Here is a 72089-nt window from a genome sequence, read left to right on the forward strand (position 1 = left end):
GGATCATTGAGGTGGCTACCTGTGTGCGTGTGCTTCGACGGTGCATGATGCGGCAAATGGATGGCCAGTGCGGTGCCCTGGCGAGAAGGTGGTCAGATCCAGGCGGATTTGGTCATGGTGGCTTGATGGTGGACTTGTTGATGCGTGCTGTGTGGAGCTCAAAAGGTTGATCCGGGCGAAAGCTTTTCTCAGGAGTTTCCGGGGCCGGTGATGGCGACACTTTCGAGCACCATGTTCTTCCTGTGGGCATCGTCGAGGTACTCTCAACCCCAATCTGGGCAGTTTTGGAGGAAACTCTAGATCTGTGGGATCAGACAATGATGGTGCCTTGGCATCGTATGCCCTCTCGAGGGCTTCGTCTTTGGAGCTAGGCATTGGCAAGTGGGACCGATGGCAGAGGTGTTGGCGTCGAGTCTTCTGTGGTAACGATGATGGGAGTGCGTGATGTCGGAGACGTGTCAATGGTTGCGGTAGTCGGCTCTTCTGCGACATGTTCGTGGGATTACCTCGACTCGTTTTGTTGTGGTGAAGTCGGAGCTGTGGCAGCGGGGCCCCTATGGAGACGATGACAGGCAACATATGGTTCGTTCGGTGAGCTTTCACGGTGCGAGCCTTGCATAGTTCTCCTTCAGAACTATTCTTCAGAGTCAGAGCTGCGCCGTCCTCGGCGTGGGTGACTGAGTTTGGCACATGCCTTCTTGTGTTTCCACATAGCCTCTACGGTGAATGTTGGGTCGATGTTCGTCTTCGGCGATGTCGGAGTTGCTTGCTCGAAGATTAGGGAGAGCGATGACGCCTGTTGGGAACAAGTGATGACGATGACGCTAATGTGCGTTCTTGGTGAATCCCTATATGTGAGGTGTTCTTTGGGGTATTATGTGGGTGCAGCTCAGTGCTTTGTGACAGTTTTTCGTTAATTAACTAGGCAACTCTCTTCTGTTTAATTAATGGATGAGGCAAATCTTTTGCCTTCGTTTGAAAAAAAAAGTAAAACTTGGTTGAATTTCTATATTGTATGGAAAAAAAGATGAACAGTGATTCCGATGGAACTGACTTATACAAAAAAACAGGTACTCCCTCCGTTCCTAAATACTTGTCTTTCTAGGCATTTCAACAAGTGACTACATACGGAGCAAAATGAGTGAATCTACACTCTAAAATATGTCTACATACATCCGTATGTAGTAGTCATTTGAAATGTCTAGAAAGACAAATATTTAGGAACGGAGGGAGTACTTGACAAATAGACAATTAGTATTAAGTTAGATGGAAAAAAAAGGGAAAAGCTTAGCTTCGTCCGGCTGAAAACTCACCCGTTAAGGGATTTTGCAACACGGGTCTTGTTACAGAAAATTTGAGAAGAGGAGGTTTTGCAACAAAAGCATTTTTACGGGAAATTAGAGTAGAAGAACAAACGGCTTGCCTCATAATATCAGACGGCTCGCGAGGCGATCCACCGGCCGATACGTAGCAGGGCCCGAATTTTTTTGATATTGTTAGAAGGAATGGGAACGTATATTCATATGCTTGGTCGAAGCAAATTTCTAGCCCGCTCGCGGTTGTGTACGCACGACTAATTTTATTCATTGAGAAGGTGGATCTGCGCGTGCTAGACTGCCCTCCGCCGTCGCAACGCAAGCTCTTCGTCGACAGGTCTGTGTCGCACAGTGATTGTGGTCAATCGAGAACTAAGCTAGAAAATTAATGCCAGCCATGGATTTCATGGATGATAGCGATCATGAGGTAGATCACGACGAGCTTTCACGAGTTCCGGCGGAGAGCTGATGCGCGAGGCCTACAAGGAACACGAGATGGAGGAGGAAAAATGGAACAGCGACCCACGCGGGCCATGGCGGTCGGCACTGCGCGGTGTGCCCAGAGGAGTTCACGAGAGACGACGGCGGCAGCCCGTACGGGTGTACACTTGAGTCGCATGGTGTTATTAGTACCACATCGCTCGCGGAGAAGACAACCGAGCGATATATAACCTGGTCTTCCGATCCGTTCCTCATCGCGCGGCAAGCGTGATAAGCAACAACCAAAGCCAATCAGCAATTCAAAATTGTGAAACGCATTGCGAGCCCCCTTTCAGCCAGCCATCCAGCGAGGCTTTGCTGGAGCTTCTCAGCCGCCCAGTTAGGCCTGAGCTGCACACGGGAGTGCGCTCGGCCGCCCAGCGAGGGCTTTCATGGAGCTTCTCAGCCGCCCCCAGTGTTTAGGCCTGAGCTGCACACGGGAAAGCTCTTGACATGCAATTATCACACCGACATGGTGTGTAAAGCTTTTTTTCTTCTTCTTATTTTGCTTCCAGCTAATTTTCTGTAGTATCGATCACATTAACACGCGTCTTATTTTGTTCACCGCGGCAATGCCTTTGTTGAGAAAGAAACATGAGGCAGCGGAGAGGCCCCCAAAAATTCAGTTTACCACGGACAAAAAACATTAGTTGGTCCATGGAGAGATCAGTGACAAATTGTCTATCGGGTGCACGTTTGCCAACCGACTCGCCTCAACATGGCCCTGAGGTTCAGGGACGGAGCCAGGATTTGAGCATTTTTCTTTTAAAAAGGAGGAAGACCCCCGGCTTCTGCATCTGGACGATGCATACGGCCATTTTATTAATTATTAGCACAAGACCTTACAAAGTCATACAACAGTAAGACTAAAGCCACCGTCTAAGCAATATCTGTCGCTACTCCTGTCTAATTGATGAAGGGGCACCGATAGTTTGGACCTAATACCAAACAGACCTCACAACTAAACCTAACATCTAAGACCTGAGGTCCCAATTAGGACGCCTGCCCATATTGTTCACCGTAGCAATGCCTTTGTTGAGAAAGAAACATGAGGCAGCGGAGAGGCCCCAAAAAATTCAGTTTACCACGAACAAGTCTCCGCGGACAAAAAGCATTAGTTGATCAATGGAGAGATCAGTGACTCTATCGCGTGCACGTTTGCCAAACGACTATCCTCAACATGAGCCTTGCTCCGATGCACCCCCTAACTCAATTTCCTAGGGGTATTCTTGACCCCCGTCATCTATTTTTTCTCCGGCCCGCCGCTGCCCATATCCAAGCCCCATAGACCATATCCAAGCCCCGTATAACCCGTATAGCCCATACGTATGTATACGGTGACATCTTAAAAAAAAGGATGACACGACCCCACGACCAGGTATGATCTGCCGACGGCCGATCCATCAATCAGGCAGCTCAATCAATCACGCAGCTCCATCATTCACGCAGCTCCTCCATCATTCTGTTGAGGTTCTGTAGGAATATCGGCGGCACGATCTCATCGTCAGCGATCTCGTCCATGAGCGCGCACGGCACGGTCGTCAACCTCCAGCGCTCACAGGTACCGCATCCCGTTTCCCCACGTTTGTCTCGCTCTCGGCAACATCAAACGAATTGATGTTGTTTTCGTCGTAGTGGTTAACCTAGCGAGGCGGGTAACCTAGCTTTCCGGCGGTCCAGGCCATCGCAGATCTTGTTCTAGTAGATATGCAACGTGAAACCAAAAGAAACGAACGGCAACCGCAAAATTAAGGAACAACTAATTCTCATGGCAAATTTGAGTGAAACACGTCGGAAGTCACTGTATTTCACAGACATGTTTGTCTAAAATGCAAGCTTAAGTTATGTATTCTATAGGCAGCGAAAGAAAATAAACTTTTTTTGATATTTTGAACGTGGTTTTATTTTCACAAAAGTCAATATATTTAGAAAAAATAAACATTTTCAAATTTTGCTAACAAACTTTTAAAGACTCGAACATTTTTCAGGAATCTGAAAGAGGTTTTTTTTATAAAAAAGGAACAAAATTGAACACGAGAATTTTTTTGAAACTATGAAAAACTTTTTCAACATGCATTTTTTTAAAACAGGAACAAAATAGAAATTCGCCGAAATTATGAATATTTTTTTTCAAAACGCAAATATTTTATGAAATTCTCCCGAATTATTTTTCAATATTTGAAAAATTATGGAAATATGAATTATTTTAAATTTGTAAACAAATTTATAAAACAGTAACATTTTAAAAATATGCGAACATTTTTTGGAAAATGAACAATTTTTCCAATTGGCAATTTGTTTTATAGAATTCCTCTATTTTTAACTTGCGAACAAATTTTGGAAATATCAACATACTTGAATTCGTGAAGATCCACATTTTAGGAATTTGTGAGCAAAATTGAAAACTGCGAAGATTTTAAGACATTTTATTTTTTGAAATTTTCAAACATTTTTGGAAAGAAGTGAACAATTTTTGAAATACTTATAGTTTTGTAGAATTTTTGAACAAACTTTCAAAACAGGAACAATTTTTGGAACATGAGCAGGAAAAATGCGAACCTTTCAAAATTTTAGAAAAATTGTTGAACAAGAAATATACTTTAAAAGGATGAAGAAAATAAAATAAAAGTGAAAAAAACAGAAAAAGGAAAAAGGAAAGAGAAAAACAGGAAAAAAGAAAAGAAAATAAAAAAATAGAAAAAGTGTTTCAGGTACCTTCTAGAAGGTTCCCAAAACCGGTAAAAACTGGCTAGAACATGGTTCCCAAAACAGAAACCAGAAAGATCTAGGTATGCTACAATGGGCCGGCCCAAATCACTTGCTAGGTCGCTTCGCATGTGCGATTCGCCGACAGCTTGACGCAAAACGCGTCAAATTGGGTTTTCCATCTTCCAGCGCCAGGCTATATTTCGCCTGCTAGGAGCCCTAAGCTAATATTGCATGAACGTTTTCCTCTTCAGTACTTTTCTCGGCCTGCTCGTGTTGTTGTTTTTCTTCTGCTCGCTGGTGTGCGTCCGTTTGTTCGGGCACAGTTGTTTTTTCTTTCAGATTCTTGAAAAAAATAGTTGGATTTTGGTTTTTCTACTGTAACGTCAATCAATACCTGAATTGCTAAGAAGTTAAGGCAGCGAACATGGATCGATAAGCCGGAAGCGGTAGTGACGGGCCACCGCTGGATATGGCGGCGGAGCAAGGGCCCGAACGGTAAGATCTTGAGTGTATTTGGATGGGGAGAAATATCTGTGGAGTTAGGTGGGCCAGCGTGGGCCTGGTCCAACATGGTGGACCCACCCAGGTGCCCCTATACCCGCCCTACATTTTGGGCCGGATATGATGGGTGCCGGTCGCCTCGGGCGTTTGAGGCACCCGTCCGGGTCACCTTTTTGTGATCGGGCTGTCTGCCCGGGCGTATGAGGGGGGTTTGGGGTGCGCATATGAGGGGAGTTTGTATGTCAGGTTGTAGATGCTCTTACACCCAAAACTGCAACCCCTGTTTTGACCCATTTTTCAGATATTTCATCGAGTGGGTAGTGGGCAGCATCACGAGAACACCACATGCCGGCGTGGCTGCGAGGCCAGCCAGCATGCCCGCGAAGTTGGGGGCTGCATAGACGTCCGCCGGCGTGGCTGCGACGGCCAGCCAGCATGCTCGCCCGCGCTGCTGTAACGGCACACACGCCCGCCCACCCATGAGACGGCCAACCCGTCCGGCTGTGGCTGCTTATACCGGTGGGAGCGGCCCGGTGGGCGTGGGCCTAGTGCAGCCCCAGCGGCTTAGCTCCTCCTGGGCGTGCCTCTGGTGACCGCGTCCCTGCCCACAGAGCACGGCGACGCCAAGGCCGTGTCGAGTAGCGGGTGCTGCGAGCCATGGACACAAGGGGAGAGAATGAGAGGAAATAAAGATGCGGCTGACTTGTGGGTCCATATGATTTTCGCTCAGGAGTTTTCGGGCGTGACTGGGTCTCCTCATATTGTCTGTAGGTTTGGTCCCAATTTGAGAAGCACGGTAAGTCCAGTCGGTTAGGGAGAAAGTGGGAATCTGATTGGATCAACTTTTCAACCATGCACTGGTCAGACGGATGTTTTGAACACTTAAGGAGGAAATAGCGGGTTCGGCTATAGATGCTTTAAGTAGGTGCATACACTCCTTAGAACGATGCCCTGCTCCACTTTTTCCACCAGCGTTGCATGTTCGCGTTATAACCTGGAAAAAGCAGTAGTAGTGCAAGTCCCTAAGTTGATCAGTGTCGGTCAGCTCCGCCGCCTCCTCACTGCGCTTGCATCATTGTCAGTTCCCATTCTAGGCATTTTCATGTGGCTTCGTCGCCAAGCTTCAATGGCTTATTTATTTTTTCATGAGAAAATGTATTCATCAACTATCAAGGTAGTAAAGAGAAACCATAAGTAAAAATTACATCTAGATGTGACTACAAGCAAGGGCAGACCCACGTTGGGCTGAGTGGGGCCCACTCAATTTCCATTTTCACTGCTTTGAAGCCCAATAGTTCACTAGTTGGCCCCCACTTTGCCAAATATTTGTGCCCTGGTCACCTGGGCCCCTGCTGAATTCTTGGGCTGGGACCGCCCCTGATTATAAGCACTGGCTTATAATTGATTTCCATCTCGACAAGGTTCCTACAGTTGTGCTCCGACGTCCTCGCATATGTCACGTTACCATTTGTCCATTTTCCTACTCAACATTCTTTCCAACCCTTTCGCTGTACATGCATTTTCTTTATAGTAGTGGAGAGACTCATATTTGGATATGCTCCCTCTAAAAATTGTCTTACATTTGATACAGATAGAGTAGTAGATAGGGAAGGTCTGCCATCCGCTGCCGTGAGCACTTGGCCGACATTTCTGTTTGGCACCGTGCGGTGTATGTCAAGCTCGGTGATACTACCATAGGCAACGGAAACGTGATGCGATCAAACTTATTTTGTTTTTCCTTCTTTACCCCTTGAAGACCATGGCAAACTCTGTCCTTCAGGTTTTGTCGACAAGTCCATGGATTCGTCCTTTTCTGTCTGCCGCTCCGGTGGCCGGTGCCGGGGATGCGAATCTCTGTGCTTCCACTTCGGTTAGTAGTTTACCTTAGATTTTTTTAATCCTCACAGGTTCGACGCTCAGGCGGATGGCGGCTCTTCTTCTTTGAGTCTGTTCATTTGGACGTAGTCGACGGAGTTTCGACGTAGACTCATACCGTATCCTTTGAGCGGTGAGGTTATGTTTCTCGTCATGTGACGAGATTTAGTGTCAAATGCTTCATATCTATTCAAGAGTTCAACGGGAGCAACTGCGGCCCCACGGTGTTGGTCCTTAGGGCACGTGTATGAAGACTACCCTGTTGTCATCGATATAGTCAATCCGGCTATGGTAGGGGACCAGCGACAACAGCTCGTCGGCATCTTATTCTGGAGACGGTGGCGATCATTCGGTGGTCTCGGAATATCGAAGCATTTTTATTATTTGTGAGATGCTTTGTACTATCTGAATCATTTTCAGAAGAAAAAACACGAGGCAATTCAGACGAGGCATAAATTTGACGGATATCATGCCATAGATCAGGGCGTGCTTGCTGCGATTGAAAGGAACGTTAGGCGCTGCTCCTGCGCAAGGCCGAAGAAGAGGAAGAGAGGAACAGGGACCTGGCCTTGTCGCCTGGCATGCGTCCGGGCTGCCTGCGAGACGAGCGAGCAGCAGTGCGCGGTGTGCGTGGAGGAGGTCGCGCTATGCTTTGATGAAAAGCTCTCTCAGCCGTTTGGTTAGGCTTGAGTTGCACATGCAAAAAGGTGCACTCGGCTGTCCAGCTAGGCTTAAGTTCTTGACAAGCAATTATCACACCGACTTGTGTGTGCAAAGCTTTTTTATTCTCCTCTTTCTTTTAGCTAATTTTCTATATCCCATTAACACCAGTTGTATTTTATTTAGAGCGGCTAAGTGTTCACCGACTTAAAACCATGTGTCGATCCATGGAGGAATCCGTGACAAAATTATCTTTAGCATGCACGTTTGCCAAAACAGTGACCGACTATGGTCCCCCCGTCTGTTTTCTGATAAGGGGGTATATTAATATCGTGAAGATACCAATTACACCCAGTCTCTGCACCAACAAGATGTTCGAAGACACCAAGGATGCTCCCCCTCCATCTTACATGGCCATGATCACCGGTGGCAAACACCAATGCTTTTCCTCAGAGCTATCCTCAGTGCTAGTCCCCTTGGTTGGCACATACAACGCCCGCTAGTTCGATGCGACCATGGTGTCGTCGTCAAGGTTCACCTACCATGGAGCTCCTTCCCGACAAGGTTCCTACAATTGTGTCATGTTGCCTTCGTCGATTTTCCTATCCACGTGAAAAGTATGATCCTCGGTTTGCTTCGTGAACATTGCGTTAGTTTTTTTTAGAAAAGGACGATTACGTTGTGTTTGTCGATTTTCTTGTTCACGTGAAAAGTATGAGCATCTTTGGTTTGCATCATGGAAACACTGGGTTTGTGTTACTGGAATATTTCGTTGTCTCATGGAAAATTTTCCTCACATTTAGAAATAATCTAGCTATTACATGAACACATTTTTCATGCATGACCAAAGCAAAACATTTAGCCATTCTTAAGTAAAGTTATTATTAGAATGGAAACATTTCTTTTTGCCCATGACAAACAAATATTTCGTTGTCGTTGTCAATTGGATGAATCCATACAACGTGGTCAGGAAATTGCTATACAAGTAGACCACACGTAAAACGACATTCAGGAGGAGGCACAAGTTCTACTAAAGCATGAAAATAAGAGACACCAAACCTATCATGAAAGCTTTGTGTCTCCGCGCTGGCGGCGACACCTGTTGGCATCGCTTTCCTCTTGGGGCTTCGTCATTGCCCTCTCCGTACCCTCTGACACTCAGGATGAAAGTCTTTGTCTGCTTTGGGAGACGTGCCTATAGTGCCGATTTGCATCGTGACCTTGTTGGGGCGTCGTCAATCAGTGTGGATGTATCTCTATTATGATGATGTGTGTCTTGTGCTTCTTCTCAGCGACATGCTAGAGGTATTCCATTCAGTAGTGCACTCTTTGTGTGTTTTTAGTGTTCTTGGCGGGTTTTATCGTGTTTTCTTTTAATTAGCTTCTGAGAATTTCCTTAATACCTTATTGTGTGGCCCGTTTAACTTTATTAACATAAACCGGGCCAAATGTCTGCTTCGAGAGGATCAGCCAATAAATACCTTGTGTTATTCCTTCATTAGTGGTGCCGTATAATTACGGTATAACTTTTTTTAGGGAAACTTACGGTATAACTATCACCGATTGGATTTGTGCCACTGTTAAAATAATGCTCTATAGCATACTAAAGTGTGCTCAGAAATGGCGCGTTAAATAAATCATTATACAATATCTTACTAATAGCACACTATAGCATGCTAATAGCAGGTTTTAAGGCCGGCGCCATTTTGCTAGAGCGTGCTATTTTTTTCACAGGTTGATGCCTAGAACAATGAGACCCAGGCCCGCACTGGACATTCGTTTCTCTTTCCACATTGCGTCCTTACAAGACGAGCATGGTCGGCGAGAAAGCTGGGATCTCGCCTTCTTCCGCCATGGTTGCCGACGAGCAGGATTGTAGGAGCCAACGATGAGGACGAGGAGCAATCGTTCTTTACCATTGTTTGTCATCCCCGTGCTCGCAATTAGGAACATGCATGGTGATGCTGTGCTGGCCGAGGGGTCCCTCGCCACGTCTTTTCCAGGCCTGGTGGGCCAGGCTGAGGATCCCAGGGTCAGTTTCGTCCTGGACGGCTTTGGACAGACCACGTTGGATTATACAAAAACTCTAGAAAACATGGCGTACAATTCAAAGATACGGGGGCCGTGGAGGACTCTACCTCCATCGACATAGCCGACTAGGATCTAGAATAACCCTTGGACCCCCGGTATTGCTATATAAGACGACGGCTAAGCTTGTCGATAGACATATTACAATCTCTCAATATTCACTCATACTTTGTACACACCCAATGCAACATATACGAGCACGAGTAGGGTATTATCTTCTCCATGAAAGCATGAACCTTGATAAAACCTCGGCCCCTGCTACCATTCAGCTCAAATCACCTAGCTAGGATAGCCTACCGAGGGATCTGCTGGATTTAGCTTTGACAACTGGTTAAACAATCTTTTACGTGATCTAACAGAGGTGCAGACTTTTTCAAAGAGGAGGATCTAACAGAGTACTTGTAGTTTGCGGTATGAACTAAAGTCGGTTCATGCATCTGACACAGAGTTTGTGCTAAGAGTCAACTAGTCGACGTGCATGCAAGTTACGCATCTTCTCTATACCATTAAGTGCACGTCACAGCCTCGATGGATGCACGACGCCCGGACTAGAAGACCCAATCAAAACTCAATTCCTCTTGCCAAAAAATACAGTATTTAAAGTCAATTCATGCGATCTGGCAATTAAATTGAGTATGATCCGCCGATCTTGATTTTCTCAGGATGTTTGTAATGGATAGTATCATAAGTTAGTATCATGCATATGATACTAGTGTGTGATAGTACCTCCCTAATGCATAGTATTATGTACTAGTATCATAGATGACTTTATTTATTGTCATGCATGACATATAGTAGCATTGCATTTATTATGATACGGTATCATTGTATGATACTCAACCATCTCTTTCTTCATTTAATTCTATGCCACATCATCAAAATTGCCTACTTGGCATGCATGATACTAGTTATGATACTCCCATTACGACCAGCCTCAAGGTCAATGCTTCGTAACCGGGATATAAAAATCAGTGCTTTGTAAAACAACTATGTGTTGAGCAGTAATCCGGGGTACCAAAAAATTGTACATTTATTTTATTGTCAAGCTGAATTGTGAAGCCATTCAAGTATTGTATGTCCCGAGAACAGTGCTATCGCGCAATTCTAGTGCTTTATTAGTCAGATTGTAACATGGCACGGTTTACGGCTTAGATGGTCGTCCATCCATATAATTAAGTTTAGATTTACCCTCTACTGGAAGCTTGCCCAGTAGCCTATAAATAGAATCAGGTGCTCCATCATACAGTCAGCAGCCATCTTGTTCACATCTCTTATCTTGAACCCTTCTCTTGCTCTACATATCTAGCTATCTCTCTAGCCACACAAAGCTTGCTCGGCAACAATGGCTGCAGGTCGAGCTTCCTTTCTTGCTGCTGTTGCTGTTTTCTCCATGCTGATTATGTCGTCCCTGGGGAATCCGAAGCCTTTATGCAGTGACTGTGGGACGTTGTGCAGTACCAACTGCAACGCGGAGGCTAACACCTCCTGCAACACCAGCGGTAACTGTTACAACCCTCGGGCGGACTGCCAGAAGCAGGTTTTCGATGGCTGCACCAGAGATGGTTTCTGCTGCAGCAGCAACGGCACCTGCACTTGTGACTGCAACACCGTAGCTCAAGAACGTTGCAGCAGCGTTACCGACGGCTCTGTACGTTGTGATTCTTGCAAGCGTGCCATGTTCGACCAGTGCTATCCCACCTGTGTCAGTGACTGCAACACCAAGTGCAAGAAAAAAGGGTGCGACGCATAGGAATAACATGCAATCGATCGACCGGGTGCCTTGCATGGGATATTACATGGCTCGTCGTAGTCATACGTATATCGATTTCTGTAGTCGCCATGACCTGGTTTTGTGGAATGGCCCAGCAGTAATGGGTCGTGGCACATCACCTCCAGCGCTTTTGCTTGTTATAATTTTTTTTAATTTTTTGTCAGGGTTTTTTCTTGTTGTTTATTCCTTCGTCTATGCTTGTTATTTATTCCTTTGTCTACAGAGCTCGCGCAAATCCACCTCGCAGGTGTTCACTGGCTTGTATACATCAGCTTGTCCATCCAAGTATGCATTTGTGTGTCATTGTATTCTCCAATAATATTGGAATTAATGTGAGGCGCACCTTCACCATGCCACTTATTCTCGTATGCTGTTGCAGGAATTCTTCTTTTCTACGTAAATCACATTCTACTCATGATTCAGCAAAGCTTGCAAGAACGACATAGCCTGTGCAGCAAATTAGTATACAGAGCCTGAAAAAAAAAAGACTTTTCTTTTCACGTTGATGTGTACTTATAAGATGATGGAGGATGAATCCGGGTCTCTAAATCCTGAGATGCATGAGACAGCTTTTCAAGTTCATACATACTCACACAATGTGATTTACCATTAATGTTGCAACAATACTACTCACAGATTGCTTTCTCCAACCATGTATAATACCAGAGTTTCTTACCTTTCCATCGCTACGAAATACTGGTGTAAACGCACAAACACCGACGTTCACTTCTTGCTATTGATAAGCTCATGCTCATGTCGTCGATTAAACATAATCTGAAAGAAATAACACAGGATTACAAGAGACTGGGGGTTGCGCACAAAAAGAAAATAAATTGATGTACCGTATTATTGCTGAATTTTATGTTCGACAAAGGCATGGTAAAAAATTATAATTGCAGGATTTTTCTCTCCTTATTCAGTTTCATTTAGGACATGGACCATGGATGCCTATCAGCCACATATTGTATATGTATGGACGGCCATGGGGTGCACACAGGCAAGATGCGGTGATCGGTGCGTCGTTTCAATCAGGTTTGTTCCTTTCGTTTGTGGGCATCCTTGTAATCGATTCATATGTCCGATCATGTGATGATATTTGGGGATGAAGGAACTTCCAGTGTGTCTTGGATCCATCAGGGCTGTGACATCATGCACCGATAATAGTACAAAAGATTCCTACTAACATTAAAGTTTTAAATAGCCGGCTATAGGGCTAAATGGTTTTCATGTACAGTTGTTTGCAAAGTTAGAGATTAGCATGCAAGTCAAGTACTTGACTGCTGCTTCCGCTTAGATGCCCAATCTCCGTGCATGTCACGGAGATATACATTGCGGTTTCCATAACATCACTTCGGTAGTTTCAGGGATAGCCGTCATGGGATGGCACATGCATGGTGATATTGTCTCGGGCCAGGGGTCACTCACTATATTTGTTCCCGGCCTGGTGGGCTGACCGAGGACCTTTAGGTAGGTTTCATCCTGGGCCATTTTTGACAGCCCACGGTGAATTATATGAAAACTTCGGGAGACTTGAAGAGCAACTAATTGAGGAGTACTTATCCGGGAGCCCGCGCAAGGGTCACTTTGGGTGGGTTGGGAGCACGCCATTTCGCACGCTCTCAGCCGCTTCGATGTGTTGCGCTTTGTGCACTCCTTTCGGATTTATTTTATTTTATTTTCTGTACGTGTTCCCGGCTTGTAGATGAAAAAAATTGGCTTGTCTGTTTTCCATTGGCTTTTGTTAGGATTTGAACCAAAAGTTGTATTTTTAAAAAAATTGCATGCAAAAGCATATTTTTTTTTTCTTTTCGTCCGGCGAGAGGCATGTATTTACTTCTCGTGGAGGCATGGATTTGCTTCCGCTAGAGGCATGGCTGTCCTTCTCGGAAAGGAAAACAAACATGTGTTTTTCCGCGAGAGACACGGTTTTACTTCACGTGGAGGCATGATTTTGCTTCCGCGGGAGGCACGGCCATGCCTCTCGGAAAAGGAAAAAAGTGCAATTTTTTTGGTTCCGTGAGAGGCACGGATTTACTTCTAGTGGAGCACGGATTTCCTTCCATGAGAGGCATGGATTTACTTCTAGTGGAGCACGGATTTCCTTCCATTAGAGGCACGATCGGGCCTCTTGGAAAAAGGTGTTTTCTTGTTTTTTTTTGTTCCGCGAGAGGCATATATTTAATTCTCGTGGAGGCACGGATTTGCTTCCGCAAGAGGCATGGTGGTGCCCCTCAAAAAGGGAAAAACACGTTTTCTTTTATTTCATTCCGCGAGAGATACGGATTTACTTCTTATGGAGGCACGGATTTGCGTCCGCGAGAGGCATGACCGTGCCTCTCGAAAATGGAAAACACGCATGCCTCTTCGGAAAGGAAAAAAAACATACCCCCGTTTCGTTTTTTTGTCCGGTTTTCTCATGAAAAAAAGGTCGTCGAAATCTATTAACATGAGATCTAGTTTTGAAAATCTTGATACGAGGGATCCAACGGTGAAAACGTTTCATGATTTGGTCGCACGGTGTAAGAGATAAAATATTATGAATAAACGAATCTACAAAAAAGGGGAAACTCCTGGGTTATGACAAGTGGCGAACATGCAGCGCGCCACTTGTCGCAACCTGGCAAGGTGGGAGTGATCTTTCAAAGGGGTACTCTTTAATTAGTGCTTCCGGAAGACTTGATGTAGAATCCGAAGATAAGAGCTGTGGACGACTCTACCTCCACTGATATAGCCGACTACGATCTATAGCACTAGGACCTCTGGTATGTTATATAGGTCGTGGATAGACTCGTCAATAGACACATTACAATCCCTTGATACTCATCTATACACACCCCAAAGCAATATATACGAGCATGAGTAGGATAATATATCCACGGCAAGAACCCGAACCCGGTTAAAACCATGCCTCCTATTACCATCCAGCCCAATCGCCTAGCAAGAATACCCTACCGAGGGATCCGCCGGATTTAGTATGGTTAAACCATCTTTGACACGATCTAACAGAGTGTAGACTTTTTCGAGGAGGATCTAACAGTGTACTTTCTTTCTTCCTAAATATAAGTCCTTTTAGAAATTTCAATATGAGATACATACGAAGCAAATTGAGTGAATATATACTTTAAAATACATCTATATGCATCTGTATATACTTCATATAGAAATAAAAAAAGACATATATAGGAACCGAGGGTGTATTTAGTTTGCGGTATGAACTAAAGTCCGTTCATGCATCTGAGTGGTAGGAGTCAACTAGTCGACGTGCATGCATGTCGTCTTCTCTATACTATTAAGTGCACGTCACACCGCTTGATTTTTTTTTTTGAGCGGAGTCACACCGCTTGATGGGTGCTAATTCTAGCCGGCTGTGCTAGAGAAGATCCAATCAAAAGCCAATTCCTCTTGCCCCAAAAGATATATTCAAAGTCATTTGGTGCGATCTGGCAATTAATGTGCCATTGACTAAAAGCAAGTTGCTCAAGTAATCAAATTTAGGATAATCCACGGATCTTGATCTTGTCAAAGTCAATGCTTCGCAACCGCGAAAAAAAACTCAATGCTTTGTAAAACAACCAGTACGTGTTGAGCAGTAATCCTGGGTAGTACCAAAAATTGTACATTTAGTTTATCTTCAAGCTAAATTGTCAAGCCATTCAAGTGATTTTTTTTTCTTGAGCATTCAAGTGATTGTTATGGTACTATATGTCCCAAAAACAGTGTTATCAAGCCATTTTAAATCCTTTGATTACAGCTCTCTAGTAGACGTGCAGGCAATTAATAGAGACCGGTGGCTTTCAAAAAAAAAATTAATAGAGACCGGTGAGGGTGAATATGATATACTCCTCCTCGAGCCAACTTCTATTGTTTTTTAGCCATCGTAACCTAGATGGGTTAACATTAGATCGTCATCCATCCATATAATTAAGTCTAGATCTACCCTCCACTGGAAGCTTGCCTAGTAGCTTATAAATAGAATCAGGCGCTCCATCATGCAGTCACCAGCCCATCTCATTCATATCTAGCTATCTCTCTGGCCACACAAAGCTTGCTCGGCAACAATGGCTGCAGGTGGAGCTTCCTTTCTTGCTGCTGTTGCTGTTTTCTCCATGCTGATTATGTCGTCTCTGGGGAATCCGAGGCCTTTATGCAGTGACTGTGGGACGTTGTGCAGTACCAAGTGCAACGAGGAGGCTAAAAACTCCTGCAGTGGTACCTGCTACACCCTCGGGAGGGCTGTGAGAGGCAGATCTTGGACCAGTGCAAAGCCGAGGGTACCTGCTGCAGTAGCAATAGCACATCATGCACTTGTGACTGCAACACCATAGCTCAAGAACGTTGCAGCAGCCTCACCGACAACTACACAGATTGCCAAGCTTGCACTAACAGCATATTCAATCAGTGCAATACCACCTGTAACGATGACTGCAACAACAACTGCAAGAAGAAAGGGTGTCATGCATAGGAATAGCATGACTAATGATGGTTGTGCTTGTACCTACGTTTGTGTTTGATCTTTTTTATATAAACGTGCGCCATGACTTGGTTTTATGGGGTGGCACCGGAGATATGGGTTGTGGCGCATCACCTCCAGTGTTTTAGTTGGGGATTTGCATTTTGTTTATTTATACTGAATAATAATATTGAACGGAAGAAATTTCACCAAGTTAAGGCGATGTGTAATTATGGTTGTTAATTGTTGCTTCTTCCATTGAGCTCATATATATGTTCATTCACCTGTATGTGTCAGCATGTCAATGCAAGTGCGCATTTGTGTGTTGTCGTTATAGCACGCAGCAATACTGGAAGGCAGTGTGCGCCTTCACCCTGTTCATTGTTGAGGTAACTGTTCTTTTTTACTATTAAGTGCATGTCACACCCCTGATAAAATGCATAACGAATGTACCGGACGTTCCTTCGTTCCCAAAATATCATGCTACAGGATGGCACCTATAAATCACATCAATCACAAGGATGCTCAGTCTCACAGACGAAATGAGCAACAGTAAGCAAGTCACATGATGCACCGCAGCGCGTCTTGCCCTGATTTCCAGTTAACAAGACCATGTTTGTCCCACTAGCAGAATAGCATAAATCAAGAGTTCAAGATGGCGGCTAGAAAAGACTAAATCAAAGTCAATTCATGCAATCTGGACAGTACGGCCAATTAATGCACCACTTAGTAAAATCCAGTTGCAAGTAAATCTTGGATCGATCCACCGATCTTGATCTTGTCAAAGTCAATGCTTCGTTAAACAACTTTGTATTGGTAAGTAATCCAGGGTATCAAAACTTGTGCATTTAGCTCGAGTGTCGAGCTATCCATTGAGCTCGTGTGTGTTCATTGGCTTGTGTTGATCATGAGCTTCAATACAGGCCGGCTATTGCTCAGGAAAGAAAAGCTGATGTACTGTATTGTTGCTGATACATACAAACGCGCGGGAAATTTCTCTCTTTAGTTTTTACTAGTATTCAGTTTCTTCTAGGACATGGCTGCATACCAGCCACTCCTTGGATACGTACAAACGCGCTACACCAAGGGTGTGTTTGTTCCAACAACAGGTCTTCTACGTGTACACAGTGTGAATAAGGAGTAGCATAGCGATCACCATTTCGGATCAATTCAATTTCTACAACAGGAACGGTTAAAAGAGATAGAAGTTCTACAATGGGGAAACTGCCTAGTTTTTCTCCATGATGGCCTCCTTGACAGACATCAGGAGGGACGGTATTAATGTACTGACAGGTGAGGGTGGTGAGCTTGGCCTCGCGGAGGCACGCATGTCCAAGCGATCACCTTCAACGTCTCCCATGATTCTTCACTGTCGGCTTCCCAGTGAGTGCGAAGAGCATCTTCAGCGGCACTCCACGGAGGATTTGCGGCGACTGAGGGTCACTCCTCCCTCTCCCGGATACGCTGTGGCGCGGGCGTCCTGATCCGTAGGGTGCCCCCCCCCCCCCCCCCGACGGTGTGGCGGATCCCGGAGGCGGCGGGCTCGCGGCGGTGCATGGGCTCCCAGATCCATGGGTGTGAGACTTCCGGCAGCGTGCGGGCTCCCGACGGCAGCGGGGTCGGTCGACGACGGGCTTGGGCGATGGCGTCGGCCGCGTGGTGTCGGATCTCGTCGCTCGTGGCGGATCTCACCACTCCGGCCATCGTGGAGGAACCTGGACCTGGGGCAGCGGCCCCGTTAGGCATGGCGACGGCGCCCTCGGTCGGCGACGTGCGCACGGGGTGGATGGACGCCGTCTTGACCGCGCAGGCGGTGAGGTGCCGGTGGATCTCCTCCACTCTGTAGGCTCTCTCCCGCCGCATTTCGTGGTTTACAATCGCGGTCGTCGGCCTCGGTGCGTTCGCGGGGGTTGGTAGAGGTGCCATCAGACACGAGGAAAATCTGGATGACTCGTTCATCCCGACGGTGGCGACGACCAGAGCCGCCCTTCTCCTCCTTGCAGGCACCGTTGAGGTCTCTGCCCTCCACCCCGACCCCATGCCCGGGTGAAAACCCAGAATCTCCTTAGATTGGGCGGCGACGGCCCTTCATGTGTCGTACCCTTCTTGGAGGCGCCGTCTGGGGCGTTTGGGTGCTCGGTTAGAGGAACTGCAGGCGGGGAGGATGGGACCAGTGGCAACAAGTGGTGTTCGCGACGGAGGAGCGGCGTGACATTTGGCATGTCGACAATGGCGGGTCTCGGCGGCATGGAGCATCGGGGTCTCGCCGGTGGGCGTGTGACGATGGACGAGCGCAGAATAGTGGCGTTGTCTGGTGTCGTGGTGGCGTCGACGATAGCTAGACTGGGCAAAATAGATGCAACAGTATAGCACTGAAGATGGATTGGTGGCAGGTGGCTGCGGCGGTCTCATACCTGGCAGACATCCTGGTTGAGAAGTGAGCTGGATTGGTGGATGCCCCATACCTGACAGGAGTCCTGATTAGGACCTTAAATGTTAGGTTTGGCTGCGAGGTCTATTTGGTATTAGGCCCAGACTATCAGGATCCCTTCATCAACTGGATAGGAGTAGCGACAGATGTTGTCTAGACGGTGGCTTTAGTTTTACTGTTGTATGACTTTGTAAGGTCTTATATGAATAATTAATAAAATAACTGCGTGCATCGTCCAGATGCAGAGGTCGGGGGTGCTCCTCCTTTTCTAAGAAAAAACTCCACGGAGGATTGCCACAAGTGCGAGTTGGTTGTCGTTGGGGGCGATTGAGCCGCTCTTGTTCGCCTCCTAGAGCCCGCGGCCATCGAGCATTATGTGCATGAGCAATGCCCAGTCTTCATTGTTCAGCCGTGTGCACTGCATCCAAGGTGCCCCTTCGTTGGTCTCCTGCACCACCCACGTTTGTGCGATCCCTCTCCAAACGGCATGGTCTGCACCGTCACTCCAAGGACGCCAAGTTTTCATAGGGTGTCTGCAGCTTTTCAACTCTCTCTTCTCTTCTATTTTTTCACATCACAGGAAGAAAAAAATGGGGCTCATGGCCCGGGCTATGCGCCTCAATGATCCACAACATTTGTGCCATCCGACGTCCAGACCAATAATGCGTGAGACTCGCTCCAGGTTGTTAAGCCTTCATGCTTAACAGGCTAACTAACTAACTGAGTGACGAAACTGAAGAAAATGACACCAAAGCCTAAAAATACTGAGCTGAAGTTACTGAAGCCGCAAGGTTTATTACCATTATGATCAGCATCAGCTGGGTAAATTTTTGGTAGGAAACGAATCTCCATCACATGCAGACTCGAGTTGCATCAAGGCTGAAGTCCAAATTAAGTGAAGTCAGTTCATGCATCTGAGAGGTAGGAGTAGTCAAGCACACTCGAGTTGCATGTTAGTAGGAATCTTTTCCACTCGAGTTGATGTCACAATTCTGATGGATGCATGACGCACTGGATGGAAGTTCCTTCGTCCCCAAAATATCATGTCACATACATGATGGAACCTATGAATCACAAGGATGCTTACAGACGAAGGGAGCGAACCTGACTGAAATGATGCACCGACCGACGCGCCTTGCCTGTGCACGGCCTTATTGGCAGTTAACTACTCCATAGCCGTTCTACTAGCAAGTACTACCTCCGTCCAAATTTATTAGTCCCCTTGTATTTTTGGTTGAATTTTAACATTTGATTTAACTATTGAAATTAGTTATATACCACAAAAATACTATCATTGGAAACAACTTTTGAATATGAATCCAATAACATGAATTTTGTGACATATAACTTATATTTTGTTAGTCAAATCTATGGTTAAAATTGAGTATAAAATACAAAGGGGATCAATAAACCAGAACGAAGCTAGTATACAAGATTAACCAACGTAAATCAAGTTGGCAAAATATAAAGACCATGCGACTTTGGCTAGAGAAGACCAAACCATACGAGCAATTAATGTGCCCATTTACTTGGTAGCCTCACCAATCTAGATCTTGTTAGAAGTCAATGCTTGGTAGTAAAACAAGAACAATGCTATATCCAAGGATTTAATTTTACACTTAGACGTGTTAGTTTTTGGTTGGCCCTCGGTTGGGAAGTGCCCCCCCCCCCCCCCCCCCCCGAACTTGGAGGGGGGGGGGGGTTAGTATGTGGGAGGAGGTCTGTACAATTTCCGTATATGATAAACCATTAGGTTTAACATTTTTGGTACTAAAACAGCTACCTATTCATCATTAATTCATGCTACCAAAGCTTGTGCATTCAGTTGATGTTGCAATTCGATGTGCCAAGCTAGCCAGTCAAGTGATTGTTATTATCTGCAGTAAAACAAAGTCCTCAACACATTAGTGCTTGCCATATATCCCCTCCTTTTCCGAATTACTTGTGCCAAGCTAGCCAGTCAAATGAATAAAAAGGATGTATCTACTTTCATTTTTGCGACAAGTAATTCGTACGGAGGGAATATGTCCCAAGGCGGTGTTAATTACCAAGCCTTTGTAATACTGCTCCCTTTGATCGGTAACTAACAAAAATGAAGTAATGAAAGTTCATATTGGAGATGTTCAAGATAGTCCATGGAATTGTATTTTGCAGGATTTTTTTTGATCTATTCATCATTTGTCATGGCAATACAGAGAACACCAAAAGTAAAAAAAAATACATCGAGGTTCGTAGACCATCTAGTGAAAAATACAAGCACTGGAGCAAACCGAAGGCGTGTCGACAAATTATAGTAGATAGTCGAAAAGTCGTCATGCTAAGGCCCCACTAGACTAGCAGACGAGAATAGCAACCGCCATCGATGAAGAGAAGTGTAGAGCGAAAGGATCGAACATGTACACACATGAGTAAAGACGGACGAAGACTGCATCCAAGGGGATCCGATAAAGACCAGCAGTGACTGAATCATGTGAGATCCGCTAGAGACGCTCCTCCACACGCTCTTCAACGGTGTTAGATACACCGCCTGTGGACGGGTTAGACGGGGAGAATTTTATTTCATCTTCAAGGAGCCGCTGCCATCACACCTTTCTGAGTAGGACAAAAATCCTACTCGAACGGTAAAAGAAAAAACATCTAAAAATCCGTCTCCCGGCAAGGGCTGAGGTCCAGCGCGCCTCTGTAGCCTTAAGGGCACAAGACAGACGAGGCGGACTGGCAGGGGAGCTGACGGGAGGCAGACGAAACCATAGCCGCCTGTCCGCCTTTCTTTTCTTCCACGGGAAGAAAGAAAAGACCGATAACAGCCGATCCATTGACAGTCCACGCAATTAATGAAGAGGTGAAGCCAACTTGTAACATTTCTTATTAGCGAAAAAATTGTACTAACATGGAGCAGTTTACATTAATTAGATCTACGTACTCAAGTTTAGATCTACTCCCTCCGTCCGGTGACATCAAGTATGTAAGCTCAACTGGAAGCTAGCTAGCCTATAAATAGCATCAGCCGCTCCATCATATAGTCACCAGCTAGCTTATTCACATCTCTTACCTTGAGACTTTCTCTTGCTCCACATATTTACCTCTCTAGCTACAAAGCTTGCTGGGCAGCAATGGCTGCAGGTGGGGCTTCTCTTCTTGCTGCTGCTGTTTTCTCCATGCTGGTCATGTCTTCCCTGGGGTATCCGAGGCCTCTATGCAGCGACTGTGACCCGCAATGCCATGCGAACTGCACCGCTGAGGTTAAAACCTCCTGCAGCAGTTACTGCAGCGGCGGTGGTGGCGGCCCTCGGGAGGGCTGCCGTAGAAATATCTTGCGGCAGTGCATTGCAAATGGTATCTGCTGCAGTAGCAACGGCACCTGCACTTGTGACTGCAACGTTGTAGCTGAAAGTGGTTGCAAGGGGGTCACCGACGCCACCCAACTTTGCGACCCTTGCATGCGCGGCATCTTCGGCAAGTGCTTTCCCACCTGTAAAAAGGACTGCAACAACAACTGCAAGAAGAAAGGGTGCCACCATGCCTAGGTAGGAATAACAGGTAATCGATCTGGTGCCTTGCATAGCAAATAACATTGCTCGCTGTGGTCGTGCGTAGATTTTTGTATATGCCGTGACCTGGTTCTGTAGGATGGCACAGGAGGAAAGGGTCGTGGCTATCACCTCCGGCGTTTCAGCTGAGGATTTGCATCCTGTTTTATCTATACTGAATAATAATATGGAAAAACAAAGAAATTTCACAGAGTTGACACGGTGTGAAATTATGGTTGTTCAGTGTTCCTTCGCCATAGAGCTTGTCCATCCAACTATGCATCTGTGCGTCGTTGTAGACTTTAAGTATCCAAGAATACTTCATGGTGATGTGTGCCTTCGCCATGCCGTTTACTCTCTTTCATTGTTGAGAAAACTGTACTTTTCTATTTAAATCACCTTCTGCTGATGATTAGAATGCTTTCAACCACACATGTATATAACCAATTTTTCAACCAAAGTATGGATTAGCCACTTCAACAGCAGTGTGCTTGTGCTCGAACATCCTGAACATCTTTAGCGATGTGTACTCTCTCTTTACCTGTATTCCATTTTTTGCATGGATATTCTACTCCATGTTAAGCAACGATTCAGTTCAATTTAGTTAGATTAATCTGCTGCTATCTAGTTTTGTACAGACAGCCATGGATACCTTAGCCTCATAACTCGTTAGGGACTGTAAGGTGATGTCGTATCTGCATCTTACTTTTGAAAGACCACATCAATTTGCAGCAGCACATGTTAAAACTGTGATCTTTTGGAGATGTTATGTTTTAACTTTGATGTTCTCACACACCGGCTATCAGGTTTCATCACCTCCACCTGCAGTGCTTCACTGGCATTGAGAACGAAGTGCCTGTATCTTTTTTTCTTTTTCTTTTTTCCATTTTTGGCTAGGACAGTTGAGTTCACATTTCATATTTGTTCGGGTTGGAAGTTAAGATATTTGCAGTTGAAAGTAGGCTTGGTCGGCATATGTGATAGATTTAGTCGAATGTTGGTGGCAATGTAATAGATAAGTACAATATTTTAGTTGGAAATTATTGCTTTTTAATTTTAAAATAACAGAGTGCAAGTTTGATCTGGAAGGTGTAAATAACAGAGTAGAATATTTTAGTTGGAAATTATTGCTTTTTAATGGGACTAAGGAAATGTTGTGTGCAAATAAATGACACATGTGGTAAGCAATCCAAACTATTAAAAACAAATGAAATGTTATATGCAGATTCTGCTGGGACAAGAAAAGCTTGCTGAATGAAAAGGCTTTCCAATTGCCATGTGAGTATGCTCCTCCCGCCGCAGCTGCGAGGCACCACCGGGTAATGCCCGGCCGGCGTTGGTGGCTGCGGGCCGTCCTCTCACTCCTCACGTCTCAGTGGCCGGCACGGGATGGCCTTGCAGGTGGAGTGCACGGTGATGCCGGAGGACCTGCGATGAGGCAACTTTTACTACATCTCCAGCTTCTGAGAAACATCAGAAAAATGGAAGTAAGAAATACTATGTATCCTTTAGTTGACTTCATTGTTTCAAAAATTTGAGAGAAATATTATTACCTGGCAACAACTGAGTAGGCCACATGATCCCATATTGTTTCCCTATAACCCTCATGTGGAAAACACCAGTAAATGGCACCATCTCCACGGGCCAGAGCAGCAGATATCGCTTGGCTATCTATCCTGACTGAAGGAGCTTGGACACCAAGATTCTACTAGCACTCAAACACATAATTAGTTTCTACTACGATAGATATAGTGTAAGCAAAGAGTAATTAAGATCAAACCTCCACTATAGAGCCAGTAAAATCATGCGTCGTGTGAGACGAATGAGGCATTGACTGGATTGTCGATGGTACAAACACTAATCTGTAATGAAAGTTAGCCTGAAGCAAGTATATGATAAAAGGAAAATAGCTCACATAGGTAGAAATTAGCTTATAACTATTTAGAATCAAATAAAAGAGCTAGAAAATTTGTAAGAAAGGAATCACCATGACTCTCTCACTTGCAGATTGGGCGGCTCTATCTGGACAAAGTGAAGCCTCTCGCGTCGCCGCCCCCGCGGGCGGCTCGGGAGGGCTCAGTAGCTGCCGCCGCCGCCTAGTAACCCTCCAGCGCCCTTCTCCCCCTCCGCCGCTGCCGATGGTCGGCATCGGGCAAAGTCTGTGCGTGCGACGGCGGCGGCAAAGGGTCTCGCCTCCCTCTCCCAGATCCGAGGCGCCGCGGGCGTCCTGATTTGCAGGGTGCGTCCCTCCCGACGGTGTAGCGGATCCCGGAGACGGCGGGCTCGCGGCGGTGCACGGGTGCCCAGATCCATGGGTGTGGGACTCCCGGCAGCGTGCGGGCTCCCGGCGGCGGCGGGATCGGTCGACGGCGAGCTTGGGCGATGGCGTCGGCCGCATGGTGCCGGATCTCGTCGCTCGTGGAGGATCTCGCCACTCCGGCCATCATGGAGGAACCTGGACCTGGGGCGGCGGCCCCGTTAGGCATGGCGACGGCGCCCTTGGCCGGCGACGTTCGTGGGGGCTGGATGGATGGCGTCTTGACCGCATGGGCGATGAGGTGCCGGTGGATCTCCTCCGCGCTGCAGGCTCTCTCCCTCTGCACTTGGTGGCTTACAATCGCGGTCGTCGGTCTCGGTGCGTTCGCGGGGGCTGGTAGAGGTGCCATCGGACCGGAAGAAACTCTGGATGACTTGTTCATCCCAACGGTGGCGACGACCAGGATCGTCGTTCTCCTCCTTTCAGGCACCGTCGAGGTCCCTGCCCTCCAAAATGACCCCATGCCCGGGTGAAAACCCAAAATCTCCTTGCAGGCGCATGGGGCGTTTGGGTGCTCGGTTAGAGGAACTGCAGGTGGAGGGGATGGGACCAGTGGCAATGGGTGGTGTTCGACGGAGGAGCGGCGTGGCATCTAGCACGTCGACAACGGCGGGTCTCAGCGGCATGGAGCAGCGGGGTCTCGCCAGTGGACGTGTGATGATGGATGAGCGCAGGATGGTGGCGTTGTGGTGGCGTTGACGGCAGCTAGACCGGGCAAGATAGATGCAGCAGTACATCACTGAAGATGGATTGATGGCAGGTGGCTGCGGCGGCCTCATACCCGGCAAGCGTCTTGGTTGAGGAGTACGCTGGACTGGTGGGTGCCCCATACCCGGCAGGAGTCCTAGTTGGGACCTCAGGTCTTAGATGTTATGTTTGGCTGTGAGGTCTGTTTGGTATTAGGCTCAGACTATTAGCATCCCTTCATCAACTGGATAGGAGTAGTGACAGATGTTGACTAGATGGTGGCTTTAGTTTTAGTGTTGTATGGCTTACTAAAGTCTCTTGAGGAATCTCAGACATCAAAACAATAAACCTTGGCTGTGTGCTGGTGATTTTAATGAGGTACTTCACGGTTGGGAGAAGGAAGGAGGGGTCCCTCGTAGCCAAGGATGTATGGATCGTTTCAAATCAGCGCTTGAAGAGTGCGAACTGGATGATCTCGGTTTTATAGGAGATGCATTTACGTGGAGAAATCATAACCATGTTGCAGCTGACTATGTGAAAGAGCGCCTTGACAGGGCCGTGGCTACCCAAGCATGGCGTGACCGGTTCACTGCTTACAAGGTGACCAACGGTGATCCACACCATTCAGATCACAGACCGGTCATAATTGACACGGCCGGAGCAACAGCAGTCTGGAGAGAGGCCACACAAAATCGTATGCCCAGGTTCGAAGCAAGATGGCTCGAGGAAGAAGGGTGTAAGGAGATAGTGAAGAATGCTTGGGAGCGGGAGAAGATTGTTGAAGAGCAGGAAGTGGCGGGGGCTGCGAAGGGGGTCCTGAAGGAAGTTTTTGACTGGAGTAAGAATGTACTGGGTGACTTGGAGAAAAGGATTCACAGACTGAAGAAAGAACTAGAGGCTGAGAGAAGGAAAAGCATCGGTGATGAGCAGGTCCGGAGGGAGCACATGCTGAGATTCAAGCTAAGCCGGTTGGAGGATCAATTAGAAACCTATTGGAAACAACGGGCACATGTGAACTAGATGAAGGGGGGCGACAGGAATACAATTTTTTTTCATGCTGCAGCGTCGGAGAGGCGGCGGCGGAATAGGATCAGAAAACCTAGAAGGGAGGATGTGAGAGTAGTGGAGAGGGAGGAGGAACTCAAGGAGGTTGCAACTAACTATTTTATGAACCTTTTTACTTCTCGTGCAGGGGGGCCGATATGATGAGCTACTGTCGCGTGTGGATGCACGTGTTACTCCTGAAATGAATGTTCTCTTACAGAAAGAGTACACGAAGGAGGAAGTGTGTGAGGCGTTGCAAAGTATAGGGGACCTCAAAGCTCCGGGTCCTGACGGCATGCCGGCTGTGTTTTATAAGAAATGATGGGAATTTGTCGGAGATGACGTTACCACACCACAGAGGCCCTTGCTGTTCTCAGCGCGGGGGGGGGGGGGGGGGGGGGGGGATGCCGGAGGGGTGGAATGAGACATGTGTAGTGCTGATTCCCAAAGTAAAGGACCCAGATAGCATGAAAGATCTAAGACCAATCAACCTCTGCAATGTGGAGTTCAAGCTGGCCTCCAAGGTTTTGGCTAACCATCTCAAACAAATTCTTCCGGAAATTATATCACCTAACCAAAGTGCCTTTGTACCGGGAAGGTTAATCACGGACAATATACTGCTAGCTTATGAATGTACACACTTCATGCAGAACAAACGGCGAGGCAAAGAGGGATATGCGGCGGTTAAACTTGATATGAGCAAAGCGTATGATCGTGTTGAGTGGACCTCTCTGGAGAAGATGATGCGAAAGCTAGGGTTTGATGAGAGGTGGATTGGCAGAATTATGTTATGTGTGTCCTCAGTTTCTTACAGGGTGAAGGTGAATGGAGACTACACGGATGTGATCGTGCCACAACGGGGGCTGAGGCAAGGTGACCCGTTGTCACCGTATCTCTTCCTTATTTGCGCAGAAGGGTTCTCATCTCTGCTGAATGCGGCGGAAGCATATGGAACGTTGAGCGGGCTGTGTATTTGCAATGCGGCCCCGAGCATTAATCATCTATTATTTGCGGATGACTCACTAGTACTCATTAAAGCTACACGTGATAGTGCTATGACTCTGCAGAATGTGCTACAACTGTATGAGATTTTCTCGGGACAGATTGTAAACTATGATAAATCGTCTGTCATGTTCAGCAAGAATACCGGGAGTCAGAGAAGGCATGAGGTGCTCAACTTGCTAAATATTAGAGCTGAAGCAAGGACAGAAAGATATCTTAGACTCCCTGTGTATGTCGACCAAGGCAGGAAGCAAATTTTTGAGTATCTGAAGGAGAGGATTTGGCAGCCAATCCAGGGGTGGCAAGAGAGACTGCTATCTAAGATGGGGAAGGATGTGCTCATCAAGGCTTGCGCGCAAGCCATTCCAACCTTCGCCATGTCATGCTTCGTTTTGACCAAGACCTTGTGTGAGGAAATTGGCATGATGATATGCAGATTTTGGTGGGCTAAGCAGGAGAAGAGCAATACTATGCACTGGTTAAGCTGGGAGTTACTGACTAAACCGAAGAAGGAGGGTGGCATGGGGTTCAGAGACATATACGGCTTTAACATCGCTATGCTGTCAAGGCAAGCTTGGCGTATGCTAACCGCACCAGAGTCCCTCTGCGCCCGGGTCTTGAAGGCTAGATACTTCCCCAGAACGTCGATTCTAGAGGCTGTGGCTTATCCAGGCATATCATACACATGGAGAAGTATTCTGGAAGGGGTGGCGCTATTGAAGGAGGGACTAATTTATAGAGTGGGGGATGGCACTTCAATCAGAATTTGGGCTGACCCGTGGTTGAACAGAGAAGGAATGAGGACTCCAACTACTCCCAGGGGTGGCTGCTTACTCACCCGAGTCTGTGAACTTGTTGACCCGGACACACAAAGCTGGGATGGAACCCCAGTGAATGACATCTTCAGCCCTGAGGAAGCTAGCATTATACTGGCTACCCCGGTTAGAGAAGAATGGGAGGATTTCTACGCCTGGTACCATGACAGCAAGGGAGTTTTTTCAGTTAACCGGCCTACCAAATTTATATTAAGGGTAGGGACGCAGAACAGCCAGGGACATCAAATGCTTTGCCAAACCGATGGGAGTGGGCTGACATATAGAAGCTGCCCTGTCAACCAAAGATCCAACAATTCATATGGCGCCTAGCTCATAATAGCCTTCCGCTCAAACTGAATATGAAGCGTCGGGGTATCAAATGCGAGACGCTATGCGTCTGCTGCAAGCGCCTAGATGAAGATGGAGCACACTTATTTCTGAGATACAAGCAGGTCAAGAGTCTCTGGCGACTGCTGCAAGTGGAACACATACGGGAACAGATGTGCGCATGCTCTGACGCACATGCACTGATGCATACTTTACTCCAGTTGCCGGAGGACAAAAAGATCCTAGTAGTTTGCCTGCTGTGGCGCTGGTGGACATGGAGGAACAAAACCGATGCAGGCGAGAAGGTTGGGTCGATGGACAATCTTGCTGCGGAGATCAACCACTGGGCTATGGAGTCACTTGCTTTCGGCCGCCAGCATAGCACAACCACCAACCAGCACCGTATATCTGAATGGAGCAGACCTGAGGGGGATAGCCTGAAGATCAATTGTGATGGGGCATTCTTTGCGTCTCAGGGAACGGGAGGCTGGGGCTTCGTCATTAGAGACCAAGCAGGAGATGTGCGGGGCTCTGGAGCGGGGTACCTTCATCATGTGGCATCCCCGGTGCAAGCGGAAGCTGAAGCGTGCTCTAGAGCGTTGGAGGCGGCCTCCAACTGGGGCATGACAAACGTGGAAAGTGGAGCTGGATAGTCAAGTGCTTGTCAACGCCCTGAAAAGCAATGCCGCTAACCTGGCTCCGGAAGGAATCTTGTTCCGGGAGATACGGGGCCTATGCCCGGCTGAACTTCAGCACAGTGAGCTTCTCTTTCGCCCCGAGAATTTGTAATAATCTTGCTCATGGATTAGCAGCCTTTGGTGCTAGTCGCCATGTAATTCACGAGCTTTGGTCTAAGGACCTGCCGAATGATGTAAACGTCCGATTGGCCAGCAGTTTGGCTGGACCAGGTTAAGCTATGGAATCATAGTGATCCATTTCAAAAAATAGTCTTGTGTGAATATTTAATAAAATGGATGCATGCATCGTCCAGATGCAGAGGCCGAGGGTCCTCCACCTTTTAAAAAAGTCCAAATTAATAAAGTCAGTTCATGCATCACCATGAAGTATTCGACTTGCATGTTAGTATGTATCATTTCTACTATTAGGGCATGATGTCACAGCCTCGATGGATGAATGACGGACGTTCATATGTCCCAAAATATCATGTCAAGTGATGGAACCTATGAATCACATTAGGGCTCAGTCTCGCAGACGAAATGAGCAAAAGTCCGTGCGTCGCAGTTAACAAGTCAATGTTCATCCTACTACGAGACTAACATAAAAGTGCTATACAAGATTAAAGTAAATCAAGATGAGGGCTAGAGAAGACTGAATCAAAGTCAATTAATGTGATCTGGACGGTGCGAGCAATTAATGCACCACTAACTAAAAGCCAGTTGCAAGTAAATCTAGGATCGATCTGCCAATCTTGATCTCATCAAAGTAAATGCTTCGTTAAACAAGTTTGTATTTATAAGTAATTCAGGCTACCAAAATATAAGTTATAAACAGTGTTACAAGACGTAGTAGTGAGAAGTACGGACGTTCTTACGTCCCCAAAATATAATGTCACATGATGGAACCTATGAATTACAATGGTGCTCAGTCTCGCAGACGAAATGAGCAAAAGTTAGCAAGTCACGTGTGATGCAGCAAAGCGTGCACCGCGTCATGCCCCGATTCGCAGCTAACAAGTTAATGTTCGTCCTACTATCAGACTAACATAAAAGTACTATCAGATTAACGTAAATCAAGATGAGGGCTAGAGAAGACCAAATCAAAGTCCATTCATGAGATCTGGACAGTGCGAGCGATTAATGCACCACTTACTAAAAGCCAGTTGCAAGTAAATCTAGGATCGATCCGCCGATCATGATCTCGTCAAAGTCAATGCTTCCCTAAACAACTTCGTATTGATAAGTAATTAGGGGTTCCAAAACTTGTGCATTTAGGTTAAGTGTCAAGCTAGCCAGTGAAGTGGTTGTTCTCTGGAGTAAAAGAAAAGTACACAGCACAAGTGATTGTTCCCAAAACAGTGTTACCAAGCAATTTTAGTACTACCCCCTTTGATCGGTGAGCCACGAAAAAGAAGCTGTGAAAGCTCATATTGGAGATGTTCAAGACAGTGCCGGAAAATTAATGGAGCCCAGTGATCCTCCTCAAGCCAACTTGTAACAATTTTTAGCCAGACTGTAACATGGTGCCGTTTACTTTAAATAATCATCCATCCATGTAATGTAGTTTAGATCCACGTATCCTCCACCGCAAGCTAGCTAGCCTATATATGGTATCAGGAGGCGCACCATATCATATAGCAACTCACCAGCTAGCTTATTCACATCTCCAATCTTGACACCTTCTCTTGCTCCACATATTCACCTCTCTCTCTCTCTCTCTCTCTCTCTCTCTCTCTCTCTCTCTCTCTCTCTCTCTCTCTCTCTCTCTCTCTCTCTCTCTCAAGATACAAAGCTTGCTTGGCAGCAATGGCCGCAGGTGGTGCTTCTCTTCTTGCTGCTGCTGTTGTTATTGTTTTCTCCATGCTGATCACGTCCTCCCTGGGGGGCCCGAGGCCTTTATGCAGCTACTGCGAGACTCAATGCCGTACCAGCTGTGAGGCAGAGGCTAAAACACGCTGCAGTGGTTACTGCAGCCGTGGTGGCGGAGCTCGAGGGGGCTGCACGAAATACGTCCTTGATGAGTGCAACGTAAAGGGTACCTGCTGCAGTAGCAACGGCACATGCACTTGCGACTGCAACGCTGTGGCTGAAAGGGGTTGCATGCACTTCAGCGACGGCACCCTACAATGTGGACCTTGCACGCGCAGCATATTCGACCAGGGCTATCCCACCTGCAAAAAGGACTGCAACAACAACTGCAAGAAGAAAGGGTGCCGCCATGCCTAGCTAGGAATAACATGCATGTAGTCGGTCAGCTGCCTTGCATATATAGCAAATAACATGGCTCGTTGTAGTCGTGCGTAGACTTTCATAACCGCCATGACCTCGTTCTGTGGGATGGCATAGAAGGAATTAATGGGTCGTGGCGCATCACCTCCGGCGTTTTAGCTGTGGATTTGCATTCTGTTTATCTATACTGAATAATAACATGAAAAAGGAAAGAAATTTCAGAAAGTTGACATGGTGTGAAATTATCATTCTTCAATGTTCTTCTTCCATGGAGCTTGTGTATGTGTGTTGATTGGCTTGTATTCATCATCTTGTCTATCCAAGTATGCATTTGTGTGTCCTTGTAGTATCCAGTAATACTTGAAAGTGATGCGTGCCTTCGTCGTGCCATTTACTTTCTTTCGTTGTTGAGGAAACTGACCTTTTTTATGTAAAATAAATCACCTTCCCCTGATGATTAGAATGCTTGCGACCTTGCGTTTATAGAACCGTTTTTTTGTAGTGAAGTCAAGGCCTGTATGTATTAGACTAAGAGTGCTTATCTGTTTGAAGAGCATGGATAGAATGGCCAAACTGCGTAGATACATAGGAGTAAAATACGGTGAAAGTTAGTAGAAAATCATATTTGCGTCCAAGGGGAAACGTCCACACATAATGAAAAAAATCATCCAAAATCGCAAGGTAATAGAGATAGCAAGTATTACATGGAAAGGGGAGGTCCATACATCACCATGGATCAATTGAAAAGCAAAAGAAACAATAGTAGAAGATGAACTAAACAGAAGACAAACAAGCTTTCCAACACGACACTCGTGGCAAGTGTGCTCATTCAGAGTGCCATCTCATGGTGTTTCCTGACATGGTGGGGCTCCAAACTGCTGCCACGCCTCCAATGTAAACCAAGTATTCAGTTGGCGGCTTGGCGCACTCAGCCTATATATGAACCGGCAGATGCCATTTGGTTCTTCGGCTTTCTATAAGCCAAGTGCTTTTTCTAGGCTATACGGCTTACGGTTTTGTAAGTTCAGGGCTTTAACTGGGCAACCCGGCTTATATAATATAAGCCGAGTGCATTTTCAGGGCGATCGGGCTTAGATAATATATGCTGAGTGCTCGAGTACTGCACTCGGCTTATATGCCAAATTATTTTTCTTTTTTTGCTTTGTTTGCTGTAACAGCCCTGCAATTGAAACAACAATATAGATAGCTCCACCAAAGTCAACATGTATAGATATCCAACAATATATGTAGTAGCTCCACAAAGTTCAACATGCATACATATCCAACAAAGTTGCATATATCCAACAAATTCACACCAAACACAACAATATTGTCCATAAATATAAAATCATAACCATGAGCTCCACCACTGAGAACATAGCATGTAAGGCCACCGTCGGCATCCGCGATGCAAACCTACAAGTTCATTACAGCAAGCATGACTTTCCGAGTTTAGCATGTATCGGCAACAATCGCAGCCGACCCAGCCTGCAGGCAATCGCGGGCCGCCCCAACCTCGGCCATCCCAAGGTCACTTGCAGGCCGCCGCCCCAGGACATCCGTCATCCTGTCGCCTGCTTGCCCTCCTCCCGGCGCTCGCTCTCGTCTACATGGCCGTGTGCCTCCGCAGGTTGGACTAGCAAGCATATGTGGCTGAAGTGCATGCATGTACTGATTCGTACGATTCTATACTCAGCAGCCCCAAACACTAATCCATCACATCACATGCACTGCTAACCCAGGCATCCAGCGCCCCCGCGCGCGTACACACATCCAGGCATCCAGCACTAGTCTAGCCAGACACCTATCATCCATCCAGCACGCACACGAAATCAGAAACACACACAGGCCACAGCAACCAGAGGAGAGACTGTGCTTTCTATGTGAGGGAGGGTAGTATTACGAGGACGACGTCACCAGATGGTGGGCGTCGGTGGTGATACAGGGAAGGAAGCCATCTTGGAGCGACCGCCGGTCATGTGCGTCCGAGTAGATGGTGTGGGGCAGCTGCGTCGAATTGCCCGGTCCGCCTGCCTTCGTCGATGACCCCGGCGCGTTCTTGGCCTTGCTGAGTTTTAATGGACTACTACCCAAAATACCCTTGACTTGTCAAATTATGGTTGTTATATGTTCCCTCTTCCATTGAGCTCGTGTGTGTTTACGTCAACATGTCCATCCAAGTATGCATTTGTGTGTCGTTGTAGTTTCCAATAACACTAGAAAGTGATGCGCGCCTTCGTTATGTTCGTTGTTCAGGTAACTGTTCTTTTCTACTATTAAGTGCACTCATGAATTATGATGGATGCATGACGCAAGCACCGGACGTCCCTTCATCTCCAAAACCTATGAATCACAAGGATGATCAGTCTCGAAAACGAATTGAGCAACAGTTAGCAAGTCACATGATGCACCGAGGGCCGTGTCTTCTTGCCGCAACTTGCAGATAACAAGTCAATGTTCGCCCTACTACCAGACTAACATAAATCAGGAATTGTATATGGGGCTAGAGAAGACCAAATCAAAGTCAATTCATGCGATCTGGACACTACGAGCAATTAATGCACCACTTAATAAGAGCCCGTTGCAAGTAAATCTAGGATCAATCTGCCAATCTTGATCTCGTCAAAGTCAATGCTTCGTTAGAACAAGTACTCTACAATAGCAGGCATATAGCCCGTTCACATGACAATTTTGCCTATATAGAGGAGAGAGATATGAAGAAATGAGGAGAGTGGACTCTTATGAAAGAGTCTAGCTATATGTGTACTCAAAGGCAAATACAATTATATATATATATATATATATATATATATATATATATATATATATATATATATATTATATATAGGGTCACGCTATTCGTCACCCTGGGTAAGGAATAGTTATTCTTCACCTCCCTCTATTTTACCATCAATGCACCATAATTTTACGTTCCGTAAGTTTTTTATTTTTTCCGACGCAAAAAGAGACCGTAAGAAATATATAATCGCCGTAAAAAATATTTTATGTTATGTAAAATTATAAACGTAAAAATATAGTCTAGAATACACATAAACTGCAAATTTTCTTGTCTTATGACCTATATTTTTATTTTCTTATGTCAAATTTTACGTAGTGAATCAATAGGAATGTAACTATTTGAATTCCAAACGTAATTTAATTATAAAATGATCGTAAGATTACCTTGAATGAAGAATAACTTATTCTGCATCCTGAATGATGAATAGGAAAAATGTATACTACCATTTAGTGGTAGTTGCCTCCACCTTTTCCACCACAGGATTCTTTTAGATCCGTGCGTTTCTAAACGGGTTGCCGAACCAATGTTTCTTTACCAACCCGATTGGCCGTACCAAACTCTGCTATTTGCACGAACAACAAGTATATTATCCTCTAGTTTTTTTTATTTGCACGAACAGCAGGTATATTATCCTCTAGTTGGTTGAACCAACAGCTGAAAGCATGAATTAAATAATCGCATGGCCGCGTTGCCGCCGTCACACGGTTGGGTGGATCACAATTGCTTGACAAATTTCTCTCTAATAATTCCATCTTCCGATCCATCGTTCACTAAGAAACAAGGTTAATCAGTTTATGTAACTACATACACGATCTAGATTGCCAGGTTATGTATAATTAATGGATTTTCTCAATGCGATCTGGTCAGGAATTTTTTGCCGTGCGGCCGCGGTGGATCATAAGCATCTGATGGTACATCAATGGAGATCGGGCAACAGACTCAAGCGTAGATCTGCTGGTGTGATTTTTCATGCCTCTCCCACCATGTGATTGCAAAGCAGCCATCCAAGGTAGGCATGCACGCCAGGCACTGTCGACGACGGCGCCGTAGCAAGACGCATGCATGCCTGATGCTTGTGGCCATGATCGATGCTTGCGACCTCCCTGTGAATCTGTGATGCATACATGTCATCACGTATGATTCACGTATGTAGATATTATGTTTTTTATAATGTATATGGAGTGTCTCAAACTAGATGTACGCTGCCGCAAATAACATTCTTCATACTACGTTTTCAAATAAAGTATATAGACCACATACTCCCTTCTTCAAAACCGTATCTTCCACATACTCCCATGAGCTTAAAAAAAAGGTTCAAGCCACTGCTTCAAAATTAAGTGCATTCTTGCACACTCAATTTTTAGGTTCAAACAAAACTACATATAAAGGTTTCTTTGTAGAAGAAAAAATTATATACTCCCACTTTTTTTTGCGGGGTGATATACTCCCATTTCAAAGAAGATACACACATACTCAGTACTTAAATTTACAGATATACTACATACTACAAAGAAGAGTACTTGCATGTGCTCCATATATACTTCAAAAACAAACTATATACTACATACTAAACACCATTTTTTTTGGGTCATAGAATTTTTTTCTAACATATTTGTAGCAAAAAAAATGTTAATAGGGGATACTCTAATTTTATGTTAATACTCCATACTCCATACTCCATACTCCATACTCCAATAATTATATGCTAATACTCCATACTCGAAAAATTGAGAAGTATACTCTGTGAAGTAAAAAAGCAATATTTCTTATAGGATATTATGCATGGAAAACCTAAAAAGGATTATAAAGTTCACACTACATACTACCTCTTTCTAACAAAGACTATATACGTACTTAGAGAACAAAGTTTTCTTGCGTCTAACAAGAATAACAAGCGTCCATCTTGATGCTTATCCGATAGAGTTTGTTGCATGCACTTAGCCAAAAATTAAGGAGACAACGACTGAACCACCACGTCAGTTGCCGGATTATTTTATTACAAAATATGAATTCATGCCTATAATTGATTGGACTACACCCGTTAACCCAAATCCCTCTACGCGCCTGGCCGGGTGCTCTAGCGGGGGACACGTGGAGGCCAAATAGTTAGGAGGTAACTACCACTGCTTGTAGATAATATATATATATATATATATATATATATATATATATATATATATATATATATATATATATATATATATATATATATATATACGGCTGCGCTAAAGTGCGCCTGAGCGCAAAGTTGCTAATCGTGCGCTCCGGTCAGACTACGCGCACCACTCCCTCGCCTCTGTAATCAAGGAACCATCGAACCTCGCGTATTTTTCTTCCACCTAGTAGTAAATTTAGTGGGAAACCTAGTAACGATATTAATTTCATTACTATTGCCTCCCACTCGTTCACGATCCCGCGCACATATGACATAGTAATGAACAATAGGAAACATAGTAAAAGAATTTATTATGTTACTGCTGCCCGATCTTGTTTTATTAGTGTCCGCTTCCATTTCCATGGCTCGTAAAAAACTATGGAATATAGTAATCAACCATCATAACCGTTACTGTGTGGACAATTGTCCTAGTAAATGTATTGAGAATTAGTAGTAATAAGAGTTCTCCAATGGTAAAGCGAGAGTATTTGCTAAAGTAATTGAGCGATTTTTCACATGGCTGATCACTGTAAAGTTGAAAAGTTTCAGGCTGTAGTAACACATAAAATGCAAATTACTACATGTGGCTTGCCACTTACGATCAAAAGAAAGTGTGGAACCACGTGGGGTGGGGTGGATCTGCGGAGGGGTGCACATGCAGTTACTTTTTTCCTAATCTAGTTACGGCTCAATGGGCAGCGCGCATAATCATAATTCTACGCTCTGGCTCACTTTAGCAAGTCTATATATATATATATATATATATATATATATATATATATATATATATATATATATATATATATATATATATAGGACTTCTCTTCTGTACTTCTGTGAGTATATACTCTCCCGCTAGAGCACCCGGGAATATAGGACTATAAGTGGTGACTAAATATGACATGGCAATATTATATACTCCCTTTATTTTTATATACAAGGCCACAAAACTCAAATTACGGATACCAAGATAAAATTTAATACATGCTTTGCAATTCAACATTTATTTTTGTAGGATCATTAATACACCGCATGCATGCAAGAAAACTGAGTGAAGAAAGTAGTTGAGTGTCATTACGACTACATACAAGCAGGTATTAAACAGGTTGCTAGTACGAGGAAATATCATTAATTTTTGCCTCGATTAGTGTTGATGGCCTTGTATAGATGCAGAATGTATATTTCATAGTGGTTTTGTATAAGTAAATGAAGGGAGTAGTCAGTTTGGCTATACTACAATTTTGTATTGATAAGTAATCCGGGGTATCATAAACAATGCATTTAGCTCAAGTGTTATGCTACCCATTCAAGTGGTTGTTCTCTGGAGTAAAGAAAAATGTATTCAACAGAAGTGCATCCTATCACCTGTGGTGGTTATCCCCATGTCTCATATACTAACATGTAGTACTATATATATTATTTTATCATTATAAGTGTGTTTATATACTATATATAAGATACTTTAAAGTGAGTTACATGAAAAAATTATAAGTTGACTCATGATTTTTATTATATTTATGAAATATGTACAAATTTGTACGTAAAAAAGTAGCATACTCAAAGTACGAGACGTGCTACAAAAGTAGTATATATACTACCTAAAGATTCTTATATAGTACATACTTTTGGTGGTAACTACCACCGGGTGGTAGGAAACATTTGTACTACCCCCTCTGATCGGTGAGCCAAAAAATGAAATTGTGAAAGTTCATACTGGAGATGTTCAAGACAGAGTGCCGGGAAATTAATGGAGCCCAGTGATCCTCCTCAAGCCAACTTGTAACATTTTTTAGCCAGACTCTAACATGGTGCAGTTTACTTTAGATAGTCATCCATCCATATACTTTAGTTCAGATCTACATTACTACGTATCTTCCACTGCATGCTAGCTAGCCTATAAATAGTATCAGGAGGCGCGCCATATCATATAGCAACTCACCTTCTCTTGCTCCACATATTCACCTCTCTAGCTACAAAGCTTGCTCTGCAACAATGGCTGCAGGTGGTGCTTCTCTTCTTGCTACTGTCGTTGTTTTCTCCATGCTGATCACGTCTTCCCTGGGGGCCCCGAGGCCTTTATGCAGCGAGTGTGAGACGCAATGCCCTACCAGCTGTCAGGCGGAGGCTGAAACCTTCTGCAGTGGCTACTGCCGCCGCGGCGGAGGCCTTCGGGAGGGCTGCCGGAGATCCGTCTTTGAGGACTGCACCGTAAAGGGTACCTGCTGCAGTAGCAACGGCACATGCACTTGCGACTGCGACACTGTGGCTGAAAGGAGTTGCATCAGCATCAGCGACGGCACCCTACAATGTGAACCTTGCAAGCGCAGCATATCCGACCAGTGCGGTTCCACCTGTAGGAATGACTGCAACAAGAACTGCAAGAAGAAAGGGTGCCGCCATGCCTAGGAATAACATGTAGTCGACCCGCTGCCTTGCATAAGAAATAACATGGCTCGCTGTAGTCGTGCGTAGACTTTTGTAACAGCCATGACCTCGTTCTGTGGGATGGCATAGAATGAATTAATGGGTCGTGGCGCATCACATCCAGCGTTTTAGCTGGGGATTTGCATTCTGTTTATCTATACTAAATAATAATATGAAAAAGGAAAGAAATTTCACAAAGTTGACACGGTGTGAAATTACAGTCCTTCCATAGAGCTTGCGTACGTATGTTGATTGGCTTCTATACATCAGCTTGTCCATCCAAGTATGCATTTGTGTGTCGTTGTAGTATCCAATTGAGAAACAGTAAGACGGAGCCACCTATGAGCCCGCACAGTGATTTGGAGCTCCCCATCGTCCGATCACTGCCACGAACGTCCCTGATTTCAGCTCGGTCATCAACAGTTTTCTTACGCTAATTATACTTTATGTGTGCCTCGGAGCCGGTGGCCTCTAAAGTTCCTCCGCAGCCCCCCATGGTGAATCCTTTCTTTCCCATGTCGAGTCCTGCTCCATGGCGGCCGCGGCGGCAGCACACGCCGTCGGCGTCCATTCCCTGCTGGCATCCGCCTCCTTGTGCTGTTTGTTCATTTACAGTTTCCTCTCAAGAAAGTAGCTAGTGTCCTCGGCTGCCCCATGAGATCAATGACAAAAAACAGCAAAAATCAAGAGCCCCAAGATTATGAGACGGTCTCCATCTTCTCTACTAGATTCTGGTAGACGATGTTTCTATCATGTATGATAAGGCAAGATCTCTTTACCAGTTCCGATGCATGTTTTATGCACCAATTTTGGTGTTTAGAAGGGAAATCATAACTTATCTTAATCCAAAAGGATCAAAAATTTATTTCGTGCTCTATAGGATATTGTTTGGTTGCGATTAGCCCACTATTTCAAGGTTGCATCAGTCGAGCTAAAACTTCTGTATGCAAAAACAGTCGTGCAAATATTCATCTACTCTGCGTCCAGATGATGTAGCTTTGGAGGACGTGTTTCTTTTTGTCCTTAAGCTTTGCCAACTGTGGTGATTATAGCTTGTGTTTACTCATGAGAGCTTATTATCAGTCTTATAAGGGTTTGTTTTTTCATTGCCCATTACTTTGTGCTCTTATTTTTATTTAAAACAGCCATGGAAGGAATGGCACTAGAGGCTTCCCAGTTTCATGCTGAGCGTTATGATCTACGACAACAATATAACTGTGTTCCTGTAAGTTATCTCTCTACCAACCTTTTCTTAACCTCACAATTTGAAGCTATATGTGTTGGGGAACGCAGTAATTTCAAAAAAATTCCTACGCACACGAAAGATCATGGTGATGCAAAGCAACGAGAGGGGAGAGTGTCGTCCACGTACCGTCGTAGACCGTTAAGCGGAAGCGTTATAACAACGCGTTGATGTAGTCGTACGTCTTCAAGATCGACCGATCCTCAGCACCGAACGTACGGCACCTCTGCGTTCAGCACACGTTTAGCTCAGTGACGTCCCGCGAACTCACGATCCAGTAGAGCTCGGGGAAGAGTTTCATCAGCACGTCGTCGTGGTGACGATGTTGATGAAGCTACCGTCGCAAGGCTTCGCCTAAGCACCGCTACGATATAACCGAGATGGATTATGGTGGAGGGGGGCACCGCACATAGCTAAGAGATCAACAGATCAATTGTTATGTCCCCAAGGGGTGCCCCCCTCCCCGTATATAAAGGAGGGAGAGGAGGAGGGGCGTCAAAGGAGGAGGAGGCGCGCCCAAGGGGGGCAATCCTACTCCAAGTAGGATTCCCCCGTCTTTCCTAGTCCTAGTAGGAGAGGGGAAGGAAGGGGAGGAGAAGAAGAAGGAAAGGGGGGGGGGCGGCGGCCCCCTAGTCCAATTCGGTTTGGGCTAGGGGGGCCGTGCGCCCCTAGGTGGCCGCTTCTCCTCTTCCTCCACTTGGGCCCATAAGGCCCAATAACCCTGCGGGAGGTTCCGGTAACCTTCCGGTTCTCTGGTAGTTATCCGATAACCCTCGGAACTCATCCGGTGTCCAAATATAACCTTCCAGTGTATCGATCTTTATGTCTCGACCATTTCGAGACTCATCGTCATGTCCGTGATCATATCCGGGACTCCGAACTACCTTCAGTACATCAAAACACAAAAACTCATAATATCGATCGTCACAGAACTTTAAGCGTGCAGACCCTACGGGTTCGAGAACTATGTAGACATGACCGAGACACGTCTCCGGTCAATAACCAATAGCGGAACCTGGATGCTCATATTGGTTCCTACATATTCTACGAAGATCTTTATCGGTCAAACCGCATAACAACATACGTTGTTCCCTTTGTCACTGGTATGTTACTTGCCCGAGATTCGATCGTCGGTATCTCAATACCTAGTTCAATCTCGTTACCGGCAAGTCCCTTTACTCGTTCCGTAATGCAACATCCCGCAACTAACTTATTAGTCACATTGCTTGCAAGGCTTATAGTGATGTGCATTACCGAGAGGGTCCAGAGATACCTCTCCGACAATCGGAGTGACAAATCCTATTCTTGATCTATGCCAACTCCACGAACACCATCAGAGACACCTACCTTTATAATCACCCAGTTACGTTGTGACGTTTGGTAGCACACAAAGTGTTCCTCCGGTATTCGGGAATTGTATAATCTCATAGTCATAGGAACATGTATAAGTCATGAAGAAATCAATAGCAGTAAACTTAAATGATCAAGTGCTAAGCTAACGAAATGGTTCAAGTCAATCACATCATTCTCCTAATGATGTGATCTCGTTGATCAAATAACAACTCATGTCTATGGCTAGGAAACTTAACCATCTTTGATCAATGAGCTAGTCAAGTAGAGGCATACTAGTGACACTATGTTTGTCTATCTATTCACACATGTATTATGTTCCCGGTTAATACAATTCTAGCATGAATAGTAAACATTTATCATGAAATAAGGAAATAAATAATAACTTTATTATTGTCTCTAGGGCATATTTCCTTCAGTCTCCCACTTGCACTATAGTCAATAATCTAGATTACACAGTAATGATTCTAACACCCATGGAGTCTTGGTGTTGATTATGTTTTGCTCATGGAAGAGGCTTAGTCAGCGGGTCTGCAACATTCAGATCCGTATGTATCATGCATATCTCTATGTCTCCCACCTGGACTTGATCCCGGATGGAATTGAAGCGTCTCTTGATGTGCTTGGTTCTCTTTTGGAATCTGGATTCCTTTGCCAAGGCAACTGCACCAGTATTGTCATAAAAGATTTTCATTGGACCCGATGCACTAGGTATGACACCTAGATCGGATATGAACTCCTTCATCCAGACTCCTTCATTTGCTGCTTCCGAAGAAACTATGTACTCCGCTTCACACGTAGATCCCGTCACGACACTTTGTTTAGAACTGCTCCAACTGACAGCTTGCATCGACGTAACCATTCAATATAAACACGTATCCGGTTTGTGATTTTGAATTGTCCGGATCAGTGTCAAAGCTTGCATCGACGTAACCATTTACGACGAGCTCTTTGTCACCTCCGTAAACGAGAAACATATCCTGAGTCCTTTTCAGGTATTTCAGGATGTTCTTGACAGCTGTCCAGTGATCTACTCCTGAATTACTGTGGTACCTCCCTGCTAAACTAATAGCAAGGCACACATCAGCTCTGTTACACAGCATCGCATACATGATAGAGCCTATGGCTGAAGCATAGGGAACACTTTTCATTTTCTCTCTATCTTCTGCAGTGGTCGGGCATTGAGTCTTACTCAATTTCACACCTTCTAATACAGGCAATAACCCTTTCTTAGCTTGATCCATTTTGAACTTCTTCAAAACTTTATCAAGGTATGTGCTTTGTGAAAGTCCAATTAAGCGTCTTGATCTATCTCTATAAATCTTGATGCCCAATATATAAGCAGCTTCACCGAGGTCTTTCATTGAAAAACTCTTATTCAAGTATCATTTTATGCTATCCAGAAATTCTATATCATTTCCAATCAACAATATGTCATCCACATATTATATTAGAAATGCTACAGAGCTCCCACTCACTTTCTTGTAAATACATGCTTCTCCAAAAGTCTGTATAAAACCATATGCTTTGATCACACTATCAAAACGTTTATTCCAACTTCGTGAGGCTTGAACCAGTCCATAAATGGATCGCTGGAGCTTGCACACTTTGTTAGTACCCTTTGGATCAATAAAACCTTCAGGTTGCATCATATGCAACTCTTCTTCCATAAATCTATTCAGAAATGCAGTCTTTACATCCATTTGCCAAATTTCATAATCATAAAATGTGGGAATTGCTAACATGATTCGGACGGACTTAAGCATCGCTACGGGTGAGAAGGTCTCATCGTAGTCAACTCCTTGAACATGTCGAAAACCTTTTGCAACAAGTCGAGCTTTGTAGACAGTAACATTACCGTCAGCATCAGTCTTCTTCTTGAAGATCCATTTATTCTCAATGGCTTGCTGATCATCAGGAAAGTCAACCAAAGTCCACACTTTGTTCTCATACATGGATCCCATCTCAGATTTCATCGCTTCTAGCCATTTTGCGGAATCTAGGCTCATCATCGCTTCCTGATAGTTTGTAGGCTCGTCATAGTCAAGTAACATGACCTCCAGAACAGGATTACCGTACCACTCTGGTGCGGATCTTACTCTGGTTGACCTACGAGGTTCAGTAGTAACTTGATCTGAAGTTTCACGATCATCATCATTAGCTTCCTCACTAATTGGTGTACGTGTCACAGGAACCAGTTTCTGTGATGAACTACTCTCCAATAAGGGAGCAGGTACAGTTACCTCATCAAGTTCTACTTTCCTCCCACTCATTTCTTTCGAGAGAAACTTCTTCTCTAGAAAGGATCCATTCTTAGCAACAAATGTCTTGCCTTCGGATCTGTGATAGAAGCTGTACCCAACAGTTTCCTTTGGGTATCCTATGAAGACACATTTCTCCGATTTGGGTTCGAGCTTATCAGGTTGAAGCTTTTCACATAAGCATCGCAGCCCCAAACTTTAAGAAATGACAACTTTGGTTTCTTGCCAAACCACAGTTCATAAGGTATCATCTCAACGGATTTCGATGGTGCCCTATTTAACGTGAATGCAGCCATCTCTAAAGCATAACCCCAAAATGATAGCTGTAAATCAGTAAGAGACACCATAGATCGCACCATATCTAGTAAAGTAAGATTACGACATTCGGACACACCATTACACTGTGGTGTTCCGGGTGGCGTGAGTTGCGAAACTATTCCACATTGTTTCAAATGTAGACCAAACTCGTAACTCAAATATTCTCCTCCACTATCAGATCGTAGAAACTTTATTTTCTTGTTATGATGATTTTCCACTTCACTCTGAATTTTTTTAAACTTTTTAAATGTTTCAGACTTATGTTTCATTAAGTAGATATACCCATATCTGCTCAAATCATCTGTGAAGGTGAGAAAATAACGATACGCGTCGCGAGCCTCAATATTCATCGGACCACATACATTAGTATGTATGATTTCCAACAAGTCTGTTGCTCGCTCCATTGTTCCGGAGAACGGCGTTTTAGTCATCTTGCCCATGAGGCATGGTTCGCAAGTACCAAGTGATTCATAATCAAGTGATTCCAGAAGTCCAGCAGTATGGAGTTTCTTCATGCGCTTTACACCAATATGACCCAAACGGTAGTGCCACAAATAAGTTGCACTATCATTATCAACTCTGCATCTTTTGGCTTCAACATTATGAATATGTGTATCACTACTATCGAGATTCAATACAAACAGACCACTCTTCAAGGGTGCATGACCATAAAAGATATTACTCATATATATAGAACAACCATTATTCTCAGATTTAAATGAATAACCGTCTCGCATCAAACAAGATCCAGATATAATGTTCATGCTTAACGCTGGCACCAAATAACAATTATTTAGATCTAAAACTAATCCACAAGGTAGATGTAGAGGTAGCGTGCTGACGGCGATCACATCGACTTTGGAACCATTTCCCACGTGCATCGTCACCTCGTCCTTAGCCAGTCTTCGCTTAATCCGTAGTCCCTGTTTCGAGTTGCAAATATTAGCAACAGAACCAGTATCAAATACCCAGGTGCTACTGCGAGCTCTAGTAAGGTACACATCAATAACATGTATATCACATATACCTTTGTTCACCTTGCCATCCTTCTTATCCGCCAAATACTTGGGGCAGTTCCGCTTCAAGTGACCAGTCCCTTTGCAGTAGAAGCACCCAGTCTCAGGCTTAGGTCCAGACTTGGGTTTCTTCTCTTGAGCAGCAACTTGTTTGCCGTTCTTCTTGAAGTTTCCTTTCTTCTTCCCTTTATCCTTTTTCTTGAAATTGGTGGTCTTGTTGACCATCAACACTTGATGCTCCTTCTTGATTTCTACCTCCGCAACCTTTAGCATTGCGAAGAGCTCGGGAATTGTCTTATCCATCCCTTGCATATTATAGTTCATCACGAAGCTCTTGTAGCTTGGTGGCAGTGATTGAAGAACTCTGTCAATGACACTATCAACCAGAAGATTAACTCCTAGCTGAGTCAATTGATTATGGTACCCAGACATTCTGAGTATATGTTCACTGACATAACTATTCTCCTCCATCTTGCAGCTGTAGAACTTATTGGAGACTTCATATCTCTCAATCCGGGCATTTGATTGAAATATTAACTTCAACTCCTGGAACATCTCATATGCTCCATGACGTACAAAACGTCATTGAAGTCCCAGTTCTAAGTCGTAAAGCATGGCACACTGAACTATTGAGTAGTCATCAGCTTTGCTCTGCCAGATGTTCATAACATCTGGTGTTGCTCCTGTAGCGGGTTTGGCACCCAGCGGTGCTTCCTGGACGTAATTCTTCTGTGCAGCAATGAGGATAATCCTCAAGTTATGGACCTGGTACGTGTAATTGCTACCATCATCTTTCAACTTTGCTTTCTCAAGAAACGCATTAAAATTCAATGGAATAACAACATGGGCCATCTATCCACAATAACATAGACAAGCAAAATACTATCAGGTACTAAGTTCATGATAAATTTAAGTTCAAATAATCATATTACTTAAGAAATCCCACTTAGATAGACATCCCTCTAATCATCTAAGTGATCATGTGATCCATATCAACTAAACCATAACCGATCATCACGTGAAATGGGGTAGTTTTCAATGGTGAACATCACTATGTTGATCATATCTACTATATTATTCACGCTCGACCTTTCGGTCTCAGTGTTCCGAGGCCATATCTGCATATGCTAGGCTCGTCAAGTTTAACCCGAGTATTCTGTGTGTGCAAAACTATGTTACACCCGTTGTAGATGAACGTTGAGCTTATCACACCCGATCATCATGTGGTGTCTCGGCACGACGAACTTTGGCAACGGTGCATACTCAGGGAGAACACTTTTACCTTGAAATTTAGTGAGAGGTTATCTTATAATGCTACCGTCAAACAAAGCAAAATAAGATGCATAAAGGATAAACATCACATGCAATCAATATAAGTGATATGATATGGCCATCATCATCTTGTGCCTCTGATCTCCATCTCCAAAGCACCGTCATGATCACCATCGTCACCGGCACGTCACCTTGATCTCCATCGTACCATCATTGTTGTCTCGCCATCTATTGCTAAGACTATCGCTACCGCTTAGTGATAAAGTAAAGTAATTACAGGGCGATTGCATTGCATACAATAAAGCGACAACCATATGGCTCCTGCCAGTTACCGATAACTCCGTTACAAAACATGATCATCTCATACAATAAATATAGCATCATGTCTTGACCATATCACATCACAACATGCCCTGCAAAAACAAGTTAGACGTCCTCTACTTTTTTGTTGCAAGTTTTACGTGTCTGCTACGGGCTGAGCAAGAACCGTTCTTACCTACGCATCAAAACCACAATGATAGTTCATCAAGTTAGTGCTCTTTTAACCTTCTCAAGGACCGGGCGTAGCCACACTCGGTTCAACTAAAGTTGGAGAAACTGACACTGCCAGCCACCTGTGAGCAAAGCACGTCACTAGAACCAGTCTCGCATAAGCATACGCGTAATGTCGGGCTGGGCCGCTTCATCCAACAATACCGCCGAACCAAAGTATGACATGCTGGTAAGCAGTATGACTTGTATCACCCATAACTCACTTGTGTTCTACTCGTGCCTATAACATATATGCATAAACCTGGCTCGGATGCCACTGTTTGGGAACATAGTAATTTCAAAAAAAATTCCTACGCACACGCAAGATCATGGTGATGCAAAGAAACGAGAGGGGAGAGTGTCATCCACGTACCCTCATAGACCATTAAGTGGAAGCATTATAACAACGCGGTTGATGTAGTCGTACGTCTTCACGATTGACCGATCCTCAACACCGAACGTACGACACCTCCGCGTTCAGCCCACGTTCAGCTCGGTGACGTCCCGCGAACTCACGATCCAGTAGATCTCGAGGAAGAGTTTCGTCAGCACAATGGCGTGGTGACGATGTTGATGAAGCTATCGTCGCAGGGCTTCGCCTAAGAACCGCTACGATATAACCGAGGTGGATTATGGTGGAGGGGGGCACCGCACACGGCCAAGAGATCAACAGATAAATTGTTATGTCCCCAAGGGGTGCCCCCTCCCCATATATAAAGGAGGGAGAGGAGGAGGGGGCGGACAAGGAGGAGGAGGCGCACCCAAGGGGCGCAATCCTACTCCAAGTAGGATTCCCACCTCTTTCCTAGTCCTAGTAGGAGAGGGGAAGGAAGGGGAGGAGAAGAAGAAGGAAAGGGGGGCCGGTCCCCTAGTCAAATTCGGTTTGGGCTAGGGGTCCGCGCGCCCCTAGTTGGCCGCCTCTCCTCTTCCTCCACTTGGGCCCATAAGGCCCAATAACCCCCCGGGATGTTCCGGTAACCTCCCGGTTCTCCGGTATTTATCCGATAACCCCCGGAACTCATCCGGTGTCCGAATATAGCCTTCCAATATATCGATCTTTACGTCTCGACCATTTCGAGACTCCTTGTCATGTCCATGATCATATCCTAGACTCCGAACTACCTTCGGTACACCAAAAAAAAACTCATAATACCGATCGTCACAGAACTTTAAGCGTGCGGACCCTACGGGTTCGAGAACTATGCAGACATGACCGAGACACGTCTCCGGTCAACAACCAATAGCGGAACCTGGATGCTCATATTGGTTCCTACATATTCTACGAAGATCTTTATCAGTCAATCCGCATAACAACATACGTTGTTCCCTTTGTCATCGGTATGTTACTTGCCCCAGATTCGATCGTCAGTATCTCAATACCTAGTTCAATATCATTACCGGCAAGTCTCTTTACTCGTTCCGTAATGTAACATCCCGCAACTAACTCATTAGTCACATTGCTTGCAAGGCTTATAGTGATGTGCATTACCAAGAGGGCCCAGAGATACCTCTCCGACAATCAGAGTGACAAATACTATTCTTGATCTATGCCAACTCCACGAACAACATCGGAGACACCTATAGAGCACCTTTATAATCACCCAGTTACATTGTGACGTTTGGTAGCACACAAAGTGTTCCTCCGGTTTTCGGGAGTTGTATAATCTCATAGTCATAGGAACATGTATAAAGTCATGAAGAAAGCAATAGCAGTAAACTTAAACGATCAAGTGCTAAGCTAATGAAATGGGTCAAGTCAATCACATCATTCTCCTAATGATGTGATCTCGTTGATCAAATAACAACTCATGTCTATGGCTAGGAAACTTAACCATCTTTGTTCAATGAGCTAGTCAAGTTGAGACATACTACTGTCACTATGTTTGTCTATGTATTCACACATGTATTACGTTTTCGGTTAATACAATTCTAGCATGAATAATAAACATTTATCATGAAATAAGGAAATAAATAATAACTTTATTATTGTCTCTAGGGCATATTTCCTTCAATATGAACATTTCTGTTTTGTTGTATAGATTTTATATCCTAATTACAATATGCAGGAACCAATGTTAAAAGATGATATAGTGGGGTGTTTTTGTTTCATAGAGCATCCGAGGAGGTGTTGGGGAACATAGTAATTTCAAAAAAATTCCTACGTACACGCAAGATCATGGTGATGAATAGCAACGAGAGGGGAGAGTGTGATCTACGTACCCTTGTAGATCGACAATGGAAGCGTTAACTTGGTTGATGTAGTCGTACGTCTTCACGGCCCGACCGATCAAGCACCGAAACTACGACACCTCCGAGTTCTAGCACACGTTTAGCTCGATGACGATCCCCGGACTCCGATCCAGCAAAGTGTCGGGGAAGAGTTCCGTCAGCACGACAGCGTGGTGACGATCTTGATGTACTACTATTGCAGGGCTTCGCCTAAGCACCGCTACAATATTATCGAGGACTATGGTGGAAGGGGGCACCACACACCGCTAAGAATATGATCACGTGGATCAACTTGTGTCCTTAGGGGTGCCCCTTGCCTCCGTATATAAAGGTTCAAAGGGGGGGCGGCCGGCCAAGAGGAGGCGCGCCAGGAGGAGTCCTACTCCCTCCGGGAGTAGGACTCCCCCCCTTTCCTAGTTGGAATAGGATTCGCGGAGGGGGGAAAAGAGGAGAGAGAGGAGGAAGGGGGGCCGGCCCCCTCTCCTTGTCCTATTCAGACCAAGGGGGGGGGGGAGGGGCGCGCGGCCCATCTCTGGCCACCTCTCCTCTCTTCCACTAAGGCCCATATACCTCCGGGGGGGGGGGGGTCAGGTAACCTCCCGGTAATCCGGTAAAATCCCGATTTCACCCGGAACACTTCCGATATCCAAACATAGGCTTCCAATATATCAATCTTTATGTCTCGACCATTTCGAGACTCCTCGTCATGTCCGTGATCACATCCGGGACTCCGAACAACCTTCGGTACATCAAAACGCATAAACTCATAATATAACTGTCATCGAAACCTTAAGCGTGCGGACCCTACGGGTTCGAGAACAATGTAGACATGACCGAGACACGTCTCCGGTCAATAACCAATAGCGGGACCTGGATGCCCATATTGGTTCCTACATATTCTACGAATATCTTTTATCGGTCAGACCGCATAACAACATACGATGTTCCCTTTGTCATCGGTATGTTACTTGCCCAAGATTCGATCGTCGGTATCCTATACCTAGTTCAATCTCGTTACCGGCAAGTCTCTTTACTCGTTCTGTAATACATCATCCCGCAACTAACTCATTAGTTGCAATGCTTGCAAGGCTTAAGTGATGTGCATTACCGATAGGGCCCAGAGATACCTCTCCGACAATCGGAGTGACAAATCCTAATCTCGAAATACGCCAACCCGACATGTACCTTTGGAGACACCTATAGAGCTCCTTTATAATCACCCAGTTACGTTGTGACGTTTGGTAGCACACAAAGTGTTCCTCTGGCAAACGGGAGTTGCATAATCTCATAGTCATAGGAACATGTATAAGTCATGAAGAAAGCAATAGCAACATACTAAACGATCGGGTGCTAAGCTAATGGAATGGGTCATGTCAATCAGATCATTCAACTAATGATGTGATCCCGTTAATCAAATAACAACTCTTTGTCCATGGTTAGGAAACATAACCATCTCTGATTAACGAGCTAGTCAAGTAGAGGCATACTAGTGACACTCTGTTTGTCTATGTATTCACACATGTATTATGTTTCCAGTTAATACAATTCTAGCATGAATAATAAACTTTTATCATGATATAAGGGAATAAATAATAACTTTATTATTGCCTCTAGGGCATATTTCCTTCAATCTCCCACTTGCACTAGAGTCAATAATCTAGATTACACAGTAATGATTCTAACACCCATGGAGCCTTGGTGCTAATCATGTTTTGCTCGTGGAAGAGGCTTAGTCAAGGGGTCTGCAACATTCAGATCCGTATGTATCTTGCAAATCTCTATGTCTCCCACCTGGACTAGATCCCGGATGGAATTGAAGCGTCTCTTGATGTGCTTGGTTCTCTTGTGAAATCTGGATTCCTTCGCCAAGGCAATTGCACCAGTATTGTCACAAAAGATTTTCATTGGGCCCGATGCACTAGGTATGACACCTAGATCGAATATGAACTCCTTCATCCAGACTCCTTCATTCGCTGCTTCCGAAGCAGCTATGTATTCCGCTTCACACGTAGATCCCGCCACGGCGCTCTGTTTAGAACTGCACCAACTGACAGCTCCACTGTTTAATGTAAACACGTATCTGGTTTGCGATTTAGAATCATCCGGATCAGTGTCAAAGCTTGCATCAACGTAACCGTTTACGATTAGCTCTTTGTCACCTCCATATACGAGAAACATATCCTTAGTCCTTTTCAGGTACTTCAGGATGTTCTTGACCGCTGTCCAGTGATCCACTCCTGGATTACTTTGGTACCTCCCTGCTAGACTTATAGCAAGGCACACATCAGGTCTGGTACACAACATTGCATACACGATAGAGCCTATGGCTGAAGCATAGGGAACATCTTTCATTTTCTCTCTATCTTCTGCAGTGGTCGGGCATTGAGTCTGACTCAACTTCACACCTTGTAACACAGGCAAGAACCCTTTCTTTGCTTGATCCATTTTGAACTTCTTCAAAATCTTGTCAAGGTATGTGCTTTGTGAAAGTCCAATTAAACGTCTTGATCTATCTCTATAGATCTTTATGCCTAATATGTAAGCAGCTTCACCGAGGTCTTTCATTGAAAAACTCTTATTCAAGTATCCCTTTATGCTATCCAGAAATTCTATATCATTTCCAATCAGTAATATGTCATCCACATATAATATCAGAAATGCTACAGAGCTCCCACTCACTTTCTTGTAAATACGGGCTTCTCCAAAAGTCTGTATAAAACCAAATGCTTTGATCACACTATCAAAGCGTTTATTCCAACTCCGAGAGGCTTGCACCAGTCCATAAATGGATCGCTGGAGCTTGCACACTTTGTTAGCTCCCTTTGGATCGACAAAACCTTCCGGTTGCATCATATACAACTCTTCTTCCAGAAATCCATTCAGGAATACAGTTTTGACATCCATCTGCCAAATTTCATAATCATAAAATGCGGCAATTGCTAACATGATTCGGACAGACTTAAGCATCGCTACGGGTGAGAGGGTCTCATCGTAGTCAACCCCTTGAACTTGCCGAAACCCTTTTGCGACAAGTCGAGCTTTGTAGACAGTAATATTACCGTCGGCGTCAGTCTTCTTCTTGAAGATCTATTTATTCTCAATTGCTTGCTGATCATTGGGCAAGTCAACCAAAGTCCACACTTTGTTCTCATACATTGATCCCATCTCAGATTTCATGGCTTCAAGCCATTTTGCGGAATCTGGGCTTACCATCGCTTCTTCATAGTTCGTAGGTTCATCATGATCTAGTAGCATGACTTCCAGAACTGGATTACCGTACCACTCTGGCGCGGATCTTACTCTGGTTGATCTACGAGGTTCAGTAGTATCTTGTTCTGAAGTTTCATGATCATTATCATTAGCTTCCTCACTAATTGGTGTAGGTGTCACAGAAACAGTTTTCTGTGATGCACTACTTTCCAATAAGGGAGCAGGTACAGTTACCTCGTCAAGTTCTACTTTCCTCCCACTCACTTCTTTCGAGAGAAACTCCTTCTCCAGAAAGTTTCCGAACTTAGCAACAAAAGTCTTGCCTTCGGATCTGTGATAGAAGGTGTATCCAATAGTCTCCTTTGGATATCCTATGAAGACACATTTCTCCGATTTGGGTTCGAGCTTATCAGGTTGAAGCTTTTTCACATAAGCATCGCAGCCCCAAACTTTCAGAAACGACAACTTTGGTTTCTTGCCAAACCATAGTTCATAAGGCGTCGTCTCAACGGATTTTGATGGTGCCCTATTTAACGTGAATGCGGCCGTCTCCAAAGCATAACCCCAAAACGATAGCGGTAAATCAGTAAGAGACATCATAGATCGCACCATATCTAGTAAAGTACGATTACGATGTTCGGACACACCATTACGCTGTGGTGTTCCGGGTGGCGTGAGTTGCGAAACTATTCCGCATTGTTTCAAATGTACACCAAACTCGTAACTCAAATATTCTCCTCCACGACCAGATTGTAGAAACTTTATTTTCTTGTTACGATGATTTTCAACTTCATTCTGAAATTCTTTGAACTTTTCAAACGTTTCAGACTTATGTTCATTAAGTAGATATATCCATATCTGCTTAAGTCATCTGTGAAGGTGAGAAAATAACGATATCCGCTACGAGCCTCAATATTCATCGGACCACATACATCAGTATGTATGATTTCCAACAAATCTGTTGCTCTCTCCATAGTACCGGAGAACGGCATTTTAGTCATCTTGCCCATGAGGCACGGTTCGCAAGTACCAAGTGATTCATAATTAAGTGGTTACAAAAGTCCATCAGTATGGAGTTTCTTCATGCGCTTTACACCTATATGACCTAAACGGCAGTGCCATAAATAAGTTGCACTATCTTTATCAACTCTGCATCTTTTGGCTTCAGCATTATGAATATGTGTGTTACTACTATCGAGATTCAATAAGAATAGACCACTCTTCAAGGGTGCATGACCATAAAAGATATTACTTATATAAATAGAACAACCATTATTCTCTGATTTAAATGAATAACCGTCTCGCATCAAACAAGATCCAGATATAATGTTCATGCTTAACGCTGGTACCAAATAACAATTATTTAGGTCTAATATTAATCCCGAAGGTAGATGTAGAGGTAGCGTGCCGATCGCGATCACATCGACTTTGGAACCGTTTCCCACGCGCATCGTCACCTCGTCCATAGACAATCTTCGCTTAATTCGTAGTACCTGTTTCGAGTTGCAAATATTAGCAACAGAACCAGTGTCAAATACCCAGGTGCTACTGCGAGTATTAGTAGGGTACACATCAATAACATGTATATCACATATACCTTTGTTCACCTTGCCGTCCTTCTTATCCGCCAAATACTTGGGGTAGTTCCGCTTCCAGTGACCAGTCTGCTTGCAGTAGAAGCACTCAGTTTCAGGCTTAGGTCCAGACTTGGGTTTCTTCTTTTGAGCAGTAACTTGCTTGTTGTTCTTCTTGAAGTTCCCCTTCTTCTTCCCTTTGCCTTTTTTCTTGAAACTAGTGGTCTTGTTAACCATCAACACTTGATGCTCCTTTTTGATTTCTACCTCCGCAACTTTCAGCATTGCAAAGAGCTCGGGAATAGTCTTATTCATCCCTTGCATATTATAGTTCATCACGAAGCTCTTGTAGCTTGGTGGCAATGATTGGAGAATTCTGTCAATGACGCAATCATCTGGAAGATTAACTCCCATTTGAATCAAGTGATTATTATACCCAGACATTTTGAGTATATGCTCACTGACAGAACTCTTCTCCTCCATCTTGCAGCTATAGAACTTATTGGAGACTTCATATCTCTCAATCCGGGCATTTGCTTGAAATATTAACTTCAACTCCTGGAACATCTCATATGCTCCATGACGTTCAAAACGTCATTGAAGTCCCGGTTCTAAGCCGTAAAGCATGGCACACTGAACTATCGAGTAGTCATCAGCTTTGCTCTGCCAGACGTTCACAACATCTGGTGTTGCTCCAGCAGCAGGCCTGGCACCCAGCGGTGCTTCCAGGATGTAATTCTTCTGTGCAGCAATGAGGATAATCCTCAAGTTACGGACCCAGTCCGTGTAATTGCTACCATCATCTTTCAACTTTGCTTTCTCAAGGAACGCATTAAAATTCAATGGAACGACAGCACGGGCCATTTATCTACAATCATACATAAACAAGCAAGATACTATCAGGTACTAAGTTCATGATAAATTTAGGTTCAATTAATCATATTACTTAAAGAACTCCCACTTAGATAGACATCCCTCTAATCCTCTAAGTGATTACGTGATCCAAATCAACTAAACCATGTCCGATCATTGGTGAACATCACTATGTTGATCATATCTACTATATGATTCATGCTCGACCTTTCGGTCTCTGTGTTCCGAGGCCATATCTGTATATGCTTGGCTCGTCAAGTATAACCTGAGTATTCCGCGTGTGCAACTGTTTTGCACCCGTTGTATTTGAACATAGAGCCTATCACACCCGATCATCACGTGGTGTCTCAGCACGAAGAACTTTCGCAACGGTGCATACTTAGGGAGAACACTTCTTGATAATTAGTGAGAGATCATCTTATAATGCTACCGTCAATCAAAGCAAGATAAGATGCATAAAAGATAAACATCACATGCAATCAATATAAGTGATATGATATGGCCATCATCATCTTATGCTTGTGATCTCCATCTCCGAAGCACCGTCATGATCACCATCGTCACCGGCGCAACACCTTGATCTCCATCGTAGCATCGTTGTCGACTCGCCAATCTTATGCTTCCACGACTATCGCTACCGCTTAGTGATAAAGTAAAGCATTATAGCGCGATTGCATTGCATACAATAAAGCGACAACCATATGGCTTCTGCCAGTTGCCGATAACTCGGTTACAAAACATGATCATCTCATACAATAAAATTTAGCATCATGTCTTGACCATATCACATCACAACATGCCCAGCAAAAACAAGTTAGACGTCCTCTACTTTGTTGTTGCATGTTTTACGTGGCTGCTATGGGCTCAAGCAAGAATCAATCTTACCTACCCATCAAAACCACAACTCGGTTCAACTAAAGTTGGAGAAACTGTCACCCGCAAGCCACCGATGTGCAAAGCACGTCGGGAGAACCGGTCTCGCGTAAGCGTACATGTAATGTCGGTCCGGACCGCTTCGTCCAACAATACCGCCGAACCAAAGTATGACATGCTGGTAAGCAGTATGACTTATATCGCCCACAACTCACTTGTGTTCTACTCGTGCATATAACATCAACATATAAAACCTAGGCTCGGATGCCATTGTTGGGGAACGTAGTAATTTCAAAAAAATTCCTACGTACACGCAAGATCATGGTGATGCATAGCAACGAGAGGGGAGAGTGTGATCTACGTACCCTTGTAGATCGACAACGGAAGCGTTAACTTGGTTGATGTAGTCGTACGTCTTCACGGCCCGACCGATCAAGCACCGAAACTACGGCACCTACGAGTTCTAGCCCACGTTCAGCTCGATGACGATCCCCGGACTCCGATCCAGCAAAGTGTCGGGGAAGAGTTCCGTCAGCACGACGGCGTGGTGACGATCTTGATGTACTACTGTCGCAGGGCTTCGCCTAAGCACCGCTACAATATTATCGAGGACTATGGTGGAAGGGGGCACCGCACACGGCTAAGAATATGATCACGTGGATCAACTTGTGTCCTTAGGGGTGCCCCTTTCCTCCGTATATAAAGGTTCAAAGGGGGGGCGGTCGGCCAAGAGGAGGCGCGCCAGGAGGAGTCCTACTCCCTCCGGGAGTAGGACTCCCCCCCTTTCCTAGTTGGAATAGGATTCGCGGAGGGGGGAAAAGAGGAGAGAGAGGAGGAAGGGGGCCGGCCCTCTCTCCTTTTCCTATTCGGACCAAGGGGGGGAGGGGCGCGCGGCCCATCTCTGGCCACCTCTCCTCTCTTCCACTAAGGCCCACTAAGGCCCATATACCTCCTGAGGGGGTTCCGGTAACCTCTCGGTAATCTGGGAAAATCCCGATTTCACCCGGAACACTTCCGATATCCAAACATAGGCTTCCAATATATCAATCTTTATGTCTCGACCATTTCGAGACTCCTCGTCATGTCCGTGATCACATCCGGGACTCCGAACAACCTTCGGTACATCAAAACGCATAAACTCATAATATAACTGTCATCGAAACCTTAAGCGTGCGGACCCTACGAGTTCGAGAACAATGTAGACATGACCGAGACACGTCTCCGGTCAATAACCAATAGCGGGACCTGGATGCCCATATTGGTTCCTACATATTCTACGAAGATCTTTTATCGGTCAGACCGCATAACAACATACGTTGTTCCCTTGTCATCGGTATGTTACTTGCCCGAGATTCGATCGTCGGTATCCTATACCTAGTTCAATCTCGTTACCGGCAAGTCTCTTTACTCGTTCTGTAATACATCATCCCGCAACTAACTCATTAGTTGCAATGCTTGCAAGGCTTAAGTGATGTGCATTACCGAGAGGGCCCAGAGATACCTCTCCGACAATCGGAGTGACAAATCCTAATCTCGAAATACGCCAACCCAACATGTACCTTTGGAGACACCTGTAGAGCTCCTTTATAATCACACAGTTACGTTGTGATGTTTGGTAGCACACAAAGTGTTCCTCTGGCAAACGGGAGTTGCATAATCTCATAGTCATAGGAACATGTATAAGTCATGAAGAAAGCAATAGCAACATACTAAACGATCGGGTGCTAAGCTAATGGAATGGGTCATGTCAATCAGATCATTCAACTAATGATGTGATCCCGTTAATCAAATAACAACTCTTTGTCCATGGTTAGGAAACATAACCATCTCTGGTTAACGAGCTAGTCAAGTAGAGGCATACTAGTGACACTCTGTTTGTCTATGTATTCACACATGTATTATGTTTCCGGTTAATACAATTCTAGCATGAATAATAAACTTTTATCATGATATAAGGAAATAAATAATAACTTTATTATTGCCTCTAGGGCATATTTCCTTCAGGAGGTACAACTCTTTATTTACTTTTTTGAAACAAAGGAGGTACAACTCTTTAAGAAAATAAAGAAGTCATGGGAAGGTGAGCTGAAGTCACAAGTGCACATGTACAAGCTGGAGCCATTGAATGCAGAACGCATTGGCTAACCTAGAAATTTTTCGGAAGCCTGGAGTGTCTACAATCTTATTATTTTCAGTTTTTCATACAAAATCGCTATAGAAACTTATCTAGCATAAGGCTGGAGGGACATAGATCTGCCCATGATACATGGTATGCTCAGTTTTGAACAGAAACTTTGTAAACACCATGATAATATGCATGAAGCATTAGTCTGACCCATTTGAACCGGCAGTATTGTGAAATCAGAATATCTGCTAGCTTGAACAAAACATATAATTATTTTCCTTGTTCTACACCACTGACCCAAGCAATGTTCATCAGAGATTTTTTGAAATTTAATGTCTACATATTTTTTTAGATTATTCAAATATACTACTATATTTTTCTCATTCTACCTTATAATGGACGGGTGCAGCAACGCGCGCTTTTATGTTCTAGTAATACTTGAAGGTGATGCATGCCTTCGCCGTGCCATTTACTTTCTTTCGTTGTGGAGGAAACTGCCCTTTTTTATGTAAATCACCTTCCACTGATGATTAGAATGCTTGAGACCTTGCATTTATAGAACCGTTTTTTGTACCGAAGTCAAGGTCTGTATGTATTAGACTATGTGTGCTTGTTTGTTTGAAGAGAACAGATAGAACGGCCAAACTGTGTAGATACATAGGAGTAAAATACAGTGAGTTAGTTGAACGTCCTATTTGCGTTGAAGGGGAAAGTTTCACACATAATGAGAAAAATCATCCAAAATCATAACGTAATAGAGATAGCCATTATTAGTTGGAAAGGGGGAGGTCCATACATCACCATGGATCAATTTGAAAGCAAAAGAAGCAATAGTAGAAAATGAACTAAACAGAAGACAAACAAGCTTTCCAACACGACACTGTGGCAAGTGTGATCATTCAGTTTGTGAAAATAACGGGGTGCTGTAAAAAGGGAATTTCCTTCAGATGCAGATCGAGCAGGTCAAGTCCAAACTAACTAATGTCAGTTCATGCGTCCAAGAGGTAGCAGTAACCAAGTACACGACTTGCATGTTAGTACTCCCTCTGTACCTAAACGCTCTTATATTTCTTTACGGAGGCAGTACAAATCTTTTCTACCCTTGATTAAGTGTGTGATGTCACACCACCAATGGATGCAAGAGACACTGGAAATTCCTTCGTCCCCAAAATATCAGGTCACATGATCAAACCTATGAATCACAGACGAAAGGAGCCAGCCTGATCGAAACATGCACCAAACGCCGCATCTTGCCTATGTGCACCCATATTGGCAGTTAACGACTAAATGGCCGTCCTAATGCTATACAAGATTGACGTACGTAAATCAAGATGGAAAAATAGAAAGAAGGGTATCAATCTCTTCCACATGCGACTTTGGCTAGAGAAGACCAAATCAACGCCAGTTCATGCAATCTGGAGAGTACGAGCAATTAATGTGTGGTTCACTTGGTAGCCCCGCCGATCTTGATCTTGCCAAAAGTCAGTGCTTGATAAAACAGCAAGTACTCCCTCCTTCCATCTATATAGGTCCAAATGCGTTTTTTGAGGCTAACTTTGATCAAACGTTAGAGCAATAATATATGACATGCAACTTACACAAAGCATACCTTCAAATTTGTATGTCAAAGGAACTTCCAATAATATAATTTTCATAGTATACATCTCATGTGCTATTAATCTTGTCAATAGTCAAAGGCTGTCTTGAAAAACACATTAGACCCTATATAGATGGAAGGAGGAAATACTACCTATTGGTCAGTAATTCGGGGTATACCAAAAAGTAGTTGCGCAATTAGCTAATTATTAGTTGATAGTGCGATTTATAGTACTCCATTTGATTCGGTGTCCACAAAAATGAAGTTCAGACATTGTAGATGTTCAAGGGTCAAAACAGCGCAGGGATTTAATGGAGACCAGTGAAGGTGAATATTATATATGTAATCCTCAACCAACTTGTACCAATTGCCAAACTGTCACATGGAGCAGTTTACATTAGATAGTGGTCCATCCATTCAATTTAGTTTAGATCTGCGTACCCTCCACTGGAATTTTTAAGTACTAAAGCGTCCCTTTTATAAAAGGGTGTGTCTGAATCAGTCGACTGAGACTTGACGAAGTCTCAGTCGGCTGATGTCATCTAATATCTGATTTGGCCTGTTCAGCCTTCTTAGTTGCTGGGTTTGATTTCCAGCGTCATGGGCTTGAGTAGTGGGCTTTTGATTGTTTCTGCTAGGCCTGTTAGATTGTTTGTCTCTTTTGGGCTGGACTATTTATTTGTCTGGCTTTTACTTTTCCTGCACTGAAGCCTGTCACACTTTTGTCACAACATGCGCTACATTCGGCTGGCAAAAAAGCAGCTACGCTAGATTGTCTTTGTGCATCCTTGTAATTAAGCTATACCCGGAATAGGTTGCTCCATTGACGAAAAAGTTGGAGAAAATAAAATAAAGAGAAAAGGGGCGTAAAGAAAACATAATGAGAAAATAGTCTGAAAAAATGAGTTGTCCTATGAGATCTTCAAAATCAAACACTTACATGTGCCAAGAAAAAAAATGCGATGGCAATGTATTGTGTGCCTACTGCCAAACAAAAGACGACCACCTAAAGGCACAGTTATTTTGCCCAAAAACACATCACGCCACAAAAAGTCTCCAAAATAAAAAAATTAAAGACCCACCAAAAAAGTCAAGCCCGATCGGTTAATTATATACAAGTATACGACCATTAAATAAAAATAAATTATCTACAATGTTAATGTATTAAAAGTGCAACAAAAAGATCATTAACAAGAGGATAAAATAATGTATAAAACATTAAAATAGCAAGGCATACAATTTAGATATGGAGACAATATTTATGAAAAAAAAAACACTACTCGTGTGTGCAACGTGGTTGCAGATGGGATGTGATGTGTGATGTGCAATGTAAAATTAAAATAAAAAGAGGGAAAACTAAATAAAAATAAAATAAACAACGTCCTACTCTAGTTGTGCGTAGGCTGTGGGGTGTGGTGCGCAGTTCAAAATTTAAAAATGATAAAACTAAAATAGATAAAAGAAGGCAAAGGGCGGGTGCAACAAGACTAAACAAAACAAGGAAAAGGAAATATTATACTTTGTATTTGCACCTTTGAAGGCAGTTTGGGTGACACTTGCAGTTATGTGCCTAGTGGTAGACATATAACTATCCATCCTTGATAGAACACCACATATTTATAGTTGGGGGTGACAATTGCAGTTGCATTCGTACTAGCAGACATGCAATTCTCTATCCCCACCCACACAAAACGACACAAAGTTGTAGATGCGTTGAACACATGCACTTGCAAATCGGGATCGGTGCTTGCAGTTGCATGTCTAGTGTTGCACATGCAACTACCCTCTCTCCTCACCGCCCCTTTGACAAAAAATGCCAGTTGCAGTCGAGTGTGTAGACATGCAGTTGTAGTCGTGGGTGATGCTTGCTGTTACATGGCTAGTGTCAGACATGCAACTGCCCCCCCCCTCCCGAAAAAACAAAGGTCATTTGCAATCGAGGGTGCCACTTGCATTTGCATGCCTAGTCTTAGATATGCAAGTACCCCCTCTCCCACCGTCCTTCAACAAAACGAAGGTCATTTTGTAGTCAGATGTGTAGATATGCAATTGCAGTTGAGGGCGACACTTGCAATTGCATGCCTAGTGTCAGACATACAATTGCCCCCCCTCTCTCGCCGCCCATCGACAAAACAAAGGCAAGTTGCAGTCGGGTGTGTAGACATGCAATTGCAAACAGGGGCGATGCTTGTAGTTGCAGTTGAGGGTGACACTTGCAGTTGCATGCCTAGTCTCACACATGCAACGACCCCCTCTCCCACCACCCTCCAACAAAACAAAGGTGATTTGCAGTCGGATGTGGACATGCAATTGCAGTCGCGGGCGACACTTGCAATTGCATGCCTAGTGTCAGACATGCAATTGCCCCCTCTGTCTTGCCGCCCATCGACAAAACAAAGGCAAGTTGCAGTAGGGTGTGTAGACATGCAATTGCAAACGAGGATGCCACTTGTAGTTGCAGTTGAGGGTGACACTTGTAGTTGCATGCCTAGTCTCACACATGCAACCGCCCCCTCTCCCACCACCCTCCAACAAAACAAAGGTGATTCGCAGTCGGATGTGTAGACATGCAATTGCAGTCATGGGCGACACTTGCAATTGCATGCCTAGTGTCAGACATGCAATTGCCCCTCTCTATCGCCGCCCATTGGCAAAACAAAGCCAAGTTGCAGTCGGGTGTGTAGACATGCAATTGCAAACGAGGGTGACACATGTAGTTGCAGTTCAGGGTGACACTTGCAGTTGCATGCCTAGTCTCACACATGCAACCGCCCACTCTTCCACCACCCTCCAACAAAACAAAGGTGATTTGTAGTCGAATGTGTAGACATGCAATTGCAGTCGCGGGCGACACTTGCAATTGCATGCCTAGTGTCAGACATGCAATTCCCCCCCCCTCTCTCTCTCTCTCTCGCCTCCCATCGACAAAACAAAAGGCAAGTTGCAGTCGGGTGTGTAGACATGCCATTGCAAACGAGGATGACACTTGTAGTTGCAGTCGGGGGCGACACCTGCAGTTGCGTGCCTAGTGTACACATGCAATTGCATTGCCCCCCCCCCCCCCCCCGCCGCCTCTCTAACAAAAAAGTCGAATTGCGAACTTATTGGAAGACATGCAGCTGTACTCATGATAGATGCTTGTAGTTCCACACCTCTCCCCACCACTCCCTCCAGCAATAAAAAGTCCAATTGCAACCGTGTTGGAAGACACGCGGTTGCATACCAAGAGTTATACATGCATCTACCCCCATGGTAGAAAAAGGGCCTGTTGTCCCGGTTCGTAAGGGCCTTTAGTCCCGGTTCCTGAACCGGGACTAAAGTGTCGGTACTAATGCCCTGTCCCTTTAGTCCCGGTTCAATCCAGAACCGGGACTGATGGGCCTCCACGTGGCCTGTGCGCGGAGCCCAGGCAGGAGACCCTTTGGTCCCGGTTGGTGGCACCAACCGGGACCAATAGGCATCCACGTGTCAGCATTTATGTGGCTGGGGTTTTTAATTTTTTTGAAAGGGGGGGGGTTGGGGGTTTTGGGGGGGTTAATTTAGGTGTTTCATATATTGTGTTAGCTAGCTATAATTAATAGAGAGAAGTGTCCTCTCTTATGTCCGTGCTTGGTCGACGCTACGTACTATACATACGTATAGAGAGGACTAGACACGCTAGCTAGCTAGTAAGCAAACGAAGGAAATAGAAGATCGTCATGAACATATATGCATACAGAGAGAAGTGATATCGACCACCTCTCCTTCTCCGAGAGATTGGTCGAACAACAAGTTCTCGTATATCTATCCGACACTACAGGCTACATATATACAATAATTATCTCTTACAAATATAATCATACGGACTCATGGTCCACATAGTATTCTCCGTCTTCAGCGATCATGTGGTCAAGAAAGAATGCCACCAATTCCTCTTGAATTGCTCGCATGCGAGCTGGTGCTAGGAGTTCATCCCGCTTCCGAAACATCTAATTTGAAGAAGGGGGTCAACAGATATATATATGAATGAATGAAACTCAACACAAATGATGGTAATAAAATAAAATTGTGAATGTTGTTATTTACGTACTTCATATTGTTCGTCAGAGTACCCGCCCCGCTCACAGGTCGTGTGGCGGATGGACTCGCAGACGTAGTATCCACAGAAATCATTCCCTTGTTCCTGCCACAACCACTTTACAAGAAATAGAGGTTAATCAAACTGATAAGCAAGAATGCTAAATGGTATTGATGAAAGTAGCACTTGAATCACTAGGAGATGCGCGGAACATGCTACTATAGTACTTACTTTCGGGTGTCTAAATTCCAGCTCCTTCGGTAGTCCCGGAACTTTTCTGGTGAATTTTCTCCAAACCCTGCCGGACAAAGAAAACAATTACTTGAGATCAGGAAATGAACAAAGTTGCTGGTGGATAATGATCGATTTAACTTACTTCTTGAGGATTTCAATCATGTCCGCATACTCCTGGGGATCTTTTCGTTTAGAGTCCAAGGTGGTTACTACTCCCTGCTCAAGCCTAATCTCTAGGAGAATATAGTGGAAACTGCACACGCATGCATAACTCATCAATTACATTACTATAACCTGGACTAATATATAAGGGAAACCGAATATGCACAAGACAGTAACACTCACTTGAAGTTGTAAGGAAAGAGTATTATATCTTTGTTTTCATTTTTTTGAATGATCGTAGCAAGTTGGCCTCGGTATCTCCGGGACGATGTTCAACCTCAGTTGCATCTATGAGATATGTGTTAACGAACCCAGTATCACCGATTTGTCTTTTCTTCAATTCGGCGATCTTCAATCTGCATAATATAGTGAGGATAATTATAAATACATGCAATGAAAGAGATGAGCTATATAGAGAGACTTAATGACAGAAGTAGTAGTACTTACAGACAATAGCAGGTGATCGTTGTTTTATCGAGGGCCAATTGATTGAAAAACTGATAGAACTCCTCAAATGGAATAGGCAACAGTTCAATTCGAACGAGGTCATGCTCCGGTTTAACTCTCGCATACAAAGTACTCCTCCCCCCAGACTCTCTGTAGATTTTCAAGTACCAATCATGTAATCTTCGCATCATCATTGTTAAAGATTTTTAATCTTTGACGAGAGGCTTCCCGTACTCGTATCTGTGTATCTACACCTCCATGGGATCATAATGTACATCCTCGGGCAGGTAATCGTCAACATTGCCATAACCGGGAACCATCCTCGGATCGACAATGTCGCTAGGCACCTTGAGCGGGGGGCACGATTGCTTCGCTTGTTCACCGAGCTGGGCAATTTGTTTCCCAGCTGCTCGTCGTTCTTTCAGCCTTTGATCACTGACTGTACTTCCCGACCGCTCCGCTTCGTCCCATGTCATTGCAATAATGCGCTCATAGTTGCCTTTTGGCGGAGACTTGGGTGGTTTTGCCAGGGCAGTCAGAGTGCACTTCACTTTCACCGGATCTACCTTCTCCTCCGGAGGTGGATGTCTCTTTGCTTTCAACCCTTGAAACCAGTCATCCACTTCGGTTCGCGCGATCTTCGCGTTCTCCTCCGGGGTCCTCTCGTATGGTAACTTCTGTGGACTCTTCAGAGAAGGACCGAATCTGTATGTCCTCCCGCCTCTGGTTGTACTGCTAGACGCCGGCCGAGCAGACGAAGCGGTTGTCTTCTTTACTTGCTTACGAGGCGAAGGAGAAGGACTACAACGTGCCGGAGCAGCTGCTGGAGCGGCGGCGGGTCTCTTCCGCCCTTGCTGACGACGCGGAGAAGGAGGAGGCTGGCTGCTCGGGCGCGCCGGCGCAGGCGGAGTGCCGCCACGCGCCGGAGAAGGAGCCGGCCGAGGGCCCTGATCGTCACTCGCCGGAGGAGGAGGCGGTGGAGGAGGCGGAGTTCCCTGACTCGCCGGAGGAGGAGGAGGAGGCGGAGGCGTCCAGTTCGGAAGGTTGATGAGCTCCTTCCGCCATAGGCATGGAGTCTTCAGAGCACACCCCAGCCGAGTCTCCCCTTCACCGGTAGGGTGGTCAAGCTGGAGGTCCTCAAATCCCTCCGTTATTTCATCCACCATCACCCTAGCATATCCTTCTGGAATCGGCCGGCAGTGAAAAGTTGCGCCAGGTTTAGTAGGATAAATAGAGCCAACAGCCGCCTTGACCTTCAAATTCATCCATTGCGTCATGACGTGGCAATTTTGAGACTCCGTGATAGCATCCACGGCATAGCTGGCAGGAGCCGTCAAGGCATGCTCCGGCTGAAGCAGCTCGGTGGAAGCCATGCTGCTTCTGCGCTGAGATGGCGGGGTAGCTTCGGGGGAAGCTTCGGCAGTATGTTTGGTGCGATTTGCTTCTCGTTCCTCTATCGCGTCTACCCTTGCTTGCAGTGCCTGCATTTGGGTCTGCTGCACTTTTTTCCTCCTCTCATGGGATTTGTAACCGCCTGCGTCCGGAAACCCAACCTTCCACGGAATGGAGCCTGGCGTGCCTCGTGTCCATCCAGGGTGCTCAGGATTCCCGAGGGCCATTGTGAGCTCGTCGGAAAGAACTTCCTTTGCTGCGCTGCTTTGATATACTGCTTAAGCTTCCTGACTGGTATGTCCATTTGATCGTTCGTCCAAATGCACTTCCCTGTTACAGGGTCCAAGGTTCCGCCAGCCCCGAAGAACCAAGTCCGGCAACGGTCTGGCCAGCTAATTGTCTCTGGTTCGATCCCTTTATCAACCAGATCATTCTCAGTCTTGGCCCACTTAGGCCGGGCTATGAGGTAGCCACCTGACCCCGTGCGATGGTGAAGCTTCTTCTTCGCAGCATTTTGCTTGTTTGTCGCCGACATCTTCTTACTCTTTTCCGATGTCTTGTGGGCCACAAATGCGGGCCAGTGATCTCTGATCTTCTCATATCTGCCCTTGAATTCTGGTGTCTCATTATTTTCGACAAACTTATCCAGCTCTTTCTTCCACCTCCTGAATAGTTCTGCCATCCTCTTAAGAGCAAAAGACTTGATTAATTGCTCTTTAACTGGGTTCTCTGGATTATCCTCTGGCGGTAGGGTGAAACTGACTTCAGCTCAGTCCAAAGATCATTTTTCTGCATATCATTGACATAAGACACCTCAGGGTCTTCTGTAGCCGGCTTAAACCATTGCTGGATGCTTATCGGGATCTTGTCCCTAACCAGAACCCCGCACTGAGCAACAAATGCGTTCTTTGTTCGGATGGGTTCAATCGGTTGGCCGTCGGGCACGATTGCTATGATCTCAAACTTTTCATCTGAGCTCAACTTTTTCTTTGGGCCTCGTCTCTTTACCGAAGTTGTGCTCGATCCGGAGGGCTAGAAAAAAGAACAAAGACTTAATTAATATGTGTACATACCAAAACAATGAATGCATCAATCAGCTAGTCAGCACAGGCTTAACTAGTATATATACCTGGCCAGAGTCGGTTCGGTCACCGGAGCCGTCATCACGGTCTCCTTGCACCGGCATTGGGTCACCGGAGCCGTCCTCATGTTCTTCTTCTTGCACCGGCATTAGGTCAACGTAGCCAGCTTCTTCACCCTCTCCTTCCAGACCATCGGTGTCGTTGAGAAACAACGAGACGACATCACTTCCTTCTGTGATTATGTCCCTCAACAACGCTTCTTTTGCTTCATCTCGGGCGGTGTCCATAGCTTCTACAAATATTTACAACATGGCAATTATTATTCAAACATGACAGATGGATATATTAGTGCCAAACGTAGAACTAGCTACCTAATCATAGTAAGGAATCATATATATTAATTAGTGGCCTCGACCCCCCCCCCCACGTGTTGAAGCTATCGGGAGGGGGTATATATCGACAACGACGACACTACATCTATATGTCCCTCGACGACCCTCATTCCCGATAAAAAAAGAGGAAGGAGAAGAAAAAAAAGAGGAGAAGAACTCCTCTATTCTTTCTTCTCCTCTTTTTTTTTCTTCTTCCTCTTCTTTTTTTATCCTCTTCTTCCTATCATGTTCGAGAGGATCGCCGAGGGGTTCGGAGGTTGCCTAGTGTCAAAGGATTCAACAAAACCATGTGTTCATCATTAGGCGAAAGTAACAGATGCATGATGGTACGAAGCTCTCCAAAGTTATTTTGGAACGGAGTCCTAGATAGGATAATTCGCTTTTTGGTACAAAGTTCAGCAAGAACCTTCCAAATATTGTTATTTGGAAGGCCTTTGCTGAAATTCATACAAAATGGCAAATTATCCTATCCGGGACACCATTCCAAAATAACTTTGGAGGACTTCGTCATGCCCTGGTTACTTCCGGCTAATGATGAAGCCATAGATTTCTTCAATACTTTGACACTAGGAGATCTCTCTCTCGACCCCTCGGCGATCCTCGACCCCTCGAACCCTTGACGACCCTGGAACCCTCGACCCCTCGGTGATCCTCTTCTTCCTCTCATGTTCGAGAGGATCGCCGAGGGGTCGGGAGGTTGCCTATTGTCAAAGGATTCAACAAAACCATGTCTTCATCATTAGGCGAAAGTAACAGGTGCATGATGGTACGAAGCTCTCCAAAGTTATTTTGGAACAGAGTCCTAGATAGGATAATTCGCTTTTTGGTACAAAGTTCAGCAAGAACCTTACAAATAATGTTATTTGGAAGGCCTTTGCTGAAATTCATAAAAAAGGCAAATTATCCTATCCGGGACACCATTCCAAAATAACTTTGGAGGACTTCGTCATGCCCTGGTTACTTCCGGCTAATGATGAAGACATGGATTTCTTCAATACTTTGACACTAGGAAATCTCTCTCTCTCAAACCCTCGGCGATCCTCGACCCCTCGAACCCTCGACGACCCTGGAACCCTCGACCCCTCGGCAATCCTCTTCTTCCTCTCATGTTCGAGAGGATCGCCGAGGGGTCGGGAGGTTGCCTAGTGTCAAAGGATTCAACAAAACCATGTCTTCATCATTAGGCGAAAGTAACAGGTGCATGATGGTACGAAGCTCTCCAAAGTTATTTTTGAACGGAGTCCTAGATAGGATAATTCGCTTTTTGGTACAAAGTTCAGCAAGAACCTTCCAAATATCATTATTTGGAAGGCCTTTGCTGAAATTCATACAAAAAGGCAAATTATCCTATCCGGGACACCATTCCAAAATAACTTTGGAGGACTTCGTCATGCCCGGGTTACTTCCGGCTAATGATGAAGCCATGGATTTCTTCAATACTTTGACACTAGGAAATCTCTCTCTCGACCCCTCGGTGATCCTCGACCCCTCGAACCCTCGAGGACCCTGGAAACCTCGACTCCTCGGTGATCCTCTTCTTCCTCTCATGTTCGAGAGGATCACCGAGGGGTCGGGAGGTTGCCTAGTGTCAAAGGATTCAACAAAACCATGTCTTCATCATTAGGCGAAAGTAACAGGTGCATGATGGTACGAAGCTCTCCAAAGTTATTTTGGAACGGAGTCCTAGATAGGATAATTCGCTTTTTGGTACAAAGTTCAGCAAGAACCTTCCAAATATCGTTATTTGGAAGGCCTTTGCTGAAATTCATACAAAAAGGCAAATTATCCTATCCGGGACACCATTCCAAAATAACTTTGAAGGACATTGTCATGCCCTGGTTACTTCCGGCTAATGATGAAGCCATGGATTTCTTCAATACTTTGACACTAGGAAATATCTCTCTCGACCCCTCGGCGATCCTCGTGAAGGAAATATGCCCTAGAGGCAATAATAAAGTTATTATTTATTTCCTTATATCATGATAAAAGTTTATTATTCATGCTAGAATTGTATTAACCGGAAACATAATACATGTGTGAATACATAGACAAACAGAGTGTCACTAGTATGCCTCTACTTGACTAGCTCGTTAATCAAAGATGGTTATGTTTCCTAACCATGGACAAAGAGTTGTTATTTGATTAATGGGATCACATCATTAGTTGAATGATCTGATTGACATGACCCATTCCATTAGCTTAACACCCGATCATTTAGTATGTTGCTATTGCTTTCTTCATGACTTATACATGTTCCTACGACTATGAGATTATGCAACTCCCGTTTGCCAGAGGAACACTTTGTGTGCTACCAAACGTCACAATGTAACTGGGTGATTATAAAGGAGCTCTACAGGTGTCTCCAAAGGTACATGTTGGGTTGCCGTATTTCGAGATTAGGATTTGTCACTCCGATTGTCGGAGAGGTATCTCTGGGCCCTCTCGGTAATGCACATCACTTAAGCCTTGCAAGCATTGCAACTAATGAGTTAGTTGCGGGATGATGTATTACAGAACGAGTAAAGAGACTTGCCGGTAACGAGATTGAACTAGGTATAGGATACCGACGATCGAATCTCGGGCAAGTAACATACCGATGACAAAAGGAACAATGTATGTTGTTATGCAGTCTGACCGATAAAAGATCTTCATAGAATATGTAGGAACCAATATGGGCATCCAGGTCCCGCTATTGGTTATTGACCGAAGATGTGTCTCGGTCATGTCTACATTGTTCTCGAACCCGTAGGGTCCGCACGCTTAAGGTTTCGATGACAGTTATATTATGAGTTTATGCGTTTTGATGTACTGAAGGTTGTTCGGAGTCTCGGATGTGATCACGGACATGACGAGGAGTCTCGAAATGGTCGAGACATAAAGATTGATATATTGGAAGCCTATGTTTGGATAACGGACGTGTTCCGGGTGAAATCGGGATTTTACCGGATTAGCGGGAGGTTACCGGAACCCCCGGGAGGTATATGGGCCTTAGTGGAAGAGAGGAGAGGTGGCCATAGATGGGCCGCGCGCCCCTCCCCCCCTTTGGTCCGAATAGGACAAGGAGAGGGGGGCGGCCCCCCTTCCTCCTCTGTCTCCTCTTTTCCCCCCTCCGCGAATCCTATTCCAACTAGGAAAGGGGGGAGTCCTACTCCCGGAGGGAGTAGGACTCCTCCTGGCGCGCCTCCTCTTGGTCGGCCGCCCCCCCCCCCCCCTTGAGCCTTTATATACGGAGGCAGGGGCACCCCCTAGAGACACAAGTTGATCCACGTGATCATATTCGTAGCCATGTGCGGTGCCCCCTTCCACCATAGTCCTTGATAATATTGTAGCGATGCTTAGGCGAAGCCCCGCGACAGTAGTACATCAAGATCGTCACCACGCTGTCGTGCTGACGGAACTCTTCCCCGACACTTTGCTGGATCGGAGTCCGGGGATCGTCATCGAGCTGAACGTGTGCTAGAACTCGGAGGTGCCGTAGTTTCAGTGCTTGATCGGTCGCGCCGTGAAGACGTACGACTACATCAACCAAGTTAACGCTTCCGTTGTCGATCTACAAGGGTACGTAGATCACACTCTCTCCCCCTCTCGTTGCTATGCATCACCATGATCTTGCGTGTGCGTAGGAAATTTTTTGAAATTACTACGAAACCCAATAGTGGCATCCGAGCCTAGGTTTTGATATGTTGATGTTATATGCACGAGTAGAACACAAGTGAGTTGTGGGCGATATAAGTCATACTGCTTACCAGCATGTCATACTTTGGTTCGGCGGTATTGTTGGACGAAGCGGCCCAGACTGACATTACACGTACGCTTACGCAAGACCGGTTCTCCCGACGTGCTTTGCACATAGGTGGCTTGCGGGTGATAGTTTCTCCAACTTTAGTTGAACCAAGTGTGGCTATGCCCGGTCCTTGTGAAGGTTAAAACAGCACCAACTTGACAAACTATCGTTGTGGTTTTGATGCATAGGTAAGATTGGTTCTTGCTTAAGCCCGTAGCAGCCACGTAAAACATGCAACAACAAAGTAGAGGACGTCTAACTTGTTTTTGCAGGGCATGTTGTGATGTGATATGGTCAAGACATGATGCTAAATTTTATTGTATGAGATGATCATGTTTTGTAACCGAGTTATCGGCAACTGGCAGGAGCCATATGGTTGTCGCTTTATTGTATGCAATGCAATCGCGCTGTAATGCTTTACTTTATCAGTAAGCGGTAGCGATAGTCGTGGAAGCATAAGATTGGCGAGTCGACAACGATGCTACGATGGAGATCAAGGTGTCGCGCCGGTGACGATGGTGATCATGACGGTGCTTCGGAGATGGAGATCACAAACACAAGATGATGATGGCCATATCATATCACTTATATTGATTGCATGTGATGTTTATCTTTTATGCATCTTATCTTGCTTTGATGACGGTAGCATTATAAGATGATCTCTCACTAATTATCAAGAAATGTTCTCCCTAAGTATGCACCGTTGCGAAAGTTCTTCGTGCTGAGACACCACGTGATGATCGAGTGTGATAGGCTCTACGTTCAAATACAACGGGTGCAAAACAGTTGCACACGTGGAATACTCAGGTTATACTTGACGAGCCAAGCATATACAGATATGGCCTCGGAACACAGAGACCGAAAGGTCGAGCATGAATCATATAGTAGATATGATCAACATAGTGATGTTCACCAATGAAACTACTCCATCTCACGTGACGATCGGACATGGTTTAGTTGATTTGGATCACGTAATCACTTAGAGGATTAGAGGGATGTCTATCTAAGTGGGAGTTCTTTAAGTAATATGATTAATTGAACCTAAATTTATCATGAACTTAGTACCTGATAGTATCTTGCTTGTTTATGTATGATTGTAGATAAATGGCCCGTGCTGTTGTTCCGTTGAATTTTAATGCGTTCCTTGAGAAAGCAAAGTTGAAAGATGATGGTAGCAATTACACGGACTGGGTCCGTAACTTGAGGATTATCCTCATTGCTGCACAGAAGAATTACGTCCTGGAAGCACCGCTGGGTGCCAGGCCTGCTGCTGGAGCAACACCAGATGTTATGAACGTCTGGCAGAGCAAAGCTGATGACTACTCGATAGTTCAGTGTGCCATGCTTTACGGCTTAGAACCGGGACTTCAATGACGTTTTGAACGTCATGGAGCATATGAGATGTTCCAGGAGTTGAAGTTAATATTTCAAGCAAATGCCCAGATTGAGAGATATGGAGTCTCCAGTAAGTTCTATTGCTGCAAGATGGAGGAGAAGAGTTCTGTCAGTGAGCATATACTCAAAATGACTGGGTATAATAATCAGTTGATTCAAATGGGAGTTAATCTTCCAGATGATTGCGTCATTGACAGAATTCTCCAATCACTGCCACCAAGCTACAAGAGCTTCGTGATGAACTATAATATGCAAGGGATGAATAAGACTATTCTCGAGCTCTTCGCAATGCTGAAAGCTGCGGAGGTAGAAATCAAAAAGGAGCATCAAGTGTTGATGGTCAACAAGACCACTAGTTTCAAGAAAAAGGGCAAAGGGAAGAAG

The 72089-nt window shown here is 44.9% G+C and overlaps 4 protein-coding genes across 4 annotated transcripts; all 4 read left to right on the top strand.

Moving 5' to 3' along the window:
• Positions 1-10892: 10892 nt before the first annotated feature.
• Positions 10893-11703, top strand: LOC123057419 (keratin-associated protein 5-9-like). Its single transcript, XM_044480409.1, has one exon. It carries the CDS (start codon positions 10972-10974, stop codon positions 11377-11379), a length of 408 nt encoding a protein of 135 aa, XP_044336344.1. The 5' UTR covers positions 10893-10971; the 3' UTR covers positions 11380-11703.
• Positions 11704-21327: 9624 nt separating this feature from the next.
• LOC123057420 (keratin-associated protein 5-9) lies at positions 21328-22806 on the top strand. Its single transcript, XM_044480410.1, has one exon. The coding sequence runs from the start codon at positions 21395-21397 to the stop codon at positions 21806-21808; it is 414 nt and encodes a 137-aa protein (XP_044336345.1). The 5' UTR covers positions 21328-21394; the 3' UTR covers positions 21809-22806.
• Positions 22807-30469: 7663 nt separating this feature from the next.
• On the top strand, positions 30470-31111 carry LOC123057421 (keratin-associated protein 5-9-like). Its single transcript, XM_044480411.1, has one exon. The coding sequence runs from the start codon at positions 30487-30489 to the stop codon at positions 30904-30906; it is 420 nt and encodes a 139-aa protein (XP_044336346.1). The 5' UTR covers positions 30470-30486; the 3' UTR covers positions 30907-31111.
• Positions 31112-37819: 6708 nt separating this feature from the next.
• On the top strand, positions 37820-38405 carry LOC123057422 (keratin-associated protein 5-8). Its single transcript, XM_044480412.1, has one exon. The coding sequence runs from the start codon at positions 37857-37859 to the stop codon at positions 38268-38270; it is 414 nt and encodes a 137-aa protein (XP_044336347.1). The 5' UTR covers positions 37820-37856; the 3' UTR covers positions 38271-38405.
• Positions 38406-72089: the final 33684 nt, after the last annotated feature.

The sequence above is a fragment of the Triticum aestivum genome, chromosome 3A (genome assembly GCF_018294505.1).
Source record: "Triticum aestivum cultivar Chinese Spring chromosome 3A, IWGSC CS RefSeq v2.1, whole genome shotgun sequence".
NCBI lineage: Eukaryota > Viridiplantae > Streptophyta > Magnoliopsida > Poales > Poaceae > Triticum > Triticum aestivum.

Bases quoted from the DNA above. Each gene is read 5' to 3' on its own strand.
- LOC123057420 (XM_044480410.1), top strand. From the start codon at position 21,395: ATGGCTGCAGGTGGGGCTTCTCTTCTTGCTGCTGCTGTTTTCTCCATG.
- LOC123057422 (XM_044480412.1), top strand. From the start codon at position 37,857: ATGGCTGCAGGTGGTGCTTCTCTTCTTGCTACTGTCGTTGTTTTCTCC.
- LOC123057419 (XM_044480409.1), top strand. From the start codon at position 10,972: ATGGCTGCAGGTCGAGCTTCCTTTCTTGCTGCTGTTGCTGTTTTCTCC.
- LOC123057421 (XM_044480411.1), top strand. From the start codon at position 30,487: ATGGCCGCAGGTGGTGCTTCTCTTCTTGCTGCTGCTGTTGTTATTGTT.